General features: G+C 46.5%; 2 protein-coding genes and 3 pseudogenes across 4 annotated transcripts; 4 read left to right on the top strand and 1 right to left on the bottom strand.

Annotated features, from left to right (window-relative positions):
- ORNANAV1R-PS4017 (vomeronasal 1 receptor ornAnaV1R-ps4017 pseudogene) overlaps nt 1-916 on the top strand; it is a 926-nt pseudogene extending 10 nt beyond the window's left edge.
- On the top strand, nt 19646-34448 carry ORNANAV1R3144 (vomeronasal 1 receptor ornAnaV1R3144). 3 transcript variants are annotated; one of them, XR_005659719.1, is made up of 3 exons: nt 19646-20374; nt 32815-33122; nt 34363-34448. XR_005659719.1 is itself a non-coding variant. In NM_001253536.2 (1 exon), exon 1 carries the CDS (start codon nt 19646-19648, stop codon nt 20582-20584), a length of 939 nt encoding a protein of 312 aa, NP_001240465.2. The 3 variants fall into 3 exon arrangements, 1 of the variants encoding a protein (NP_001240465.2); XR_005659720.1 differs by lacking the exon at nt 34363-34448 and adding an exon at nt 33879-33990; NM_001253536.2 differs by lacking the exons at nt 32815-33122; nt 34363-34448 and having other exon boundaries at nt 19646-20584.
- LOC107546995 lies at nt 34197-39541 on the top strand (annotated as a pseudogene).
- Nucleotides 39542-44694: 5153 nt separating this feature from the next.
- Nucleotides 44695-45657, bottom strand: LOC100681848 (olfactory receptor 14A16-like). Its single transcript, XM_029057139.1, has one exon. The coding sequence runs from the start codon at nt 45655-45657 to the stop codon at nt 44695-44697; it is 963 nt and encodes a 320-aa protein (XP_028912972.1).
- ORNANAV1R-PS3046 (vomeronasal 1 receptor ornAnaV1R-ps3046 pseudogene) lies at nt 59343-60260 on the top strand (annotated as a pseudogene).

Genomic DNA, 72089 nt, shown 5'->3' with positions numbered 1-72089 from the left:
CAGTGCAGGTAGTCCTAGGGGCCTCTGGGAATTTCGTCCTGATATTTTCTGTCCGCTCCAGCCTGAGGCCCACTGACTATATCTTCTCTCACCTGGGCCTGGCCAACACCATGGTGCTTCTCAGCAAGGGAATCCCAGAGACCATGGAAGCACAGAAGATGGAAAATTTCCTGGACACCATTGGCTGCAAAATCCTCCTTTATTGCTACCACTTTTCATCTGCACTACATGCCTCCTGAGCGTGTTCCAGGCTGTCACCCTCAGCCTCGCTCCAAGACAGAGCCCTCAAATCAGTCGGTCTCTCATGCCTTCTCTTCTGGATCCTCATGTTGCTCCCTGATGTTACCGCCCCCTCAGAACGTGAACGGCTCTCAGAACCAGATCAGGGTTCGGAGTATAGTTCATTTAAAATATGGTTCATCAGTCAGTCAGTGTGGGCCTCACCCTAGAGAATTCCATCATTTTCACCCTCCACGATCTGCTCTTTATAGGGCTCATGAGCGGAGCTAGCAATGACATGATGACTCTACTGCGTAGGTACCACAAGTTAGTCCAGGACCTGCACAGACATCGACACCCACCCAGACCGATGCCTGAGTTTCGAGAAGCCAAATGTGTCCTTTTCCTGGTCACTCTCTATGATCTCCTGTACAGAAACAGTTTGGTCACCTTGAACGTGTTAGTGAACACCCAGGCCGAGACTCCCCTCATACTGAATATCCACACGGTTTTGTCGTTCATCTTCTCGGCTGTCAATCTGCTCCTGATTATCAAGGGCAACAGGAAGCCTTTCTGGGGCAGATATTTTGAGGAAAGACAGAACCCCGCTTTCTGCATCAACCAAGTTTATGGCAGCAGCAGAGCCCCAGGTAGATGGGAGAGAAGGGGAAAGGATGTGAGATGGGAGGGACTGTAAGCCAGTTATGGGCAGGGAATGTGTCCGCTAATTCCGTCGTTTGTCTTATACTCTGCCAACCGCTTAGTCCAGTGCTGTGAACATAGTAAGCACTCAATAAATACCATTGATTACTGATTGGTTGAGGGACCTAATGCAACAGTTACTTCTCCAGTGAAGTTCCCCACATCACTTATGTGCATACTTATGAACTATGTATTATAAATTCTTTATTTACATTCATGTCTGTCTCCCCCTCTACCCTGTAAGTTCGCTGTGGGCAGGGAATGTGTCTGCCAACTCTGTTGTATAGGACTCTCCCAAGTGCTGAGTACAGTGCTCTATGGATGATAAGCGATTAGTTGGTTAGACTGTAAGCCCGTGAAAGGGCAGGGATTGTCTCTATCTGCTGCCGAATTGTACATTCCAAGTGTTTAGTAGAGTGCTCTGCACATAGTAAGCACTCAATAAATACTACTGAATGAATGAATGAATAAGCGCTCAATAAATACTTTTAGTGATGATGAAGAGGATGATGAAGTTTAGCTTTTCCTGGGTGAAGTGACAGCTGCATTGGAGAAGCAGCATGGCTCAGTGGAAAGAGCATGGGCTTTGGAGTCAGGGCTCATGAGTTCGAATCCCACTCTGCCACTTGTCGGCTGTGTGACTGTGGGCAAGTCACTTAACTTCTCTGTGCCTCAGTTCCCTCATCTGTAAAATGGGGATTAAGACTGTGAGCCCCACGTGGGACAACCTGATTCCCCTATGTCTACCCCAGCTCTTAGAACAGTGCTCGGCACGTAGTAAGCGCTTAACAAATACCAACATTATTATTTCAGCCATGAGGCAGCCTGGACTAAACAGGAGCCTCTACTCCCTTCTCTGCAGATAGTAAATACTAGGTGAATACTATTGATTTGTATCTATCCCAGCGCTTAGAACAGTGTCTGACACATAGTAAGCTTTTAACAAATACCACTGAAAAGACCAAAAAAACAAAAGAAGGCTGAGCCAGCCTTGGACTTTTTGACAAGTTTGGCAAGGTAAATTTTTGGCAAGTTTGTTTCATATAATTCATTTCATGCTATATTTTGTATCTTGCTTTTTGTTCTCCTTTCTTTCCGCTTTGTTAGCATCACCAATCATATCTATCTACCAAGCGATATAATATACACCCATATAAAATATGCATATCACTGTCATTATATGCCACCATCGTATATCACTAATTGAAGGGCAATGACACGTGTGTGTGTATATATAAGTATATATATTTATGTATATATATGTAGTGATGTACATTATTAGTGATAATACACTTACATTATTGTCTTTCATATTCAAAGAGGACAGCACTGACAGTGCTGGGGTTTTAAAATTATGATATTTGTTAATGTGCCAGGTATTGTACTAAGAACTGGGGCAGATAGAAGCTAAATCAGTTAAGACACCCCTGCCCCCCCCCCACCACCACTGGGGCTCACAGTCTTAATCCGCATTTGACAGATGAGAGAACTGAGGTACAGAGAGTTGCCTGAGGTCACACAGTAGAACAAGGCGTAGAGCCAGGATAAGAACCTAGGACCTCTGATTCTCAGGCCTGTGCTCTATCCCCTAAGCCACACTGCTTCTCTATGGAGTCACAGGAGCAATCAGGCTTGTTGCCAAGAGAAAGAATTTCAGAGGATTCCTCTGGGCTTGAATTTGTCAGAGATGGATTGTCTCCCCACCCAACCCACCCCCAGAAGCCGATCCAATGCCCTGCTCCTAACTGCCGAGCCAGAATTCCCAGAGGGATGAGACAGAGAATGAAAAACATCTTAGCCAGTCAACATAGGTGCCAAGCCTGAGGGCAGCGATTCTTTAGGACTGGGAGGGAGGGAGCTCTGCTCAGGGGATGGAGTGGGGGCTGAAGGAGGGAAGGAGGAAGGGAGAGGAGTGGTCAGAACACAGGGGCGTCCACATGGCCAGTAACAAGGGGGATTCCCTTTGTAAGAGCCGGGGATTCTTGCAATCAGGACTTGGCCAACCTTTAATTATGGGCCCTAGTGGCTGACTCCGGACCTCCCTCCTCCACCAATCTGGAGGAGCCATGAAATCCCATGGCACAGAATTAGAGCTGTTGTCAAAGAAAACTAGCAACTGTAGCCCCAAGGCCAGGCGTCAGAAATGGAAAGCATCTCCCTGAGCTGAAAGCATCTCCCTGAGTAGGACATCATCACCGGTGCCAATTCTCAGCTGGACCCTTGCCAAGTTGTGGCAGTGAGTAGTAGCGTGGCCTGGTTAAAAGAACACAGGGCTGGGAGTCACAGGCCCTGGTTTTCAATCCCAGCTCCTCGACTTGTCTGGATGTGACCTTGAGGAAATCACTTCACTTCTTTGTGCCTCAGTCACCTCATCCATAAAATGGGAATTCAATACCTCCTTCCTTCTTAGACTGTGAGCCCCTTGTGGGATGTGGACACTGTCCAACTTGATAAGCTTGTATCTGCCCCAGCCCTTAGTAAAGTGCCTGGCACACAGAAAGTGCTTAACAAATACCATTTAAAAAAATAATCACTGGGAATGCAAAACCCTCGGGGAAACAGGGAGTGGGGAAAGTGGGATTGGAACTGAAAAGATGGATTCATAGATGAGGTGGGTTGAGGAAAGATGAAGAGAGCAATGAGTTCAGGAAGCAGGTACAGGGAGCTGGGACTGCAGACACAAATGGAAAGAGCAGTGCGGCCTAGTGGATAAAGCATTGACCTGGGAGTCAGAGGATCTGGTTCTAATCTTGGCTCCATCACATGTCTTTTTTGTGACCTTGGGTAAGTCACTTCACTTCTCCATGTCTCAGTTTCCTCATCTGTAAAATGGAGATTGAATGCCTGTTCTCCCTTCTACCTCCTTCCATATCTGCCCGACCACCACTCTCCCACCTTCAAAGCCTTAGCTTTTAGCATTTCCTCTAAGTGGCCTTCCCTAATTAAATCCTCTTTTCCCCAGTGTCCTCTTCCTTCTGCATCATCTGTGCACTTTGATCTGTGGCTTTTGAGCATTTGATACTCATCCCCCAGCACTTATGTACATATCCATGCATTCTATATTGAAAATTTTTTTTTATATTAATATCTATCTCTCCCTCTAGACGGCAAGCTCATCATGCGTAGGGAATGTGTCCACCAACTCTGTTGCACTGTACTCTCCCAAGCACTTTGTGGGCAGGAAATGTGTCTATTTATTGTCATATCGTCCTCTCCCAAGCCCTTACTACACTGCTTTGCACACAGTAAGTGCTCAATAAATACAATTGAATGAATGAATGAATGAAGCATTTAATACAGTGCTCTGCACATAGCAAGTGTTCAATAAATGCCATTGATAAGTCTGTCAGTGAGTCAATCGTATTTATTGAGCGCTTTTTGTTTGCGGAGCACTGTACTAAGTGCATGGGAAAATACAGTATAACAATAGAACAAGCACAATAAATTTACAGTCTAGTGAAGATCATAGACATTGACATCAATGAATAAATTGCAGATATGGACATAAGTGCTGAAGGGCCAGGACGGGGGATGAATAAAGGGAGCCCTACTTTCTTCCCTTTTCTTCTCCTCACACAGACCCCCCGCTCCGTGTGTAGCGTGAGCTGCCGATAAGGATTCAGGAAAGGAGCTCAGGAAGGGAAAGCCGCCTGCTGCTATGTGTGCATGTGCTGAGGGGGAGATCAGCAATCAGACCGGTTGGTGTCAACCACGAATCTTGCTTCCCAGTCAAACAGCAGTGGGTCGCGCAGGGAATTCCAAGCTGTGGCAGCGAGTAGTAGCATGGCCTGGTTAAAACAACACAGGTCTGGGAGTCACAGGCCCTGGTTTTTAATCCCAGGGAATAACAACAAAAATGATTGTGATGTTTGTTAAGTGTTTACTAGGTGTCTTGAAAAGCAGCATAGCCGTGCGGATAGAGCATGGCCAGGAAGTCAGCAGAACCTGGGTTCCAATCCTGGCTCCTACATTTGTCTTCTGTGTGACCATGAGCCAGTCCCTTCACTTCTCTGGGCCTCAGTTCCCTCATCTGTAAAATGGGGATTCAATACCTCTTCTCCCTCCTGTTTAGGCTGTGAGATCCATCTGGGACCTGATGATCTTTATCTACTCCAGTACTTAGTACAGTGCTTGGCACAGAGAAAACACTTAACAAATACCAGTTATTCTTATCTGAGCTCTAGGTGCTAGAGTAGATACAAGCAAGTCAGGTTGGACACAGTCCATGTCCCAGATGGGGCTCACAGTCTACATCCCCATTTTACAGATGAGTTAATAATAATAAAAATGTAGGTATTTGTTTAGTGCTTACTATGTGCCGAGCACTGTTCTAAGCGCTGGGGTAAATACAGGGTAATCAGTTTGTCCCACATGAGGCTCACAGTCTGAATCTCCATTTTACAGATGAGGCAATTTAGGCACCGAGAAGTTAAGTGACTTGCCCAAAGTCACACAGCTGACATTTGGCGGAGCCATGCTTAGAACCCATGACCTCTGACTCCTAAGCCCGGGCTCTTTCCACTGAGCCACAAATGGAGACAAAGAAAGGTGGAGTGACTTCCCCAAGGTCAACACAGCAGGCAAGTGGTGGAGCTGAGATTAGAACCCAGGTCGTTTTGACTCCTGAGTCACAGCTCTGTCTACTGGGCAGGCTGGAGGTGGGAGGCGTGAGATAGTTGGGACCCCCCAGCCTCCTCTGTATCCTATTATCTCCTCAAGGTTGGACTCTGCCTGTCCACAGTTTTTGCAATTTGGAAGACTTCCCTCATTCCCTTGTCAGGCAGTCAGTGCTATTAATTGAGAGTGTGGAGCACTACTCTAAACACTTGGGCAAGTACAATTCAGCAGAGTTGGTAGACACTTTCCCTGCCCACAATCAATCAATCAAGTGTATTAATGGAGCACTTACTGTGTGCAGACCACTGTACTCAGTGCTTGGAAGAGTACAATATAACAGTTGGTAGGCATGTACCCTGCCCACAAGGAGCTTACAGTCTAGTGGGGAAGACAGACATTAAAATAAACTATGGACACAGATGAAAGGACTGTGGGGTTGAGCAGGGAGGAGGTGAGTAAATGGGACACATCTAAGTGCAAACATGACTGGGCAAACTGAACCAAACATCATTCTGGGCAATTAATGGTATTTATCGGGCACCTGCTATGTGCAGAGCACTGTACTAAGCACTTGGGAGACTACAATGCGATGGAGTCACTAGACACATTCCAGTCTTTCAGAAGCAGAGCCTCCATCCATATAATTTTTTTGGTTGCTCTTCTCTGCATTCCTTGACACCTGTATCATGGACTTCCCTCACCCAGGGACTAGAATTTTACGCCTCCACGCAAATGAGGTGTGAAATTCCATTTATTCCTTTCAAATATGGAGCAATGCATGAAGTGTTCACAAGATGAATTTCCAAATCCTCAAAGAGATCAGTGTATCCCAAAAGTGGTGGTCTTCCTTTCCTATGAGAAGCCTTTGGGAATGGTTCTGGTGTCATTAGCCCTCTGTTTCTCTCTCTTCACTGCTCTGGTTTGGGGAGTCTTTATCTGCCACCGGAACACCCCCATAGTGAAGGTTAACAACCACAGTCTCAGTTGTACTCTTCTCATGGCTCTCCTCTGTTTCCTGTCCTCCTTGACTTTAGTTGGCCAACCCAGTCCTGCCTCCTGCATCCTGATACAGATGGCCTTTGGAGTTGTCTTCTCCTTGGCCTTTCCGCTGCATTGACTAAGACCGTCACCGTGGTCCTGGCCTTCAGAGCCACTGGGCCAGGGCACAGAATGAAGATGTGGGTGGGGCCCAGGACACCTTCCTCTGTCATCTGCATCTGCTCCCTTGTCCAAGTGGGTATCTGCATGGTCTGGCTGAGAACCTCCCCTCCGTTCCCTGATGTGGACATGGCATCCGAGCTGGGGTCATCGTAGTCTGGTGAAACGAGGGTGCTCTCCCACTGACCTCTACTGCATCCCAGGCTACATGGTGCTCCTGACCCTGGTCAGCCTCACGGTGGCCTTCCTGCCCAGGAAGTTCCTGGACAGCTTCAATGAGGCCAAGTTCATCACGTTCAGCATGCTGTTCTGCAGCGTCTGGGTCTCCTTCCTGCCAACCTACCTGAGCACCAAAGGCAAGGCCATGGTGGCCGTGGAGGTCTTCTCCATCCTGGCCTCTAGAGTCGGGTTTCTCGGCTGCATCTTCGGGCCCAAGATCTACCTGATCCTGATGAGGCCGGACAGGAAAACCAGAGGGTGGCTTCTGGGGCAACAGGACACTTAATCTGGGTACAATCAGGCGGGACCCCGGGGGACGGTGGGCCCTCGAAGGCAAGCATTTGAATGCAGCCCTTCCCTACAAACATGCGACTCCATGGGCATCCCCCAGAGGGCACAATTTCACCTGAGGTGATTTCCCTCATCAGCTCCCATATCGGGGAAGTTCCTTTCCTCCCTTCAGCCCCCGACCTCTTGTCGGTAGTAGGTCACGAGGGCTGAGCTCCTTTGAGCAGAGCACCATTCTCTGTTCCCAGGCAGCGCCTCCCGCTGGTAGAGGGGGAAAGGAGCAGATCTCTTCATGTCCATCCTGAGTCTCTGGGAGAGCTCTAGTCGAGTGTGATGGGGCACATCAAACCCGAATCAGTCCCCACTCTGGGCCTCTGTTCCTGTCCCTTCCAGCTCTGCCCTTATCCCACCTGCCTCTTCCAGTTAATCAATCAATCAATCATATTTATTGAGCACTTATGGTGTGCCAAGCCTTATATTAAGCACGAGGGAGAGTATATATAACAATATGACACATTCCCTGCCTGCAATGGGTGTACAGTCTAGGGGGGGGAGACAGACATTAATTCAAATAAATGATGTTTATGTTCATAAGTGCTGTATGTCCCTCTTCTTTGCACCGCCCCCTCCCCACACTACTGCAGCCTGCAGCGTACTCCTTTCCTCTTCTTGCCTGGCTTCCCCACTTCCCTCAGGCCCTGTCCTTATCAATCAATCAGTCATATGGTTGAGCACTTACTCTGTGTATAGCATATTACTAGGCACTTGGGAGAGTCCAGTACAACAGAGTGATAATAATAATAATAATAATGTTGGTATTTGTGAAGTGCTTACTATGTGCTGAGCACTGTTCTAAGCGCTGGGGTAGACACAGGGGAATCAGGTTGTCCCACGTGGGGCTCACAGTCTTAATCCCCATTTTACAGATGAGATAACTGAGGCACCGAGAAGTGAAGTGACTTGCCCACAGTCACACAGCTGACGAGTGGCAGAGCTGGGATTCGAACCCATGACCTCTGACTCCAAAGCCCGTGCTCTTTCCACTGAGCCAGGCTGCTTCTCAGAGTGGGTAATCAGTGGGTCAGTCCATCATACAATTACCCATTCTTACTGAGTACTTACTCTGTGCAGAGCACTGTAATAATAATAATTATGATTATAATAATGATAATTATGGTATTTGTTAAGCCCTTACTATGTGCCAAAAACTGTTCTAAGCACTGGGGTAGCTACAAAGTAATCATGTTGTCCCACGTGGGGCTCACTGACTTAATCCCCATTTTACAGATGCAGTAACAGAGAAGTTAAGTGGCTTGCCCAAGGTCACACAGCAGAAAAGTGGTGGAGCTGGGCTTAGAACCCACTTCCTCTGACTCCCAAGCCTGTATTCTATCCACTAAGCCACGCTGCTTCTCTAAGAATAATAGTGGCATTTGTTAAGTGTTTACTATGTGCCATGCACTGTAGTAAGCGCTGGAATGGTTATAAGCAAATCGGGTTGGACACAGTCCCTGTCCCACATCGGGTTTGCAGTCTCAGGCCTCATTTTACAGATGATGTCACTGAGGCCCAGGGAAGTTAAATGACGTGTCCAAGGTCACACAGCAGACCAGTGGCGGAGGCGGAAGTAGAACCCATGACCTTCTGACACCCAGGCCCATGCTCTAGCCACTGCACCATAAGTGCTTGGAGAGAACAATGTAACAATGTAACAGACACATTCACTGCCCATAACGAGCTTATAGTCTAGGGGGGAAGTCAGGCATTAATATAAATGAATAAACTACAGATATGTACATAAGTGCTGTGGGGCTGGGAGAAGGGATGAACAAGGGAGCAAGTCAGGGTGACAAAGAAGGAAGTGGGAGAAGAGGAAAGGAGGGCTTAGTCAGGAAAGGCATCTTAGAGATGGGCCTTCAATAAGGCTTTGAAGCAGGGAGAGTCATTGTCAGTCAGATATGAAGAGGAAGGGCATTCCAGGCCAGAAGCAGGATGTGGGCTAGGGGTCGGCGGCAAGAGAGATGAGATCGAGGTACATCGAGAAGGTTGGCATTAGAGAAGTGAAGTGTGTGGGCTAGGTAGTAGTAGGAGAGTAACAAGATAAGGAAAGAGGGGACAAGGTGATTGAGTGCTTTAAAACCAATGGTAAGGAGTTTCTTTTTGATTCAGATGTGGATGGGCTAACACTGGAGATTCCTGAAGAGAGGGGAAATGGGACCTGAATGTTTTTGTAGAAAATGATCCGCACAGCAGAGTGAAGGGTGGACTGGAGTGGAGAGAGATAGGAGGCAGGGAGGTCAGCAAGGAGGTTGATGCAGTAATCCAAGTGGGATAGGATAGATGATTGGATTCATGTGGTAGCTGTTTAGATGGAGAGGAAGGGGTAGATTTTAGCAGTGCTGTGAAGGTTGATCTGACAGGATTTAGTGATGGATTGAATCTTTGGATTGAATGAGAGAGAGGAATCAAGGATAATGCCAAGGTGAGACCTTGTGAGACCAGATGGATGGTGGTGCCATGTAATGTGATGGGAAAGTCAGGGGGAGGACAGGGTTTGGGTGGGAAGATAAGAAGTTCTGTTTTAGATGTGTTAAGTTTGAGGTGACGGGTGGACATCCAAATAGATGTCTTGAAGACGGGAGAAAATGTGAGACTGCAGAGAGGGAGAGAGATCAGGGCTGAAGATGTAGATTTGGGTATCATCTGCATACAGGGCTTAGTTGAAGCCATAGGAGCAAATGAATTCTGCAAGACAGTGGGTGTAGACAGTGAATAGAAGAGGACTCAGAATTGAACTTTGACAGACCACCCACAGGAAGGGGGCAGGAGGCAGAGAAATAACCCGTGAAAGAGACTGAGAATAAGCCGCCAGAGAGATAGGAGGAGAACCAGAACAGTGTCTGTGAAGCCAAAGTTGGATAATGTTTCCAGAAGAAAGGGGTGGTTGACAGTGTTGAAGGCAGATGAATGGTCGAGGAGGATTAGGATGGAGGAGAGAATGTTGGATTTGGCAAGAAGCGCTTGGGAGAGTGCAGTATAACAATATAATGGACACATACTCTACACACAATGAGCTTATGGTCTAGATGGGGAGAATGTGATTTTAGTAGGGTTTTGAAAGCCCGGAATGTGGTGGTCTGTTGTATATCAGTCAGTCAATCAATCAATGGCATTCTTTGAGTGCTTACTGAGTGCAGAGCACTGTACTAGTATTAGAGAATCAGCGTGGCTCAGTGGAAAGAGCCCGGGCTTGGGGGTCAGAGGTCATGGGTTCGAATCCCGGTTCTTCCACTTGCCATTTGTGTGTGACTGTGGGCAAGTCACTTCACGTCTCTGTGCCTCAGTTACCTCATCTGTAAAATGGGGATTAACTGGGAGCCTCACGTGGGACAACCTGATTACCCTTTATCTACCCCAGCACTTAGAACAGTGCTTGGCACATAGTAAGCACTTAGCAAATGCTAACATTGTTATCATTATTATTACTAAGTGCTTGGGAAAATAGAATACAACAGAGTTGGTAGATTTGTATAAGAAAGGGGAAGGGGTTTCAGTCTAGAAGGAGGATGTGGGCAAATGACATGTGGAGGTGGATAATAGTTTCTGTTGAACGCTAACTACGTGCCAAGCACTGTACTAAGTGCTGGGGTAGATACAAGTTAATCAGGTCCCACAGGAGGCGAACAGTCTAAGTAGGAGGGAGGACAGGTATTGAATCACCATTTTGCAGATGAGGGAACTGAGGCACAGAAAAAGTTCAGTGACTTGCCCAAGATCACACAGCAGACAAGTGGCAGAGCCAGGATTAGAAACCAAGTCAATTGACTCTGAGTCCCATGCTCTTTCCACTATCATCGAAATCAATCAATTGTATTTACTGAGCACTCCTGTGTGCAGAGCACTGTACTAAGCACTTGGGAGAATAAAGTATAACCGAGTTGGTAGACACATTCCCAGCCCACAGTGAGCTTAGTCAAGAAGGGGAGACAGACATAACAAAGGTCATTATGGGCAGGAAATACCTTTGCTAATTCTATGGAAGTCTACTCTCCCAAGCACTTAGTATAGCACTCTGTATATAGTAAGTGGTCATAAATACCATTGATTGATTTACAACTACATAAGTTCTGTGGGGTTGAGGGAGGTGTGAATAAGTGAAAATCGAAAGAGAGTGGGAGAAGAGGAAATGAGGGCTTAGTCAGGGAAGGCTTTGTAGAGGAGATGTGCCTTCAATGTGGCTTTGAAGGTAGGAAAAGTAATAGTCTGTCAGATATGAAGAGGGGTGGGGGCGGGGCACATTCCAGGACAGAGGCAGGACATGGATGAGGGGTCAGCAGTGAGATAGACTAGAATGAGGTACAGCGAGTAGGCTGACATTAGAGGACCATAGTGAGTGGGCTGGAAGAAGAGCAGCCAAGTGAACTAGAAGGGGGACAAGGGATTGAGTGATTTAAAGCCAATGGTAAGGAGTTTGTTTGATGTGGAGGTAGATGGGCAACCCATGGACTAATTGGTTTTTAGTAAAATGATCCAGGCAGCAGAGTAGAGTACAGCCTGGAGTGGGGAGAGACAGAAGGTAGGGAGGTCAGCGAGGAGGCTGAGACAGTAATCAAGGCGGGATAGGAGAAGGGCTTGGATTAAATTGGGTAGCAATTTGGATGGAAAAAGTCACGCTGCTTCCCTACTCCTACCGGTAACAACACGTAGTTGCAGTAATGAGGCCCATACTTACCAAGGGTGTGAGAAAACACTGTGGGGAGCAGAGACAAGTGCTCAGGGAATATGTGTCTCTCAGCTCTGACGTATGAACTTCTGAGAACTCTGAAAGATTGCTGCATCTTTCCCCTAGCTTTAGGTGAGACTGTTTTCTCTACACTTAACTAATTCCCAGGAAAGAAGCCTCCCTGTCACTCCCTCCCCTGACATCCCAAGTCCTCAAAGCTTACTGTCAGAGCTGGGTCTAAGGGGTCCCAAAGGTTAGAGTTGGGGTCCACCTGCTCCTGGCTTCTTTTTGTAACACAAGGACACTGGTGCATTCTCTTTGCCTCCCACCTCTCTGCAGTGGTGCCATGTTCCTGACAGTGACAGGCTAATCGCAGTTCTGCAGGGAGATGAGCTCATGGAATCCTGTCCTATAACTGCGGCCCTCCCAGCCCCCTGCCCAGTTCCTGTTCGCCTGACCCAGGTCAGCCGTAGAAGCCATCCTGGTGAGTGTTCTCCTTTCATTAGTGGTATTTGTTCATCCATCGTTCGTATCTATTGAATGCTTACAGTGTAATAATAAGAACTGTGGTATTTGTTAAGCACTCGCTATATGCTAGGCAATGTAGTAAGCCCTGGGGTAGATATAAGCAAATTGGATTGTATTCCACATAGGGCTCTCAGTTTTAATCCCCATCTTATAGATGAGGGAACCGAGGCCCAGAGAAGTGAAGTGACTTACCCAAGGTCACCCAGAAGATAAATGGGTACAGATACATTAACTGAGGCACAGAGAAGTGACTTGCCCAAGGTCACACAGCAGACTAGTGGCAGATCCTGGATTAGAACCGAGGTGCTCTGACTCTCAGGCCTGTCCTTTATTCACTAGCCATGTTGTTTCTCCTTCTGGTTCAAACTCTGAAGCTGGAAGGGGAGAGAGGAAACAGAGATCTGGATTTAGTCGTTTGGGTGTTGGAACATATCTGAGACCCTGAAAATATTCCCCATTTGAGGGGATGCTTTTCTTTGACATGTGAGAACTCTGAAACAGCCTTGAATGCAGAATACTGATCTCTGAGGCAATCCATCAGTGGTACTTATTAAGCATTACTGTGTGCAGAGCACTCTACTATGTGCTTGGGAGAGTAAAATATAAAAGTTTCCCCTTTCCTGACAGTGATCCAGAGGCTACTGCAGGGGAAAATGCCTCAGGAGGGGAATTTCCATTTTCTTAATGACATTTGGTAAGCGTTTACTATGTGCCAGCCACTGTACTAAGACCCGGGATAGATACAAGCTAGTCAGGTTGGACACAGTCCCTGTCCCACATGAGGCTTAAAATCTTAATCCCTTAAATCTTAAACCCTAATTTTACAGATGGGTTTTCTGAGGCCCAAAGAAGTGAAGTGACTTCCCAAGGTCACACAGCAGATGAGAGGCAGAGCCAGGATTAGAATCCAGGTCTTTCTGACTCCCAGGCCTGTGCTTTATCCAATAGGCCACGCTGCTTCCCAAGTACTTGATTGCAATTGATTGATGCCAAGTGAGAAGCAGCTTGGCTTGGTGGAAAGAGCATGGGCTTGGGAGTCAGAGGACGTGGGTTCTAATCCCAGCTCTGCCACTTGTCACAGCAGTATGACCTTGGGCAAGCCACTTAACTTCCCTGTGCCTCAGTTACCTCATCTGTAAAATGGGGATTATTCATTCATTCATTCATTCAATAGTATTTATTGAGAGCTTACTACGTGCAGAGCACTGTACTAAGCTCTTGGAATGAACAAGTCAGCAACAGATAGAGACAGTCCCTGCCGTTTGAGGGGCTTACAGTCTAATCAGGGGAGACAGACAGACAAGAACAATGGCAATAAATAGATTAAGACTGTGAGCCCCATGTGGGACAATCTGATTACCTTGCATCTACCCCAGCACCGAGAAAAATACTTGGTGCATAGTAAACACTTAACAAATACCATTATTATTATTACTATTATCATTATTAGCACAATGCTCTGCACACAGAGAGTGCTCAGTAGATACCATTGATTCCAAGCATGTAGTACAGTGCTCTGCACAGTGATTGCTCCATAAATGCCACAATTGATTTCAAGAAGTTAGTACAGTGCTCTGCACACAGTAAGCATTCAGTAACTACCATTGATTGATTCCAAATGCTTAGTACAGTGCTCTGCACATAGTAAGGATTCAGTAACTGCCACTGATAGATTCCAACATTTAGTACTGTGCTCTGCACACAGTAAGTGCTCAATAAATAGCACTGCATGATTGGAGTTCTGTTCGGTGATAGACAAAGGAAATGTCAGGGGTACGGGCTGATGATTGGGGCTCTACCCACTCCCCGCTGCCCACCTTCCACACTCTGCCCAGACAAATCGGGCCGAGCAGACTGCAGTGGGACATTCTGTGTCAGTAACGATTCCAAAAACCTCCAGCCAGTTGACTCTCAGTTGACTCTGAGATTGTAGTAGAGAAGGGGCTGGGATCATTTTTCTGTAAAAAAAAAAAAAGCCATTCATTCTATGTTCTCCCCTCCCTCAAAAACCTCCAGTGGTTACCCAACCACCTCTACATCAAACAGAAACTCCTTGTCATAGCTTTAAAGGACTTGATCACCTTGGCCCCTCCTCCCTTACCTCGCTGTTCTACTGTAACCCTATCTGCACACTGTGCTCCTCTAATGCCAACTTACTCACTGTACCTCGTTCTCATATATCTAGTTACTGACCACTTGCCCATGACCTCCCTCTGGCCTGGATCTCCCTCCTCCTTCATCAGTCAATCAATGGTATTTATTGAGTGCTTACTGTGCGCAGAGCACTGTATTAAGTGCTTGGGAGAATCCAGAATAACAGAGTTGATAGACATGTTTCCCCTCCACAGGAGCTTATGGTTTCGAGGTTTCAAATCACATCTCCTCCAAGCAGCTTCCTCTGACTAAGCCCTCATTGCGCCTTTTTCCTCACCTTTCTGAATCATCTATCTATGCACTTGGATCTGTACCCTTTTATCATTAGCAAGTGCCATCGAGTCGTTTCCGATTCATAGCGACTCTATGGATATATTTTCTTCAGAACATCCTGCCTTCTGTCATAATCCATACCCTTGCTGACGATTCTTCCGGTATTGTTGTTGTGGTTTCTATCCATTTAGCTGCTGCTCTGCCTCTTTCACATTTTCCCTTGACTATTCCTAGCATTAGTGTCTTCTCCAGAGGATTAGTCCTCCTGATTATGTGTCCAAAATATGCTAATCTAAGTCATGTCATTTGGTCTTCCAAAGACTGCATCGGCTTAATTTACTTCAAAGTCCATTTGTTTGTTTTTCGGGCAGTCCATGGTATTTGTAAAAGCCTTCTCCAATGCCACGTTTCAAAAGAATCGATTCTCTATCTTGTTCTTTCAATGGCAAGCTTTCAGATCCACATAACGTCACTGGAAACACCTTAGAATTGACAATTTGTATTTTTGTGTCAATTGTTACATTGGCACGTTTCATGACTTTTTCGAGGCTCCTCATAGGAAATCTTCCTAACATTAATCTTTGGCATATTTCTTGACTACTAGTTCCTTTATTAGAGATTTTGGATCCCAGGAGAGAAAAATTGTCAACTATTTCTTCTTTCTATATGCTATAAATATGTTCAAACTTCCAGTTGTCAAGATCTTTGTTTTCTTGACATTCAAATGGAGGCCCATGTTTTTGCTCTGCTCCTTAACTTTTAATAGTAACCCACAAATCCTCTTTATTTTCTGCTAGTAGGGTTGTATCATCAGCATAATGAAGGTTGTTTATATTCCTTCCTCCAATATTGACTCCCCGTTCATCTTCATCCAATCCAGTTTCTCTCTATATATTCGGCATAAAGAATGAACAGGTAGGCGTTAAGATATATCACTGCCTTACCCCCTTACTAATGGGAAACCAATCAGTTTCTCCATATTCTGTTCTTATTGTAGCCTCCTGTCCAGTATACAGGTTCTGTATTAATGCAATTCAATGATCCGGCATGCCCAATTTCCTTCATGTGCTCCAGAGCTTCTCATGATCTATGCAGTCAAAGGCCTTACTGTAATCAATAAAGCACAGGCTGAGTTCCTTTTGATATTCTCTTGTCCTTTCAATTATCCAACAAACATCAGCAATAATATCTCGCCTCCCTCATCCTCCTGGAATCTTGCTTGAACATCAGGCAATTGATGTTCCAGGTAGGTGTCCATTCGATGCCTTTTAACTTTGAGCAATAACTTGCTAACATGTAAGATAAAGGAAATTGTACAATAATTGTTGCATTTAGTCATATCTCCTTTCTTCAGTGTGGGAACATAAATCAATCTCTTCCAATCAGTTGACCATTGAGTGGTTAGCCAGACCTGTTAACATAATTTGGTAAGGGCTTTAACCAATTCTTCTCCAGTTGCCTGAAACACCTCAATAGGAAGCCTTATTTTTGGCAAGACAGTGCAAAGCTGATCCAACTTCACTTTTCCATGAGTGACTCTAATTCATAAGGAACTTTTTCAAATACTTGTTGTATATTGCTAACATTCTGGTATAGTTCCTGTGTGTATTACTTCTATATCGGTTTGATTCCACTGGCATCATTTACCATTAGTTTATCTTTAATTTTGGTAAAACCAATACAAGGATGAAATGTTTCCTTAATTTCCTTAAATCCTCTGAAATACTGATCTTGCCCACCCACATTTGTTATTGACTTAGAGAAGCAGCATGGCTCAGTGGAAAGAGCACAGGTTTGGGAGTCAGAGGTTATGAGTTTGAATCCCTGCTCTGCCACTTGTCAGCTGTGTGACTGTGGGCAAATCACTTAATTTCTCTGTGCCTCAGTTACCTCATCTGTAAAATGGGGATTAACTGTGAGCCTCTCGTGGAACAACCTGATTACCCTGTATCTACCCCAGTGCTTAGAACAGTGCTCGGCACATAGTAATCGCTTAACTAATACCAACATTATTATTATTATTCCAATTATTTACATATGCTCTAATAATGTTCCTGTTTCTCCTTCCTGGAAGAGTGCTGGAATTCTCAGCTCAGGTCTTTAACCAGGTTCTTTTATTATCTGATTTTTGCTTTCTTCCTTTTCTTGGCTACTTCCAGAATTATGTTTGACATCCATTTTGACTTCTTCGGCTCCCTGAACTTTTGCAATATTTTGTCATTTTCCTCCTTGATGACACTTTTAATCCCAATCCACATTTTCTGTGGTTGCTTGCCTTTGAGAGTACGCATCTTAAATCGATTTTTTACGTGATCCTTAAATGCAGGGGGAATATTCATCAGGTCATATTGGGGCTGCTGTAAGGCATGGTTGATCTTTGTAAATTTTAACCTGAGTTTACACATTAACAGCTCATAATCTGTTCCACAATCAGTTCCAGCCCATGTTTTTGCTGACAAAATAGAATTCCTCCATCTCTTTCTACAAATAAAGTAGCTTATTTGATTTCTATATAGTCCATCTGGTTATGTCCATGTGTAGATTTGTCGTTTAAGTTGGTTAAAGAAGGTATTTGCAATTGAAAAGTCATTTGAGTCAAAAATATCAATGTCGGTGTCTGGCTTGATTCTGATTTCCAAGGCCATATTTGCCAACAATCTTCATTTCCATTCCATTACCACCTTTTGCATTCCATTCCCCAGTGATAATCAACACATCTTGTTTGAAGCTTTTATCAATCTCTCTCTGCACTTCATTGAGAACCTATTTCTTCTTGCTCTGCATCTATTGTTGGGGTGTAAACCTGAAATGTCATATTGAATGCTTTTCCTCAGAATCTAACAAGTATCAATTGGTCATCGACAGCATTCTATCCGGTAACTGTCTTAGAAATTTTCTTTGTCATCATTACGACACCATTTCTTCTATTTCTGGCATGAGCAGAGTGGTAGATGATAGGCTCACTAGATTGGAAATGCCCAATACCAGTCCATTGCTTTTCATTTTATCCTAGGAGGTCAATCTTCAATCTGTCCATTTCATTCTTGAGTATTTGCAGCTTTCGCTTGTTCATACTACGCATATTCCATGTTCCAATAATAAAGGTATCTTTACAGCTTCGGATACTCATTTCTCGTATGGCGACATCAGCAACCAGAGGTCCCAAAATCTTTATTCCAGCCACATCATAAACACCCATGATACTCTGACATGTCATCTGCTCATCCCCAGTCACTCCACTGAGTGCCTTCAGCCCTGAGAGGCTCATCTTCCAGCACTATATCTGTAGTCATTCTGGTATGTGCATCCATAGAGTTTTCTTGGTAAGGATAGGGTAGTGGTTTATCATTGCATTCTTCTGGGCAGTGAAAACTCGAGTCTCTGCCATTGTCTTTGATCAACATTTCGATCACTTGATCATCGGCCTTTGACTCTTTCCCATGCTGCTGCTGCCCAGCACAGGTGAACCAACTTTGTCTGATGTTTCTGCTTAGACCTTTCCATTAAGTGTATCCCTAGTGAGAGAGTATCTCTCAGTGGCATAACTCTAAGCTTCATTGACGTACCCAAACTCTCCTGCCATGGTAAGGCATTGATTACTAGGAGAGATCCGTACCCTAAGTACTTGATATTCACCCCACAGCATTAATGTCTATGTCCATAATTTATTTACATCGATGTTTGCCCACACCCTAGACCACAAACCCGTTGTGGACAGGTAAGAGGTCTATCAACCCTACTGTACTGAACCCTCCTAAGTTCTTAGTACAGTGCTCTGCACACAATAAGCACTCAATATATACCATCAAAGGATAAATAACCATTGTTTTCTCCCAAGTACTTAGTACAGTACTCTGCACACAATAAGCACTCATCAAACACATCGTTGGACCCCCTCACTGTACAGTATTTTCCCAAGAAAAGGAGGTGAGTGTGTGTTGGGGGGGGGGGAATTGAAATGGGGTTACTGGTCACAGTGGAATTTTCTCAGTCCCACAGCACATATATACCTATCTGCAATTTATTCTTTTATATTAATGTCTCTCTCCCCCTCTAGACTGTAAGCACGTTGTGCACAGGGAAAGTATCTGTTATATTGTTATATCGTACTGTCTCAAGCACTCAATCCAATACTCTGTGCACAATAAGCAGACAATAAATGCAATTGAATGAATGGAGTTAGAAAGTCCTGAGTTCTAATCCCAGCTCCTCCATTTACCAGCTGTGTGACCTTGGGCAAGTCACTTCACTTTTCTGGGCCTCAGTAAAATGGGAATTAAAGCTGTGAGCTGCATGTGGGACAGGGACTGTGTCCAAACTGATTAGCTTGTATCCACCCCAATACTTAGTACAGTGCCTGGTACATAGTAAGCACTTAACAAATGCCATAAAAAGAACACTTAATACAGTGTCTGACACATAGTTAGCACTAAGTAATTCCATGGAAAACCCTTTAGTACAGTGCCTGGCACATAGCACTAACAGATTCAATAAAATGCACCTGACTCATAGTAAGTGCTTAACAGACCCCATAGAAAAAGTCATCATCAATGGTATTTATCTGATGCCTGCAGTGTGCCAAGCACTGTACAAGATGCTTGAGAGAGTCCAATCCAACCGAGTTGGTAGACCCGTTCCCTGCCCACAATGAACTGACAGGCCAGAGGAACCAATCTTCAGTCCCTCACGCTCTCTCTTAAATTCCATTTTCCCCTCAGACCCTGTTGTGTCCTTCCCACCACTCCTTGCCCTGGCTCGTCCGAGATGGTCTCCAGAGACCTCATCCAGGGCATCTGCTTCCTCTCCCAGACAGCAGTGGGACTCGTTGGGAACTCCTTCCTCCTCACGGTCCATGTCTTCCTGCTCCCCCAGCTCCATCAGCCCAAGCCCACAGACCTAATCGTCTCCCACTTGGCCTTGGTCCACACTGTGATGCTCCTCACCAGGGTCGTCACGGTGACGGTATCAGCCCTCAGTCTGCGGCAGCTCCAGACCGACGTCGGGTGTAAGATGTTCGCCTTTGTCTACCGCGCTACGCGTGGTGTCTCCATGGGCACCACCAGTCTTCTGAGTGCGACCCAAGCCATTACCATTGGTCCCAGCCACCCATCCTGGACCCGGCTCAAAGCCCAGATGTCCAAGCGCATCTTCCCTGCCTGTGTCTCCATCTGGTTCATCAACATGCTGGTGGAAGCCAACCTCCTCGTGAAGATGGTTTTGTCCCCCAACCTGACCAGCAGAGGGAACAGTTTCCATGACAACTATTGTGTGGTGTCCAGGATCAGCACATACCTCAGCGCTCTGCTCCAGGGGCCCCTCCTGACCCTTATGACGGTCCGCGACATCCTCTCCCTGGGGCTCATGGGAGGTTCCAGTGGCTACATGGTCCTCCTCCTCCTCCGACATAGCCAGAGGGTCCACCGTCTCCATGGCCACCACCCGACATCCAGGACCTCGCCGGAGACCCAGGCCACCCAAACCATCCTGCTCCTGGTGAGCTGTTTCATGGTCTTTTGTTCTGGAGACTTTGTCCTTTCCCTCTTCCTTGGGACGATGCTGAGAAATGATCCCTTCCTCTTGGTCATTTCACAGTTCGTGGTCAGTGGTTACCCCACCATCAGCCCCTTCGTGCTGCTCAACAGTCACCGCCAGGTCACCAAACTCCTGGGTTCCTTTTTAGGGAAAAAAGACCCCATCCCTTAAAAGACTCCATTGCTGTGATGGAGAATTATCTCCTCCCTTGGAAATAATTCAACATGAAAGAGGAATTGAATGAAATATCCTGTCCAATTATCATCATAATAAGAATAATACTTATGGTATTTGTTAGGCACTTACTATATGCCAAGCACTGTTCTAAACTCTGGGATGGATACAACAATTCAGATTGGAGACAGTCCCTGTCTCATGTGGGGCTCATAGTCTCTATCCACATTTTACAGATGATGTAACTGAGGCACAGAGAAGTGAACTGACTTGCCCAAGGTCACAGAATAGACATGTGGTGGGGCTGGGATTAGAGCCCATGACCTTCTGACTCCCGGGTCCATGATTATTAGAGGAACAATGTGGTCTAACGACCGGTGGTAAGGGCCTTAAACTTTCTGTGCCTCAGTTTCCTCATCTGTAAAACAGGCCTCAATCCCTGTTCTCCCTCCTACTTAGATTGTGAGCTCCATGAGAGCTCTATTGGTGAAAGTCCAGGGCCAGGCATCAGGAGACAAGGGTTTTAATTTCAGCCCTGCTATTGGCAAGCTGTGTGACCTCTGTCAAGTCACATAACTTCCCTGGGCCTCAGTTTCCTCAACTGTAAAATGGTGAGAATATGTTCCATATCTACCTACCTCAAAGGGACACTGGGAGGAGAATATGAGATCATGGATGAGTTTGGAAAAATTGAAAAGAAAAAGCAGCACTCTAATACCTAAAATGTACTTCTTGAACTGGCATATCAGTGGCAAGCATCTCAAATGTGAAAAATTAATTAAATAGACAATGTCCTTTTGTTATCCCCATACAATGATCGCAGCTCTGTATAAGCACTGGAGAGAGTAATCAATTGTATTTATTGAGTGATTACTGTGTGCAGAGCATTGTACTGAGCACTTGGGAGAGGGTAATGCAACAAACACATTCCCTGCCCACAGTGAGTTTACAATCTAGAGGAGAAGACACAGGCCCTGAGTTTGGGATCTAGCTCTGGGCCCTCCAGTCCTGTAATCTAGAGTGGGCAGAAAGACGAGAATACAAGCAGCCAGGGAAAGAGAGATTTCAGTGATGGATGGCTCTTCTTTCTGTAAACCCCAGCGTGGGAGTGGGGTGGCCTCCCTCTCCCTCTCCCTTCGCATCTCACTCCCCCTCCCAATCAGTCAAACATATTTATTTAGTGCTTACTGTATGTGAAGCCCTGTATTAAGCACTTGGGAGAGTACAACATAACTGAGTTTGTAGACATGTCCCCAGCCCACAACAAGCTAATAGTCTAGAGGGGGAGAAATTAATTGAACCAAATTAGACACACACATAAGGCTTCAAAGTGGGGGAAAGGAATTATCTGTCTATGAGGAGCGAGAGTGTTACAGGCCAGAGTTAGGATGTGGGATAGAGGTCGGTGGTGAAATAGAAAAGATCGACGTACAGTGAGATCGTGAGCATTAGAGGAATGAAGTGTTCAGGCTGTGTTGTAGTAGGGGAGTAGCAAGGTGAGGTAGAAACGGATAAGGTGTTTGAGTGCTTTAAAGCCAATGGTGAGGGGTTTTTGTTTGATGTGGAGGTGGCCGGACAACCATTGGAGTTTCTTGAGGAGTGGGGAAACATGGTCTGAAGGTTTTTGAAGGAAAATGATCCAGGTAGCAGAGTGGAGTATGGAATGCAGGCAGGTAGGTCAGCAAGGAGGCTGATAGAATAATCAAGGTGGGATGGGATAAGTGCTTGCATTAATCTGGAAGCACTTTGGATGGAGAGAAAGGGGTGGATGTTAAGATGTTGTGAACATGGGTCTGACAAGATTTAATGATGTCATGAGTATGTGGATGGAACAAGAGAGAGCAGTCAAGGATAATGTCAAAGTTATGGGATTGTGAGACAGGAAGGATGGTGGGTGGAACAAGAGAGAGCAGTCAAGGATAATGACAAAGTTATGGGACAGTGAGCAAGAGGACAGGGTTTGGGTGGGAAGATAAGAAGTTGAGTTTTAGCCAAATTAAATTTGAGGTGATGGGAGGACATCCAAGAAGAGATGTCTTGAAAGTAGGAGGAAACCTGAGATTTCAAAGGGTGAGCTAAGGGCTGGAGATGTAGATTTGGGTGTCATCAGCATAGAGGTGGTTGTTGAAGCCATATGAGCCAATGAGTTCTCCAAGGGAGTGGGTGTAGATGGAGAATAGAAGGGGACTCAGAACTGAATCTTGAGGGACACCCACAGTAGGGGATGGGAGGCAGAGGAGGAGCCCGCCAAAGAGTCTGAGAATGAGCAGTCATAGAGATAGGAGGAGAAGCAAGAGAGGACAGTGTCAGTGAAGCCAAGGTTGGATAATGTTTCCAGGAGAAGAGGGTGGTCAACAGTGTCAAAGGCAGCTGAGAGGTGGAGGAGGTTTAGGATGGAGTAGAGGCCATTGGATTTGGCCAGAAGGAGATCATCGGTGACCTTTGAGGAGGTGGTTTCTGTACAGTGAAGGGGACAGAAGCCAGATTGGAGAGGGTCAAGGAGAGAATTGGAGGGGAGGAACCTGAGACCATGGGTGGAGATGGCTCGCTCAAGGAGTTTGGAGAGGAATGGTGGGAAGGAGGTGGGTGATAGCTGGGGGCAGCCATGGGGTCAAGGGAGGGGTTTTTTTTAGAAGGGGGAGACATGGGCATGTTTGAGAGCAATGGGGAAGAAGCCATTGGAGAATGAACAATTGAAAATGGGAGGTAGAGAGGGCAGAAGGGAAGCCACACACTACTACTATTGTTATTTTGCCACTGGACTAAGGACAGGTCACTTAGCACAGTGTTCTATACACAGTAGGTAATCAATAAAATTCTCTGCATGCCATTACACCCTGAATGCTTTGCTCTGAACCTAGTAGGTAACTCGTTTCTACCCCAGTGTATACAGTTTGTTTGCATAAAGGGAGCACTTACAAATACCATTATCCTTACTATTCTTATCATTATTATTATTGATGATAATAATAAAAAAAAGATTTTATGGAGTACAACCCATAACTCTGTCCTGGGCAGTTTATTCCTAAAGTGGGTCCCGTTCAGAAGGGTCATTCCCACTACTCATCAGGAATAGCTACAGCTAACGTCCCCACGACATCTGTGAAAGTCAAGATGTTGGAAAAGTCCTGAAATAGACACAGGATAATCAGGTCGGGCACAGTCCCTCTCTCACATGGAGCTCCCAGTCTAAGGGAGAGGGAGAACAGATATTTAATCCCCATTTGAGAGATGAGGAAACTGAGGGCCAGAGAAGTGTAGCATTTTGCCCAAGATCTCCAGTCCTGATCTCTCTCCCTCTCTTCAGTCTCGCATTTCCTCCTGCTTTCAAGATATCTCTACTTAAATGTCCATGTTGGATGTCTACTTGACTTTCCCATTTCTGTAGATAACATCATCCTTCTTTTGTCTCACAAGCCTTAAAACCTCGGTCTTGTCCTTGAATCCTCTCTCACATACAATCCACATATTCAATCTATCACTAAATGGTCTATTACACCACCATTAAAAGCCACCCTTTCTTCTCCATCCAAACTGGTACTATGTTTATCCAAGCACTTATCCTATCCCACCTTGTTTACTGGATCAGCCTCCTCGCTTACCTCCCTGTCTCTGTCTCTCTCCACTCCAGTCGATACTTCACTCAGCTGCCCGGAACATTTTCCTACAAAAATGTTCAGGTCATGTTTCCCCACTCCTCAGGAATCTGCATTGGTCACCCATCCACCTCCACATCCAGTAAAAAGTCCTCGCCATTGGCCTCACAGGGCTCAACCAACATGACCCCTCCTGTCTCACCTAATTACTCTCCTACTACAAACAGGACTGCACATTTAGCTCTTCAAATCTTAAGCTTCTCACTATACGTAGATCTCATCTATCTCACCACTGACCTCTTTCCCATGTCCTGCCTCTGGCCTGAAACGCTCTCATTCATTCATTCATTTATTCGATCATATTTATTTAGCACTTACTATGTGTAGAGCACTGTACTAAGCACGTCAGATGTACACCTCAGCAACAGATAGTGACAATCCCTGCCCAACAATGGGCTCACGGTCTAAATGGGGGAGTTAGACAACAAAACAAAACAAGTGGTCAGGTGTCAATACCATCAAGATAAATAGAATAATAGATATATACACATCATTAACAAAATAGAGTAATAAATGATATATACTAATATGCACAAATGCTGAGGGGAGGGGAAGGGAGAAGAGCAGAGAGAGGGAGTGGGGAGAATGGGGAGGGGAGGAGGGGCAGAGGGAAAAGGAGGGATCAGTCTAGGAAGGCCTCCTGGAGGAGGTGAGATCTCGGTAGGGCTTTGAAGAGGGAAAGAGAGTTAGTTTGGCAGATGTGAGGAAGGAGGCATTCCAGGTCAGTGGTAGGATGTGGGCCAGGGGTCAACAGCGGGACAGGTGAGAACGAGGGACAGTGAGGAGTGGAGTGTCCAGGGTGGGCTGTAGAGGAGAGAAGGGAGATGAGGTAGGAGGAGTCCTGGTGATGGAGAGCTTTGAAGCCAAGCAAGGTAGCAGTTTGGATGGAGGGCAAAGGGTGGATCTTGGTGATGTTGTGAAGGTGAGACGGTCAGGTGTTGGTGATGGATTGGATGTGTGGGGTGAATGAGAGAGTAGAGGCAAGGATGACGCCAAGGTTGCGGGCCTCTGAGACGGGAAGGATGGTAGTGCCATCCACAGTGACAGGGAAGTCAGGGAAAGGACAGGGTTTGGGAGGGAAGAATAGGAGCTAAGTCTTGGACATGTTGAGTTTTAGGTGGTGAGCAGACATCCAGCTCTTCCACTTCATAGCCAGAAGACAATGACTGTCCCCTCCTTCAAAGCCTTACAAAAGGCTCATCTCTTCCTAGAGCCTTCCCTGACTAAGCCCTCCTTTCCACTTCTCCTACTCCATTCTGCATTGCCCTGACTTGCTCCCTTCATTCATCCCCCTCCCAGGGGGGATGTACATTGTTTTGCACAAAGTAAGTTTTCAAAAATATGATTGAATGAATGAATGAAAGAATAAGAACACCTAGTTGCAGTAATGGAGACCACACCTCTCAAGACTGTGAGGAAACACTGGGGGGTCAGAGAGAAGTTCTCAAGGAATACACATCTCTTGGGAGTTAATCTCTGAACTTCCAAGGACTCTCAAAGATTTCTATAACTTTCTCCTCACTTTACGTGAGATTCTTTTCTCCCCACTTATCTGATTCCCAGGAAAGAAACATCCCATCCCTTCTCTCCCCCGATGTCCCAGGTCTTTGACGCTTACTATCAGAGCTGGGTTTAAGGAGCCCACCTGCTCCTGGCTTCTTGTTGATATACAAAGGCAGCGGTGCTTTCTCTTTGCCTCCCACCTCTCTCCAGCAGTGCCACTTTCCTGACAGTGACAGGATAATCGCAGTTCTGCAGGAAAATGAGCTCATGGAATCCTGTGCTATTACTGAAGACCTGTCAGCCTCCTGCCCTGTTCTTGATCTACTTACCCATCTACTTAAGAAACAGTATGACATAGTGGATAGAGCATAGGGCTGGGAGTCAGAAAGTCATGGGTTCTAATCCCAGCTCTGTCACTTGTCTGCTGTGTGACCTTGGGCAAATCACTTCACTTTCCATGCCTCAGCTACCTCATCTTTAAAATGGGGATAGAGACTGTGAGCCCCACGAGGACTGTGTTCCACCCAATTTACTTGTATTCACCCCAGTGCCTGGCACAAAGTAAACGCTTAACAAATACCATAATAATAATACCCATCTCTGACGTTCCAGACGATGAAAAGGTAGCTTGCCCATGGCCACTCTCTGGGAAAACAAGGCTGAGGCAACCTGCCTCCCTCCTTTCTCCCCAGCCTCCGGGGGTGATTAGGATGTGTGTAACTGAGTGGATCACTTAACATTTCTTCACTCTGACACTATACTTGGGAAATTTCTGACTCCCTTCCTTGATTTCCAAATCTTGGGACTAGAATGAGCCTAAAAGTCTCCACTGCATTATCTCTTTCTAACTGACCCTTCTGAGACAGCCTTGGAGACATCTACCCTTGAGCACTTAACAAATACCATTATTGGAGAAGCAGCGTGGCTCAGTGGAAAGAGCACGGGCTTTGGAGTCAGGGCTCATGAGTTCGAATCCCAGCTCTGCCACTTGTCGGCTGTGTGACTGTGGGCAAGTCACTTAACTTCTCTGTGCCTCAGTTCCCTCATCTGTAAAATGGGGATTAAGACTGTGAGCCCCACGTGGGACAACCTGATTCCCCTATGTCTACCCCAGCGCTTAGAACAATGCTCGGCACATAGTAAGCGCTTAACAAATACCAACATTATTATTATTATTATTACCCATATCAAGTCCGAGTCCTGCAGGTTTTAGTGGGATTCCAATGCCATTCCAATGCCTGGCTCCATCAGGAGGCAAGCTTATGTCTTTAATGCATTTTGAACACTCTCTCTCTGTTTTATGCCATTTGTTAAGTGCTTACTAGACACCAGGCACTATACCAAATGCTGGGTTACATACAAGTTAATCCAATTGGTCACAATCTCTGTCTCACATGGGGCTCACAGTCTTAATCCCCATTTTACAGATGAGGGAACTGGCACACATATAAGTAAGTGACTAGCCCATGATCACAAAGCAGAAAGAGGTGGAGCTGGGATTAGAACCCAGGTCCTCCTGACTCTTAGGTCTCTGCTCTATCCAATAGACCATGTAGCGCTTTAGACAGTGGCCATCCCTCTTGTAGTTTGTATGTTAAGCTACATACACGCTGAGAAGCACTGTGGCTTAGAGGGAAGAGTATGGGCTTGGGAGTCGGAGGTTGTGGGTTCTAATCTCTGCTCTGCCACTTATCAGCTGTGTGATCTTGGACAAGTCACTTAACTTCTCTGTGTCTCAGTTACCCCATCTTTAAAATGGGGATTAAGACTGTGAGCCCTATGTGGGACAACCTGATTACCTTGTATCTACCCCAGTGCTTAGAACAGTGCTTGGCGCATAGTAAGCACTTAACAAATACCATTATTATTATTATTCCATGTCCAGTCAAAGTCACCACTTGAGGGTGGAGCTATGGACAAGTCTTCCCTTTTGTGGTTTGTATGTTGGGCCATGTTACATGTCCAGTTGTGGTCACCTCTTGAGCATGGAGCTATAGGCTACAGTCCTTGTTTTATGCATCTAGTCGGAAGTTACTTCTTGATGGCACTATGAGAGACCTTTGTCCTATTTTCTCTACTGAATTTGGTCTCACTCTCATAACCCCTTAATACACTTTTGTTAGCTATTTATTTTGACCTTAGCCTATCTCCACCCCTCTACACATACTTTTACAGTTTCCCATCCTAGCCTAGCTTCCTTATCTTGTTTCACTGTCCATCACTCACTCAGTGAATTAATCAATCAACTGTATATATTGAGTGCTTACTGTGTGCTGAAAACTGTGGGAATAAGACAGAAAGGGACAAAGAGGGCAGGGGTGCACTTAGCAGGGGCTGACGTCCTAGTCAATTTGGGCATGGTGGTCCTTGAACCTGAAGACTCAAAAACCATGCCGTCCATCTTTCTCTGTGGGAGAATCCATCATCACCAGTGACTCCCATGTAACGGATCTCAAGGGGCAGGACCCAGCATTCCCTGAAAAGAAGGGCCCATGACCTCATGGAAAAGAAGGTTCGACTGCCATTTTAGAGGCATGTCCCCACTATCATTCTCCTCAGGGTCGACTTAATGTCTCAGTTCCTCAAGGTGTAGGAGATGGACACCAGCAGGTCCAGGGCCGAGTGGAAGTCAGAAACTAGGACCATTTGCTATGAATAAAGTCATGACCATGAAGTGGGACAAGCAAGTGGAGAAGGCTTTGGCCCAGCCCTCAGTGAATTGCATCCTTAGCCCGACCCAGAAGATGTGGCCATAAGATACAAGGAGGAATACGAAGCATGCTGGAACTAAAGTGACACTTACTGCCAGAACATAAACCTCTGCCCGGGCCTCTCCCAGAAACGTGAGTTTCAGCAACTGGGGGATGTCACATGTCACTAAAGAACTGGTGGATGACACGAGGACCGCAGAAGTGGGAGGAGAAGGTGGTGGCCATGTGCATCAAGGTGTAAAGTCCACCAGTGAGCCAGGATGCAGCTGCCATCGTCTCAGAGGCCATCGGTCCATTATGATGTCATAGAGCAAGGGGTGGCAGATGGTCATGCAGTGGTCATAGGACATTGCTGTGAAGAAGGCCAGGCCCACAACACCAAATATCACAAAGGAAAACACTTGGGAAGTGCAGCCCAGGAAGGAGATGGATTGATGATTGCTCAGGACACTGAGGATGGATTTGGAGACAGTGACAGAGATAAAGCAGAGGTTGCAGACAGACAGGGACCTGAGGAAGAAACACATGGGAGTGTGGGGGTACCAGGTAGAGGGTGGTGACGGCAATGATGAGCTCACTCGAGACCTCTTCTGAAGGATTAAAAGATAATAATGCCAAGGTATTCGTCCAAGCTTTCAAAACATTACACAGTCAAATCATATAGGCTTATTGGCACCATAGAAACTACAGTCTCCAATGTGTTGGTGGGACAAAGACTCTAACAATTGTCCCTCAGTTAATAAATCCTATTCACGGTGTAAAATGGGGTAGGAGTAAGGGCAGATAGGGAGTTCCCTGTCTGAGTGACTAAATTAGAAAGTAGAATGGTCAGACTAGTGGTAGTAATAGGAAAAGTAGTAATAGTAATAGACAAGCTCATCTTCTACATCGTAAGCTCGTTTTCAGGACTGTCAACTTGTTGTGGGCAGGGAATGTGTCCGTTTATTGTTGTCTTTTACTCTCCCAAGTGCTTAGTACAGTGCCCTGCACAGAGTAAGCGCTCAATAAATATGATTGAATAGAAGTAGCAATAATAATATTTAAGTGCTTACTATGTGCCAAGCACTGTTCTAAGCACTGGGGTAGATACAAGATATTTAGGTTAGACACAGTCCCTGTCCCACAAAGGGCTCATAGTCTTAACCCCCATTTTACAGATAACTGAGGCACAGATAAATGAAGTGAATTACCCGTGGTCACACAGCAGACAAGTGATGGAGGCAGGATTAGAACCCACATCCTCTGACTCCCAAGTCCATGCTCTCATCACTAGGCCACGCTGTTTCCAGTAATAGTAGTGTTTATTAAGTGTACCCCGTGCAGAAAACTATGCTAACACTGGATGCACAGGTGAGATACCTAATCTAAAAATAAAAAACAATTCGAAGTCTACAGCTTGTACTCTTCATTCCTCAGACGCTCACCCTCTAATTGCACCTCCTTCTCAAAGCTCCTGTGTCACCTGCCTTGAACTGCCCCCCCACAAAAATCTGCTCAGAGCCTTCCTTAAATCCCCCTTTTTATTGCTAACAATTAAGTTCTTACAATGTGTTGAACGTCATTCTAAGCGCTGGGATAGTTACAAGTTAGTTATTGCTATTAGCTTCTCTAATGAACAGGCACATGTTCTTTCCACTAGGCCACGCTTCTCTGTTCCTGACACTGGAGATTCTCCATAGAGCACAAGAGCTTGTTGGCAAAGGGACAGGATTTGGAGTCAGAGGTCACGGATTCGAATCCCGGCTCTGCCACTTGTCAGCTGTGTGACTGTGGGCAAGTCACTTCACTTCTCTGTGCCTCAATTACCTCATCTGTAAAATGGGGATTACAGATCCCCACGTGGGACAACCTGATTCCCCTGTGTCTACCCCAGCGCTTAGAACAGTGCTCTGCACATAGTAAGCGCTTAACAAATACCTACATTATTAAAGGGACACACAGCCTGAGTACACTTTGTTGTTTTGTGTTTGAAGAAGTGTCTGGCTCCTTTTAGGGACCTGGTTCCACTGAGGTCCCAGTGTCCTAGGCTCCTTCTGTTTTCTTTACACGTCATTCAATGGTATTTACTGAGAGCTATATCTGTGGATAGCACTGTACTAAGCACGTGGGAAAGTCGAATACAATAGACCAAGTAGACACATTCCCTGCCTAAGATCAATCCATGGTATTTATTGAGCCCTCACTGTGTGCAGAACACTGCATTAAGCACCGCTACAACTGGAAGAATCCAGTACAACAGAGTTGATAGACATTCTCCCTGCCCACTATCCATCAGCGATATTTATTGAGTGCGTATGCGCTGAGCACAGTACTAAGCACCTGAGTGAGAACTATACAACAGAGTTGGTAGAAATGTTCCCTGCTCACAAGAAGCTTACAATCTATAGGAATTAGTCAATCAATGGTATTTATCAAACGTTTACTCTATACTAAGTGCTTGGGAAAGTACAATACAACAGATTTGGGCGACATGTTTCCAGCAGTTGTTTGTCCAGTTATCATGAGTACGTAGGTGCAGCAAACAAAATGCTGTTATTTCTCAGTGATTGTGATCACAGGCTCTCTGGGAGCGAGGTGGGGGCCACGAGAGAGAGGATGAAGAGAAGCCTCAGGTCACTTAAGCCACCGAAAACAAAGATCATCAGGTGGAACCAGTAACTCTTGCATCAGATAAAAGCACCTGTATAAATATCCCCCCTCATCTGCTCCCTCCGCCGTCCTGGAATGAGGACCGTCTCCATCCAGGCGCTGCACCACTGTGAGGAATGAATCCTCAGGGGAGTCTGAAATGCTGAAGAGTTCTCTCATCTCAACCTGTCAGCGTCTGGATCATCAGTCTGTTCCTCCAGGGAGTAGTTTTCTGTTTGTGTTTTAGGGCTGTGGCCATGTCGTTTAGTCTTCTGTGGACCACCCTCTTCTCCCAGCTCCGTGGTGTCCAGTGCAGGATAGTCAACCATCCCTGCACCTTAGAGAGAAATTATTCCAGTGGCTACTATAAGTATGGAGATGTGGTGATCGGAGGACTCTTCTCTCTGGATGTGATTATGAGTCACTTTGGTTCCTTTGAGGACTTCACGAAACAGCCACTTTTCTTTCCCGATTCCACAGAGTAAGTGTTTGTGTTTCCTGGGATGTAGGATGGGTGGGAGCGGAAGGGGAGGTGGCACCATTGGATGGGGGAGAAAAGAAGGGCAGCAGGCAGGAGGGCTGGGACACGGGTGGCATTGACATCTACGGGCAAGGGCCAAGGGGCAGACCCCAGATATAGCTGTTCAGGGAACTCCAATCAATCAGTGGTGTTTGTTGAGGCCTTACTGTCTGGCAGAGCACTGAAATGAGCACTTGGAAGAGTACAATATAATCAAAGTGGTGGACACTTTTCCTGCCCTAAGCACTTAGTACTAAGTGCTTAGTTTAGTACTCTACACACAGTAAGCCCTCAATAAATACCACTAATTGATTGATTGATTGATTGATTACCACGTGTACGTGATGGGAGAATACAACATATCAGAGTTTGGAAAAATATTCTATGCCTACAAGGAGCTCATAGTCCAGAGGATTCAATGAGTCCAGAGAATTTGATGGAGTCAGGAGATTTCAGAACTAAGAATTCCCTCCTTTGTTTTCTCCTCTCCTCTAGACTGTAACCTAGTTGTGTGCAGGGAACGTGTCTACCAACTCTGTTGTATTGCACTCTTCTGGGCACTTAGTACAATGCTCTGCACAGTGAGTCCTCAATGATTACCACTGATTGATTGATCCGTGAGTCAGTATCTATGGCTGTTGAGTTCTGTCGATCTTCCTCCTGCTGCTTTCTCTGATTGTATTTCCTCCCAAGGTCACTTTTTGCATCAAGCAGACACAAGACCACACCTACAACCTCTTCCATCCAGATTGGTATATATTGCCCTCTCCCAAGTGCTTAGTACAGTGCTCTGCACAGAGAGAGTGCTCAATCAAAATCTCTGATTGATTGACTCACCCAACTAGCAGTCTCCTTGTGGCTTTCCCTGAGAGAGAAAAGGGGAAGGTTTGAACTCACTTCCCACTTCCCCTGGAGCTCCAGGGGGCTTTCCCCTTCCCATCCCTGTCCCACTGCCATTCGACAGTTCAACACCTTTTTTTTTCCATAGGTACTTGTTAAGCGCTTCCTAGGTGCCAGCCACTGTAAAAAGCCCAGGGGTAGATATGAGCTTAGCTGGTTGGACATAGTCCCTGTCTCATATGGAGCTCAAAGTCTCCATCCCCATTTCACAGATGAGATAACTGAGGCCCAGAGGTCCTCCAACCACGAGGCTTGAGCTCTTTCCGCTATACCCCGACACTTCACTTCTCTTGTCCTTCCCATTTACAGATACTTCACCGAACACTACCAGCATCTCCTGGCCCTGGGGTTTGCTGTGGAGAAGATCAACAAGGACCCCAGTCTGTTACCCAATATTACCCAATATTTCTCTGGGCTTCCACCTCTTCAATATCCACTTCCTGGGGCCAATGGAGGCCGAGAGCTCTATGGCTCTGCTCTCGGGGAGATCCGGGATGGTTCTCAACTACAGCTGTGAGCCGGAGCAGTGGGACAAACTGTTGGCTGTAATAGGAGGGATGTCATCAACAGTGTCCACAACAGTCTCTTGGCTTCTGGGACTCTATAAGTTCCCCCAGGTGAGGAAACCTGACGACTAGGGGCAGAAAAGCCTTAGTCTGTTGTTATTCTCACTGTTGTCACTTGGTTTCATTTGTTAAGAACTTACAATGTTCCAGCCACTGCACTGAGCAATATCCCATGTACATTCCAAGTCCAGAAAATTCCCTCAAGGAGTGAAAGTCAATGAAATGGACTGGTGTCTTTGCCCAGATGGTGCAGGCCGACTCCCTGGAGATTGTAAGCCCCTTGTGAGCAGGAGCCTGTCTCCCAGCTCTGTTGTACTCCCCCAAGAGTGTTTTACAGGGCTCTAGACCTAGAAAGGGCTCAGTAAATACCATGGATTGATAGATCAATTTGGGAACACAGACTGATGATATCTGTTTGTCTGTATGTCCATTCCAGTTTGGCTCTGTCTCTCCCATAGATCCCCTATGGCCCAGAGGACCCCACTCTCAGAGATAAGGCCCAGTTCTCATCTCTCTATCAGATCTCTGCAAGTTCCTCAGATCTACCCTTGGGGATGATCCGTCTCATGAAACATTTTCACTGGGTCTGGATTGGCCTCCTGATCGTGAATGACATTCGAGGGGAGACGTTCGCTATGGTCCTAACAGGGGAGTTGGCCAAGAATGGCATCTGTGTGGCTTACGTTAATAGAGTCGACGCATTATTTACTGAAAGTACACTCCAGATTGAGTGTGTGTGACGACAGAGAAATTAATACATCGTCGGCAAATGTGGTCGCTGACTATGGATATACATTCTCTTTACAGATAATTGTATATTGCATGGACCAAAGCCCCGTTCTCGGCAAAATCTGGGTCACCATATCCGACTGGGATTTGATAACCAATGCCCTCATCAGAAATAACATCTTTTTCCAAGGCTCCTTGTCATTTTCAGTGCATAGGCAGATTCCAGGTTTCAGGGATTTCGAAGGGACCCTGAACCCTAGGAAATATCCACAAGATGTGTTTCTATGGTCTATCTGGCTGTGGGCCTTTGATTGTCCACATACACTTAGACGTGATGCCCTGGGACTGTGTGAAGAAAACAGTACATTGGAGAGTAGGTCCTTGGAGTTGTGGGACATGAACCTATCTTCCCAGAGTTACGATGTATACAGCGTTGTGTACGCCATAGCTCACGTCCTCCACCAAGAGATCTGGGTTGCGAAGGACATGGAGACATCGGGAGATGGACCAAGTGGGGTCCCTCATCCATGGCAGGTAATTCTCCGCTCTCTCCATCTGCTAGGCCACACTGCTTCTTTGGTGACTTCAGTCGCAGATGTCTCCCTCTGCTTCCAGCTCCTCTCATCCCTGAGGAACACTGGGATCCACACCGGTGCTGGTGAGCCTGTCCATTGGGATGACCACAGCTGGGCGACCAGTAGGTTTGACATCCTGAACTATCAGATTTTACAGAACAGCAGCAAAGTCTATGTCAAAGGGGGAGTGTTCATGCCCCTGGCCCCAGCTGGCCAAGATTTCATCATCAGTGAGGAGAGGATAACGTGGAATGGGCGATTTTCTCAGGTAAAGAAGGTGAGGTAACAGGAGAAAGAGGAGGAGGAGGAGAACAAGGAGGAGGAGGGGGAGATGATCTGCATCTTCTGGCAAACGGCCTTTGGATTGATCTTCTCTGTGGCCATTTCTGCCATGTTAGCTGAGATGGTGTGTGGTCTTGGTCTTCAGGGCCACCGGGCCGGGGGGCAGAATGAGGCCGTAGCTGGGGGCCAGGACACCTTTCTCCATTGTCTATGTCTGCTCCCTCATCTGAGCGGGCATCTATAAAGTTGGACTGGGGACCTCCCGCTCATTCCCTGATGTGAACATAGCATCCGAGACTGGGGTCATCATCATCCAGTGCAACGAGGGCTTTGCCATCACCTTCTACTCTGTCCTGGAGTCATGGGGCTCCCGGCCCCAGTGAGTCTCTCGGTGACCTTCCTGGCCAGGAAACTGATGGACAGCTTCAACGAGGCCAATTTATGCTTATGTCCACCCTACTCTCAGTCCCTTAGCCAGTCCACTGTATTTACTGAGTACTTACCGTGTACAGAGCACTATACTAAATCTTTGGGATGGTACAATATAACAATATAACAGGCACATTCCTGGCCCACAGCGTCCATGTCTGTAATTTATTTTAATGTCTGTCTCCCCCTCTGGCCTGGAAGCTCCTTGTGGACAGTGAACGGGTCTTCCAACTCTGCCAAGTGTTTAGTACAGCATTCTGGACACAGTAAGCACTCAGTAAACACCACTGATTGATTGGTTGATTGATAAGGTGTCACTGGATGAGATCCCAGATTGTCATCTTGGACCAGAAGCCGGTAGGGCTGTAGAAATGGATGAAATGAAATGATGAAATTCCTTCCCCTTTGGCTTTAAAGCCCTCAGTCAGCTCGCTCTCCCCTACCTCACCTGACTGATCTCCTCCTCCAGTCCAACCTGGACATTCTGCTGCTCTAACATCAGCTTATGCACTGTACCACGGCCCCGTCAATCTCGCAGACTACCCCTACCCCCACGCCCTCCCTCTAGCCTGGAACTCACTCTCATTCCATACATGCCAGACCACCACTCTCTATACATTTAAAGCCTTAATGAAGTCACATCTCATCCTAGAAGCCTTCCCTGATTAAGCTCTCTTTTCCCCAGCACCGTCTTCCTTCTGTGTCATCTATGCAATTGGATCTGTGCCCTTTGCACATTGGATATTTGTCTTACAGCACTTTTGACATATCCATGCTTTATATCTCAAAATTCATTTTTTACACTATTACCTATCGCTCCCTCTAGACTGTAAGCTCGTTGTGGGCAGGGAACATGTCCACCAACTCGGTTGCACTTTACACTCCCAAACACCCAAATACAGTGTTCTGCACACAGTAAGTGCTCAATATATCCCACTGATTAAATTGTTCTCTCAAGTGCTCAATGCAGCATTCTGCACACGGTAACTGCTCAATAGATCCCACTGATGATGAAGACTGTTCTTATCGAACAGTCTGACTGAACTCACGGTCTCCTGCTCTCTGCAGAAAAAACATTGCCCTGGGATTTCCATATTGTTTCCTGTCCTCCCACTATGCCCCTGAGTCCCAGGGAGGAAAGCTTCAATTCCCTGCTCTTTTCCCTCTTCCCCTCCTGGCACAGATCCCTCACTCCATGTTAGTGAGAGCTGCCAGCTGGGATTCAGGAAAATAGCTCGGGTAAGGAAAGCCACCTGTTGCTATGACTGCGTACCCTGTGCTGAGGGAGAGATCAGCAATCAGACTGGTATGTATCCACCAAGAATCATGCTTCCCAGTCAAATAACTGTGGGCCAGGCACGGCATTCTGGGAGAGCTTTCTGAGAATGAGAAATAATAATAATAATAACAACAATGACTGTGATGTTTGTTAAGCATTTCCTAGGTGTCTAGAGAAGCAATATGGTGTAGTGGATAGATCCCTGGCCTGGGCATCAGAAGGCCCTGGGTTCTAATCCCAGTTCCACTAATTGTCTATGTGACCTTGGACAGGGCACTTCATTTCCCTCATCTGCAGAAGGGGGATTCAATACCTATTCTCCTTCCTACTTAGGCTGTGAGTCCCATTTGGGACTTGATGATCTCATAGCTACTCCAGCACTTAGTGGAGAGCTTGGCAAATAGTAAGGGCTTAACTATAATTATTATTATCTGAGCCTCAGTCTCTGACAGAGGTCAAAAATGTTTGGAGGGTTTTTTTTAGAATTTGTGTAGAGTGTTTAGTATGTGTGAGGCACTGTGCTAAGCAGCAGGGTCGATATAAGCTAATAGGTCTAGCCGCAGTCCATATAATAATAATAATAATGATTATGGTATTTGTTAATTGTTAATTGATAATACCATTATTGGCAAATGGTATTTGTTAACAATGAGTTAATTGTTTACTCTGTGCCAGGTAGTGTTCGAAGCTCTGGGATGGATACAAGCAAATTGGATGGACACAGTCCCTGTCCCACTTGGGGCTCACAGTCTCAATCCCATTTACAGATGAAGTAACTGAGGCAAAGATATTTGAAGTCAGTTGTCCAAGGTTATAAAGCAGACATGTGGCAGATCCAGGATTAGAACTCTTGACCTTCTGACTCCCAGGCCCATGCTCTATCCAATAGGTCATGCGGCACCAAATGGGGCTCACAGTCTTCATCCCCATTTTACAGATGAGGTAGCTGAGGTAAAGAGAAGTGAAGTGACTTGCCCAAATTCACCCAGAAGGCAAGTGATGGAGCTGAGAATAGAACCCAGGTCCTTCTGACTTGCAGGCCCTGGCTACATCCACTAGACCAGGCTGGAGGTCGGGAGCATGGGGAAGTTGGAACCCCCAGCCTATTCTGTGCCCTATTGTCTCCTCAGGGTTGGATTCTGTGCCTGGTCCACCGCCTTTGCAATTTGGGAGGCTTCCTTCATTCCTCTGTCATCACTCAATCAATCAGTAGTATTACGTAAGCACCTACCATGTGCAGAGCACTATTCTAAGTGCTTGGGAGAGTACTTCACAGCAGAATTGGTAGATATGTTTCCGACCCACAATCAGTCAGTCAATCAATGATTTTCAGTGAGCGCTTACTGTGCGCAGAACACTGAATTGAGTGATTGGAAGAGTATGATATAATAGTTGATAGGTACATTTCCTGCCCTCAAGGAGCTTAAAAAGTCTGGAGCGGAAGACAGGCATTCAAATAAATTATGGTGATGGACAGAAGGACTTTGGAGCTGAGCGGGGGTGGAGGTAAATAAATTGTACAAATCCAAGTGCAAAAGTGACTGGACAGACTGACCCAAGCTTATCGTTCCAGTCAGTCAATTGTATTTATTGGGTGTTGACTGTGTGCAGAGCACTGGACTAAGACCTTGGGAGAGTACCATACAACAGAGTTGGTAGACACATTCCAGTCCTTTGAAAGCAGTTTCTCCATCCATCTGAGTCTCCCGGTTGCTCTTCTGTGCATTCCTCTGCACCTGTATTTTGAACTTCTCTCTCCCAGGGATCGGAAGTTCATGCCTCATTCCAGGTGAGGTGGGAAATCCCATTTATTCCTTTCAGATATGGATCAGTAAATAAGGTGCCCCAAAGATGAATTTCCAAATCATGAAAGAGATCAGTGTAACCTGAAAGCGGTGGTCTTCCTTTCCTACGAGGAAACTTTGGGAATGGTTCTGGTGTCCTTAGCCCTCTGTTCCTCTCTCCTCACCGCCCTGATTTTGGGAGTCTTTATCCATCATCGAGACACACATAGTGAAAGCTAAAAACCGCAGCCTAAGTCACGGTCTCCTAATAGCCCTCCTACTCTGCTTCGGCCCAGCCACCTGCCTCCTGCAACAGATGGCCTTTGGAATCACCTTCTCTGTCGCCATTTCTACCGTGTTCGCCAAGACGGTCACCGTGATCCTGGCCTTCAGGGCTACTAGGCCAGGGAGCAGAATGAGGATGTGACTGAGGCCCAGGACACCTTTCTCCCTCATCTGTGTCTGCTCCCTCATCCAAGTGGGCATCTGCACAGTCTGGCTGGGAACCTCCCTTCCATTCCCCGATGAGGACGTGACGTCCGAGGCCAGGGTCATCATCGTCCAGTGCAATGAGGGCTCTGCCAATGCCTTCTACTGCATCTTGGGCACCATGGGACTCTTGGACTCTTGGTCAGCCTCACAGTGGCCTTCCTGGCCAGGAAGTTGCCAGACAGCTTCAACGAGGCCATGTTCATCATGTTCAGCATGCTGGTGTTCTGCAGTGTCTGGGTCTCCTTCCTGCCCACTTACCTGAGCACCAAAGGCAAGGCCATGGTGGCCGTGGAGGTCTTCTCCATCCTGGCCTCTGGCTCTGGGCTCCTTGGCTGCATCTTCAGGCCTAAGGTCTATGTAATCCTGATAAGGCCAGACAGGAACAACAGAGGTTGGCTCCTGGGGTGGCAGGGGAATCCTTAAACCAGGAATTATCAGGTGAGATCCCCGAGGCCAGGCTTGGGGAGGTGGGCCTGAAAACGTGAGGGTTCAAATGCAGCGCCTCTCCACTGATATATGACTCCAAGGACATCCCCCTAAATGTACCGTTATACCTGAGGTGATTTCCCACATCAGCTCCCAAATCCTCAATGTTCCTACGTTCCCCTTGGCCTCCAACTTCCTGTTCATGGTCGGTCACCAGGGTCTGAGTTCATTTGAGTGGAGCACCACTCCCTTTCCCCACGAGGAGGCCGAGGGCAGCGTCTCCCGCAGGCGGAAGGGGAAAGAGGCAAATCCCTACAGGTCCAGAGTGGGTCTCTGGGAGAGTCCTAGTGGAGTGAGATGGGGTCCATCAATCTTAAATCAGTTCCCACTGTGGGCCTATGATCTTGTCGCTTCCAGCTCTGTCCTCTTCCCACCTCCCTCATCTAATCAATCAGTCAGTCAATAGTATTTATTGAGCACTTATGGTACACAGAGCACTGTACTAAGCACCTGGGAGAGTATCATATAACAATATAAAAGACACATTCCCTGCACGCAGTGAGTTTACAGTCTAGTGGGGGACCAATAAATTACCAATAAATTACAGCTTTGAAATTCCACTCCCACTCTCTTTCACTAGCTCATTTGGCCTTCCATTAGCCATAGCTTGTAAACATCACTTCTCCCATTTTGTGTCTCATCTTCCTCTCTTTCACCAAAGGAATGTGCCAAATTAAATTATTAGAACAATCTGTCACTGGTATTTATTGAATGCTTACTCTGTACAGAACACTGTACTAAGTAGTTGGGAAAGTTCAATATAACAGAGTTGGTAGATGCAATACCGGCTCACAGGGAGTTTTCAGCACTCAGAGGGACGTAGAAACTAAAATCAATTACAGATAGAAAATGTAGTCGAGTATAAGGATATGTACGTAATTGTTTTGGGACTGGAATGACTATCAAAGTGAGTAGATTTTTTTCATAGATTTAGATGTTATAAATTAGGATTTATTCCAGAACCCATGGAAAAAGAATTTGAAATTCCATTTGGGGCCATGTTCTCTAATAATGAATGACATTGTATTATCACTTAATCTTTGTTAAAGTAGCTCACAATATGAGAAGTTCCATTACTGAGACGCAGCATGGCCTCGTGGAAAGAGCATGGGCCTGGGAGTCAGGTCCTGGGTTCTAATCCTGACTCTGCCACTTGTCTGCTGTGTGACCTTGGGCAATAATAATTATTATTATTATCATTTGTAAAGTGCTTACTTTGTGCCAGGCACTGTTCTAAACCCTAGGTTGAATACAAACAAATAATAATGTTGGTATTTGTTAAGCGCTTACTATGTGCAGAGCACTGTTCTAAGGGTAATCAGGTTGTCCCACGTGAGGCTCACAGTTAATCCCCATTTTACATATGAGAGAACTGAGGCCCAGAGAAGTTAAGTGACTTGCCCACAGTCACACAGCTGACAAGTGGCAGAGCCAGGATTCGAACCCATGACTTCTGACTCCAAAGCCCAGGCTCTTTCCACTGAACCACGCTGCTTCTCAAATCAGATTGGACACAGTCCCTGTCCCACATGGGGCTCTCAACAGCTTCAATCACCATTTTACAGATGAGATAACTGAGGGCCAGAAAAATCAAGTGACTTGCCTAAGGTCACACAGCAGACGAGTGGGGGAGCCGCGGGTAGAACCCATGACCTTCTGACTCCCAGATCTGTGCTCTAGTCGCTATGCCATGCTGCTTCTCACTTCACTTCTCTGGGCCTCAGTTTCCTCATTTGTGAAATGGAGATTTTGACTGTAAGCCCATGTGGGAGATGGATTGTGTACAACCTCATTAGTTTGTGTGTACCCTAGTGCTTAATACAGTGTCGGGCACATAGTAAGTGTTCAGGAAATATCATTAAAAAAAGAACGAGAGGGAATGGAGGGTTGGGAAGGTTGAGGGAGGAAGGCTCAAAGGAAAACTCTCACCTGCCAGTGAGACTAGATTCCTCCATTAATATAACAATAATGAAATGATATTAGCTAAGACCTTACTATGTGCCAAGATCTTTACTAAGCACTGGGAGAGATATGAGATCATCAGATTGGACATAGTCTAAGTAGGAGGGAGGGCAGGTATTGTGTCCTTATTTTGCAGATGAGGGAACTGAGGCATAGAGAAGTGAAGTGAGTTGCCCAAGGACACACAGCAGACAGGTAGCAGAGGCAGAATTAGACCTCCCAGGCTCAGACTATTCACCGGGCCACACTGCTTCACCCAAGGGGATCCCTCCATACTCCTATTACCCCAGAAAGAGAGAGGATCATTTTGTCCATGGAAATGAAGATGCCAGAGAAAATCTTCCCCAGCAAGGTCTTCATGTTGGGGAGAGACAGGAAGAGGCACAGACAGAGGGAGAGGGAGAGGGATGGGGGAGACAGAGGGAAATAGACTGAGAGACAGGGGAAGGCAAGGGGGGTGAAGGATACAAGCCAGAGGCAGAGGGACAGGAAGACCAAGATATGAGGAAACAGAGATGGGAGATAGACTGTAAGCTCTCTGTGGGCAGAAAACGTGTCTACCAATTCTGATGCATTGCATTCTCCCAAGTGTTTAGTACAGTACTCTGCCCACAGTAAGCACTCGGTAAATACTACTGAATGAATAAATACCATTGATGATCCTTTCCTTCAATCTAAGCAAAATCACAAGGACAGGATAGATGGTCAAAAGATCCTAGCCAAATGCACTTGGATCTGAAACCTTTAACAACTTGATAGTCACCGCATCTCCAGGCCCACAGCACTTATATATACTAATCAATCAATCAATCACTCAATCATTCAATTGTATTTATTGAATGCTTACTGTATACAGAGCACTGTACTAAGTGCTGGGATAGATACAAGATAATCAGGTTGGGTACACTCCATGTCCCACTTAGGGCTCATATCTTAATTTCCATTTGACAGATGAAGTAACTGAGGATCACAGAAGTTAGTGACATGCTTAAGGTTGAACAGCAGACAAGTGGCAGAGGCAAGATTAGAACCCAGGGCTTTTTTCTCACACCCTGTGGTCTATCCATCAGGCCATGCCATTGCCATTTCTGGCTGTTTCTATTTATATATGTACATATCTATATATATAGATATATGTATATATGTAAGCCCATGGAAAATTATTTCAATTATTTTGCAACATTCTCCCCTCACCCGCATTTGCAGATCAAAAAGGTGCCCCCTGATAAATGAGAAAACAGCTATTGAAAGCAAAACCACATTGCATTCTAGGTGAGCATTTCCCTTCCCAGGATCTTCTACAGGGCCACCTTCATATCACTGTTCCTCAGGCTGTAGAATGGCGCACAACATGGACACCAGCAGATCTTGAGATGAGGGCGAGTCGAACAGTGGTTTTGGGATAATCGAAGGAACCTTTGGGGAGGAAGAAGGTCATGACGATGAGGTGAGGTAGACAGGTGGAGAAGGCTTTGCACCAGCTCTCGGAGGACCGCATCCTTAAAACTTAAGAGATGATCATGCAAATGAAATGGATGAGGGCAAGACTCGTAATGAGGGCCCAAATGCCCACCTCCGCCATTATCCAATCAGACCCAGTCAGAAGAAGGAAACAGTCACAGGTTTGGGGCAAGAATATTGGAGGTGTATAGAGCAGCAATGGAATATGACTGATTCCACAATGATGGATCAGTCTACTGACCAAGGGGTCAGTCAGGTGGACTAATTGTTATTCATTCCAGTGAATCTTGAAAGTGATATGGCTTCATTCATTCATTCATTCATTCAATGGTATTTATTAAGTGCTGACTCTGTGCAGAGCACTTTACTAAACACTTGGGAAGTACAGTTGGTCAACAGATAAGAGCCCCACAGTGGGCTCACAGTCTAAAAGGGGAGTAGACAGTCAAGAAAACAAAGCAAGTAGACAGGCATCGATAACATAAAAATAAATAAATAAAATTATAGATATATACACATCATTAATAAAATAAATAGCATAATATACACAAGCATATTGTGGGGTGGGGAGTGAGTAGAGCAGAGGGAGGGAATAGGGGCAATGGGGAGGGGAGGAGGAGCAGAAAAAAAAGGGGGGGCTCAGTCTGGGAAGGCCTCCTGGAGGAGCTGAGCTTTCAATAGGGCTTTGGAGAAGCAGCGTGGCTCAGTGGAAAGAGCACGGGCTTTGGAGTCAGGGCTCATGAGTTCGAATCTCAGCTCTGCCACTTGTCAGCTGTGTGACTGTGGGCAAGTCACTTCACTTCTCTGGGCCTCAGTTCCCTCGTCTGTAAAATGGGGATGAAGACTGTGAGCCCCACGTGGGACAACCTGATTCCCCTGTGTCTCCCCCAGCGCTTAGAACAGTGCTTGGCACATAGTAAGCGCTTAACAAATACCAACATTATTATTGAACGGGGGAAGTGAGCTAGCTTGGCGGATATGAGGAAGGAGGGCATTCCCGGTCAGAGGTAGGACATGGGCCAGGGGTTGATGGCGGGACAGACGAGAAACAGGCACAGTGAGCAGGTTAGCAACAGAGGAGTGGAGTGTGCAGGCTGGGCTGTAGAAGGAGAGAAGGTAGGTGAGGTAGTAGGGGGCCAGGGGATGGAGAGCTTTGAAGCCAATAGTGAGGAGTTTTTGTTTGATATGGAGGTTGATAGGCAACCACTGGAGGTTTTTGAGGAGGGAGGTGATATGCCCAGAGCGTTTCTGTAGAAATATAATCCAGGCAGCAAAGTGAAGACTGAAGTGGGGAGAGACAGGAGGGTGGGAGAGCAGAAAGATTTTAGTGAGGGCCATGCTTCATGGAGATCAATGATTTGTCTTGGCTCCAGAATGTGAAGCTGGGGTGGAAGAGCAAGCTGAAAGGGGGAAAAATCTCACTCGGGCTGCTGTTGAGAGACCCAGAGAGCTTTCTTGTGCCTGATCATTTTGAAGTTTTCAGTCACTTCTTCTTAGAGAAGCAGCATGATCTAGTGTAAAGAGCCTGGGCCTGGGAGTCAGAGGATCTGGATTCTAATCCTTACTCCCCCACTTTCATTCATTCATTCAATAGTATTTATTGAGCGCTTACTATGTGCAGAGCACTGTACTAAGCACTTGGGATGAACAAGTCGGCAACAGATAGCAACAAGTCGGCCACTTGTCTGCTGTGTGATCTTGGACAAGTCACTTTATTTCTCTGTGCCTCAGTTCTCTAATCTGCAAAATGGAGGTTCAATCCCTGTTCTCCCTCCTACTAAGACTGTGAGCCCCATGCAAGACTTGATTATCTTGTATCTGCCCCAGCACTTAATATAGTACTTTACTCATAAGAAGAATTTAACAAATCCACAATTTATTGTAATAGCAAAGACAATCCACAGGCAATCCACAGGAGGGAGGACAGGTATTGAATCTCCATTTTACAGATCAGGTAACTCAGACATAGAGAAGTTAAGTGACTTTCTCATGGTTACACAACAGAAAAAGGTGGAGTCAGGATTAGAACCTACATCCTCTGATTTCCAGGCCCATGCTCTTTCCACTAAGCCATGCTACTTCTTGGAAGAGTCCAATACAAGAGAGTTGTTAGACACGTTCCCTGCCCACAGTGAGTTTACAGTCTAAAGGACTAATGGACGAGCAAACATTTCTCTCTTGTTGGACCCTGTCCCACATAACATCCTTCCCAGACTGGCCTTCAGGTCTCCATTCCTGAGGCTGTAGATGATGGGGTTCGTGGCTGGAGGCACTATGGAATAGAACATGGACAGAAACAGATCCATCCCTGAAGGACCATTTGACTTCGGATTTAGAAAGGCAAAGGCCCCCACGGAGAGGAAAAGAGTGATGACGATTAGGTGGGGCAGACAGGTGGAGAAGGCTTTAGACCGGCCCTCCACCGATGGCATTTTCAGCACAACGGAGAAGATACGGACATAAGAGACGATGATGGAAATGAAGCAGAGCAGGGGGAGGCCTGTAGTAAAGGTTGTGACTTCGACTTCTCTGAGGATCACAGTGGAGTCAGCGTGGCCCAGGAGGTGGGGAGCATCACAGAAGAAATGCTGGATCACGTTGGATCCACAGAAGGGCTTGGAGAAGGTGGCGGCCGTGTGTATGAGGCTGGAGAGGCCACCGCTGAGCAAGGAGGCGACCGCCATCTTCCCACAAGCCCATCTGTTCATGACGACTTCGTAGCGCAAGGGGTGGCAGATGGCGGCATAGCAGTCATGGGACATCACGGTGAGCAAGATCATTTCAGTGGATGCCAAAGATATGAAGAATAAAACTTGTAAAACACATCCCAGGAAAGAGATGGATCTGTTGTTGGTCAGGGAGTTGACAACAGACTTGGGGACTGTGACGGAGATGAGACAGAGGTCGATGAGGGCCAGGTTGCTGAGAAAGAAATACATAGGGGTGTGGAGGCGCCAGTCGAGGGCAGTGACGGTGACGATGAGGAGATTCCCCATCAGGGTCGCCAGGTAGACGAGGAGGAATAGTGCAGCGTGGACCAGCTGCAGTTCCCGGACCTCCGAGAACCCCAGCAGGAGGAATTCCGTCACTGTGGAGATGTTGGACATTCCTTTTACAGAGAAGCTGTGGGCACCCTGGGGAATAAGAGCTTTGAAAATGAGAGTGAAAGGGCAAAACCTTTCCAAAACAATTCTGGAGCTACTGGAAGGCTGAAGGAAATAAGAAGAATGCTTATTCCCTCACAGAGAACACTTCACTTGTCCTAATAATAACGATAATAATAATTGCAGTATTTGTAAGTGCTTACTGTGTGCCAAGCACTTGACTAAGTGCTGGGGTAGATACAAGATAATCAAGTCCCACAGAGGGCTCACAGATCAAGTAGGAAGGAGAACAGGTTTTTAATCCCCATTTTGTAGATGAGGGAGCTGAGGCTCAGAGAAATTAAGTGACTTGGCACAGGTCACTCAGCAGACAAGTGGTGGACCCAGGAATAGAAACCAATCCCCTGAATCCCAGGCCCAGGCTCTTTCCACTAGACCACACTACCTCCCTCTTGTCCTGTTTCCTCTAGACTGAAAGCTTCTTGTGGGTAGGGAGCGTGTCTACCAACTCCGCTGCTTTGTCCCTTCTCAAGCACTTAGCACAGGGCTCTGCATACAGTAAGTGCTCAATAAATACTGTTGATTGACTGTACATCTAATCATTGATTTTTATTGCCCTAGTTCTAAATATGTTTATGCCTCTCTTGCCAATTGTCTTGTCTTACGTTGTCGAGTCTTCTCCGACCCATAGCGAAACCATGGACACATCTTCCCCAGAATACTCCCCCTCCATCTCCAGTGATTCTGGTAGTATATCCATAGAGTTTTCTCGGGAAGTGGTTTATCATTGTCTATTTCCATGTAGTAAACTTGAGTCCCTGCCCTCTATTCTCTCCCATGCTGCTGCTGCGCAGCACGAGTGAGTTTTGACTTGTAGCAGCTTTCCTTCCACTCACTAGCCACTCCCCAAGATAGGAATGGAGTGGGTAGGCTTCTGTTGAACTCTTCCTCCAGTAGTCGAGACCGGTAGATTACTGGAAACTCTCCAGGTGTAACCCTGAGAGGGGATTAAGAGTTTAAGATTTTTATGGGCAGATAACATGTTCATTCATTCATTCAATGGTATCTATTGAGCACATACTATGCGCAGACCACTATACTAAGTGCTTGAGGGAATACAATATAACAGAGTTGGGAGATACCTTCCCTGCCCACAATAGGTTCCTTCCCTGCCCACAGAGAAGCAGCATGGCTCAGTGGAAAGAGCACAGGCTTTGGAGTCAGGGCTCATGAGTTCAAATCCCAGCTCTGCCACTTGTCGGCTGTGTGACTGTGGGCAAGTCACTTAACTTCTCTGTGCCTCAGTTCCCTCATCTGTAAAATGGGGATTAAGACTGTGAGCCCCACGTGGGACAACCTGATTCCCCTATGTCTACCCCAGCGCTTAGAACAGTGCTCGGCACATAGTAAGCGCTTAACAAATACCAACATTATTATTATTATTAGGTTTACAGTTCATATGCATGCAATGTAAAGAACGATCTTTTCGCTTTTCTTTTGCTGTGAAACAGCAAACAAATGTGAACAGGAACCTCAAAGACTACCCAGGATAGGTCTGATGAGTAGAGATAAATAATTGTAGTTAAGAACTTACTATTCGTCAAGCACTGTTTTAAGCTCTGGGGAAGATACAAGATACTCAAATCAGACCCAGTCCCTGTTCCACTTGGCGTCTCACATACTAAGTAGGATGGAGAACAGGAATTGAATCCCCACTTTTGCAGATGAGGGAACTGAGGCACAGAGACTTGAAGTGAAGTGACTTGCCCGAGGTCACATAGCAGCCATATGGATTAGAACCCAGGCCCTCTGACCCCCTGGCCTGTGCTCTTTCCATTAAGCCACGCTGCTCGTCGAAACTCCTGAAGTTCCTAGGAAACTCATGGAGAGTAGGCTCCCTGGTCCTCCCCCTCCCCCATCCCTCACCCCCAGTGATCTGGCCACCTACTTCATCACAAAAATCAACGCAATCAGATCTGAGCTCCCCAAAATCACCCTTCCCCCTCTCCCCTCCCCCCCGCCAACCCTCTCCCCTACTTTCCCATCCTTCCCTCCAGTATCCTCAGAGATCTCCTTCCTCCTCACAAGTGCCACCCCCTCCACCTGCTCCTCGGACCCCATTCCCGCTCACCTTATAAAAACCACCGCCCCTGCCCTCCTCCCTTCCTTAACTTCTATCTTTAACCACTCAATCTCCAATGGCTCCTTCCCCTCTCCCTTCAAACATGCCCACGTCTCCCCCATCCTAAAAAAACCCGCTCTCGACCCCACTTCCCCTTCCAGTTATCGCCCTATCTCCCTACTACCCTTCCTTTCCAAAATCCTAGAACGAGTCGTCTACAATCGCAGTTTAGAATTCCTTAACTCCCATTCTCTCCTGGACCCCCTCCAATCTGGCTTCCGTCCCCTCCACTCTACCGAGACTGCTCTCTCTAAGGTCACCCGTGACCTCCTTCTTGCCAAATCCAATGGCTCCTACTCCATTCTAATCCTCCTTGACCTCTCAGCTGCCTTTGACACTGTCGACCATCCCCTCCTTCTTCACACCTTATCTCACCTTGGCTTCACAGACTCCATCCTCTCCCGGTTCTCCTCTTATCTCTCTGGCCGGTCATTCTCGGTTTCCTTCACAGGCGCCTCCTCCCCCTCCCATCCTCTAACTGTTGGAGTTCCTCAAGGGTCAGTTCTTGGCCCTCTTCTGTTCTCCATTTACACTCATTCCCTTGGTGAACTCATTCGCTCTCACGGCTTTGACTACCATCTCTACGCAGATGACACACAGATCTACATCTCTGCCCCGGTCCTCTCCCCATCCCTTCGGGCTCACATCTCCTCCTGCCTCCAGGCTGTCTCCACCTGGATGTCGGCCCACCACCTAAAACTCAACATGAGCAAGACTGAGCTCCTCATCTTCCCGCCCAAGCCCGTCCTCTCCCAGATTTCCCTATTACCGTGGATGGCACAACCATCCTTCCCGTCTCTCAGGCCCGCAATCTCAGTGTCATCTTTGACTCGTCTCTCTCGTTCACCCTACACATCCTATCCGTTACCAAGACCTGCCGGTTTCACCTTTACAATATCGCTAAGATCCGCCTTTTCCTCTCCACCCGAACGGCTACCTTACTGCTACAGGATCTTGTTATATCCCGGCTAGACTACTGTGTCAGCCTTCTCTCTGATCTCCCTTCCTCCTCTCTCGCCCCGCTCCAGTCTATTCTTCACTCCGCTGCCCAGCTCATTTTCCTGCAGAAACGTTCTGGGCATGTCACTCCCCTTCTTAAACACCTCCAGTGGTTGCCTATCAACCTCGGCCCCCCCAAAAAACTCCTCACTCTAGGCTTCAAGGCTCTCCATCACCTCGCCCCTTCCTACCTCTCCTCCCTTCTCTCTTTCTACTGCCCACCCCACACGCTCCGCTCCTCTGCCACCCACCTCCTCACCGTCCCTCGGTCTCGCCTATCCTACCATTGACCCGTGGGCCACGTCCCCCCGCGGTCCTGGAATGCCCTCTCTCCTCACCTCAATCTAATTCTCTTCCCCTCTTCAAATCCCTACTTAAAACATCTCCTCCAAGAGGCCTTCCCAGACTGAGCTCCCCCCCTTTGTCCCTCTGCTCCCTCTACCCCACCTTCACCTCTCCAAAGCTAAACCCTCTTCTTCCCTCTTTCCCTCTCCTCCTCTCCCTCTCCCATCCCACCCCCTCAGCACTATTCTCATCCGCTCGACTGTATATATCTTTATCACCCTATTTATTTTGTTTATTTTGTTTTAATGAGATGTACATCACCCTGATTCTATTTGTTTGCCATTGTTTTTATGAGATGTTCTTCCCCTTGATTCTATTTATTGCCATTGTTCATGTCTGCCTGTCTCCCCCGATTAGACTGTAAGCCCATCAAATGGCAGGGACTGTCTCTATCTGTTACCGACTTGTACATTCCAAGCGCTTAGAACAGTGCTCTGCACATAGTAAGCGCTCAATAAATACTATTGAAGGAACACAAAGGGTCCTCCCTGGAACAGGCAGTTCTGAGAATGTTAGGGTCCCACACAAGGAAAGCTATAAGCATTGAACATCAGCTTTTGGCTCTCCCAGAGGGACTCAGTAATTGCACATTCACTTTTATTCTCTTCTTGCAACTAAAGAGGATGAAGCAACTTTACCCACCCTGCTTCCTACCATATTTCTCATTTGAGCTAGGCAAACACCTAGTTCAGTGATGAGAAGCAGTATGGCCTAAAGGGTCCTGGGAACCAGACAACCTGTATTCTAATCCCAGCACCACCACTGGTCTACTGTGTGACCTTGGACAAGTCATTTAACTTCTCTGTGCCTCAGTTCCCTCACCTACAAAATGGATATTTAATACTTGTTCTCCCACCTACTTAGGCTGTGAGCACTATGTAGAAAGGGAATGTGTCCCACTTGATTAACTTGTATTTACCTCAGGACGTAGCACAGTGCTTAACACACAGTGAGTTCCTAATACCATATTTTAAAATGCTAAGTCAGAACATCAGCCTTGAAGACCCTTCAGCATAGCAAGTCTCCCTTCCTATGAGAACAAAGAAGAGTAGCAGCAACTAACCTTCTGCTCTACAGAATTTCTCTGTAATAATTATAATAATGATGATGGCATTTGTTAAGCGCTTACTATGTTCTAAGCGCTGGGTACATAATAATGATAAAAATTAAGGTATCTGTTAAGAGCTTACTATGTGTCTAAGCATTTAGATACAAGTTAATCAGGTCAAACACAGTCCCTGTCCCACATGGGCTCACAGTCTAAGTAGGAGGGAGAACAGGCATGGAATCTCCATTTTACAGATGAGGAAACTGAGGCACAGAGACGTTTAATGATTTGTCCAAGGTCACAGAGCAGATGAGTAGTGGAGCCTGGATGAGGACCCAGGTCCTCTGACTCCCAAGCCTGGACCTTCCACTAGGCCATGCTTCTTCCACTATCCTTACGTATAAGATAGAAGCAAGGAGGTCCATTCATTCATTCATTCATTCAATTGCATTTATTGAGCACTTACTGAGCACTTAGAGAAGCAGCGTGGCTTAGTGGAAAGAGCCCGGGCTTGGGAGTCAGAGGACTTGGGTTCTAATCCTGGATCTGCCACTTGTCTGCTGGGTGACCTTGGGCCTCACTTACCTCATCTGTAAAATGGGGATTAAGACTGTGAGCCCCACATCGGACAACCTGATTACCTTGTATCTATCCCAGCGCTTAGAACAGTGTTTGGCACATAGTAAGTGCTTAACAAATACCATAATTATTATTATCATTATTATTATTATTACTGTGAGCAGAGCACTGTACTAAGTGCTTGGGAAAGTACAATACAACAATAAACAGTGACATTCCCTGCCCACAGTGAACTCACAGTCTAGAGTGGGGGAGACAGACATCAATGCAAATAAATAAAATTACAGATATGTACATAAGTGCTTTGGGGCTGGGAGAGTGGAAGAACAAATGACTAAATATAATCACAGATATGTACATAAGTGCTTTGGGACTGGGAGGGTGGAAGAGCAAAGGGACCAAATCAGGGCAATGCTGAAGGGAGTGGAAGATGAGGAAAAATGGGGCTTAGTTTGGAAAGCCTCTTGGAGGAGATGTGCCTTCAGTAAAGCTTTGAAGTGGGGGCTGGGGGTGGGGTGGTGATCAGATTTGAGAAGGGTGGGCGTTCCAGGCCAGAGGTAGGACGTGGGCTAGGAGGCAGCAACCAAACAGATGAGATGGAGGCCCAGTGAGAAGGTTAGCATTAGAGGAGCAAAGTGTGTGGGCTGGGTTGTAGAAGGAGAGAAGTGAGATGAGGTAGGAGGGGGCGAGGTGATGGAGTGCTTTAAAGCCAACGGAGAGGAATTTTCGTTTGATGCGGAGGTGGATGGGCTACCCCTGGAGCTTTTTGAGGAGCAGGATGATGTGTCCTGAACGTTTTTATAGAAAAATGATCCAGGCAGCTGAGTGAAGTATGGACTGGAGTGGGGAAAGACAGGAGGCTGGGAGGTCAGCAAGGAGGCTGATACAGTAAGACAAGCAGGATAGGATTATACATTCCTATTGCTCCCCAAAGCCTCTAGTTGCTACATTGGGTGGAGGCGAGGTGGCTTAGTGGAAAGATCACTGGCTTGAGAGTCAGAGGACCTATGTTCTAAACCCAGATCCCCTACTGCAGAGAAGCAGCGTGGCTCGGAGGAAAGAGCACGGGCTTGGGAGTCAGAGGTCATGGGTTCAAATAGAGAGCAGCGTGGCTCAGTGGAAAGTGCACGGGCTTTGGAGTCAGGGCTCATGAGTTCAAATCCCAGCTCTGCCACTTGTCAGCTGTGTGACTGTGGGCAAGTCACTTCACTTCTCTGTGCCTCAGTTCCCTCATCTGTAAAATGGGGATTAAGACTGTGAGCCCCACGTGGGACAACCTGATTCCCCTATGTCTACCCCAGCGCTTAGAACAGTGCTCGGCACATAGTAAGCGCTTAACAAATACCAACATTATTATTATTATTAAATCCCAGCTCTACTACCTGTCAGCTGTGTGACCATGGCCAAGTCACTTAACTTCTCTGTGCCTCAGTTACCTCATCTGTAAAATGGGGATTAAGACTGTGAGCCTCACGTGGGACAACCTGATTACCCTGTATCTACCCCAGCGTTTAGAACAGTGCTCCGCACATAGTAAGCACTTAACAAATACCAACATTATTATTATTATTACTTATCTGCTCTATGACCTAGGGCAAGTCACTTCACTTCTCTTTGTCTCAGCCACCTCTTCTGTGAAATGGGGATTAAGCCTGTGAGACCACGAGGGACATGGACTGTGTCCAATGCAATTAGCTTGTATTCACCACAGCCTGCCACAGTACAGTACAGTGCCTGCTACAAAGGGCTTATTTCACATAGTAAGCTATCAATGAAGACCACTGACGGATTAACAAAATGCTAAAAAAAAAATAAAATCCAGAGACATCAATCTGGGCTGTATGAGCAATTGTCTGACCCAGTGATGGCACTTCTTATTGAGTCATGTCTCCCTACACCTCAATCTTCAATCTAAAAGACTCTCTGGACCACTTCATAACCAAACAAATAATCAGGAAATTTCTCATTTTGCTCCCCACCTGTCTGCACATCATCAAGCCCCAACTGGAAACAGGAAGTGGTGACCTTACCTGACAGGACATGCTGACACCTACAGTTCTAAGAAACGAATAGCAGTGGTGAATCGGAATCTTTTTCTAACCCTCTTATACTTTCATGGATACCAAGTTCTTCAACTCACACGTCCCTTCCTCTTGTTTTGCCCAGTGATCCCATCAGCATCATCAGGATAATAGGAGAAGAGGCTGGAAAACACAGTTGATTTGAAGCCATCAGTGTAGGGAGGATGAAAATCAATGGGAATGGAGGCCGACCTTCTCCATCCTCTTGCTAAAATGGAAACACTTCAAAGACCTGGATGACTGGACCAGGCTACAGACGAACCTGGTTGTTTTGTCTTTGAAGATCACCGTGGGTGAAGACTTTAATGGCTGAGGATCAGACCTCTTAGCTGGTGTTTCTGGAGACTTTAATCCCAGGGTTCCAAGGAAGTAGCCCTAGGGATGTGCTTGGGTTTTCAGAGTCTAATGAATCCCACTGGAAAAGACAGTGGGATTGGCCTTTCTGGGAACCTGGGTTCAGGGAAAGATAGAGATAAGAGATAGAAAAGGGAAAGATGGAGATAAGGAGAGATAAAAGGTGTCATGAGCTCAGAACCCAGAATCGATCAATTGGTCAACCACTGATATTTATTGGGCGCTTACTATGTGTGGAGAACTGTACTAAGTGCTTGGGAGAGTATGGGAAGCAGCATGGGGTGGTGGATAGAGCCTGGGCCTGGGAGTCAGGAGGTCATGGGTTCTAATCCCAACTTTGCCACCTGTCTGCTGTGTGGCCTTGGGAGAGTCACTTCAATTCTCTGTGCCTCAGTGACCTTATCTGGGAAATGGGGATTAAGACCGTGAGCCCTAAGCAGGACAAGGGCTGTGTCCAACCTCATTTGCTTGTATCCTCACCAGCACTTAGTACCATGCCTGGCATACAGTAAGCGCTTAACAAATTTCATAATTATTAATTGTTATCATTATTATCATTACAGTGTCACAGAATCTGCAGGTATGTTCTCTGCCCTTAAAAGGCTTACAATCCAGAGGTGGGAGACAGACATTAATATAAATAAATAACTTCGGATATAGCATTTAAAGATATGTAAATAAGTGCTGTGGGGTTGAGGGGCGGTCAAATATCAAATGCCCGGAGGTAACATTTCCAAGTTCATAGGGGATGCAGAAAGGAGAAGGAGCTGGGGAAAAGAGGCCTTAATTGCGGAAGGCCTCTGTAAAGCCAAGAGGTTCAATTAAGCAGCAAAGCATAGACAGGGGATGTGAAGGTAAAATAGTAAGTAGCTTATCTAGCATTTCCTCAGCCCTTTGATTCCCTCCCATCCTCCCTGACAAGATGGAAAGATTGGGGTCTCTCAGTCTACTATTGAGTGAATAGCTCATCTCCTCCAGGAGGCCTTCCCAGACTAAGCCCCCCTTCTCCTCTGTTCCTCCTCCCCTCCCCATAGTCCCGACTCTCTCCCTCTGCTCCACCCCTTCCATGCCACACAGCACTTGTATGTATATATGTACATATTTATTATTCTATTTATTTTATTAATGATGTGCATATTTCTATAATTCTATTTATTTATATTGATGCTATTGATGCCTGTTTACTAGTTTTAAAGTCTGTCTTCCTCCTTCTAGACTGTAAGTCTGTTGTTGGGCAGGGATTGTCTCTGTTGCTGAATTGTACTTTCCAAGTGCTTAGTACAGTGCTCTGCATACAGTAAGCACTCAATAAACACGATTGATTGAATGAATGAGTGAACGAAGTGGGTGCCCATCTGCCACTAGCAAACTGGCATCAATCTGAGAGTAATAATAACAATAATAAGGGTTTTGGTTAAGCATTTACAGTCTGTCAAACACTGTACTAAGTGCTGGGGTAGATACAAACTAGTCAGGTCCCACATGAGGCTCATGGTTTTAGTAATAATGATAATGATGATAACAATTTTAACAATAACAATAGTGTTTTAAACACTTACTAGGTGTCAAACACTATACTACACACTGGAGTAGATACAAGATAATTAGGTCCCACATGGGGGGCACAGCTGAAGTACAAGGAGAGCAGCTGAACTCGGGCAAGGGTAGTGGAGATGGATCGTTATTTCTGTCCCGTAGATTGGTCCTGGAGGTTGATTAACTAATTAATTAATTAATTAATTAATCGTGGTATTTGTTGAGCGGTTACAGTGTGACAAGTACTGGAGTACATACAAGGTAACCAAAGCTTAGTGGTTAGAGACCGGGAGTCAGACGGACCTGATTTCTAATCACGGCTCCACCCTTTGTCTGCTGTGTGAACTTCGGCAAGTAACTTCTCTGGGATTCAGTTCCCTCATTTGTAAAATGGGGATTAAGACTGTGAGCCCCATGGGGGACAGGAACTGTGTCCAACCTGATTAGTTTGTATCTACCCCAGCGTTTAGTACAGCTCCTGGCACATCTTCACATCCCAGGCGCAAAGGCAACAGATCACGTGAGTGCTGGCAAAATGTGGGCTGGCTTCATACCACAAACTCCAGATTTAAGTCTTCCCATTTGGATCTCCATGGCCCCGGCACCGGGAAGAGCAATAGTAACATGAGTGCTAGCAAAATAGGGAACTGACTTTATGCCACAGATCCTGTATTTGAGTGTTTCTATTTTGGGTCTTCATGGCCCAGGCATTGAGAGGAATAAAAATGACATGTGTGCCAGCGAAAGTGGGGACTGATGTCAGGCCATGAACCCCAGACTTCAGTTTTCCCATTTGGGTCTTTGTGGCCCAGGCACCGGCAAAAACAATGAAATAGGAGTGCCAGTGAAAGGGGGCCTGGCTTCATTCCCCAAACTCCAGATTTGAGTCTTCCCATTTGGGTCTTCACAGCCCGGGTGCCGGGAAGAATAATAAAAGTATGGGTGCAAGCAAAAGGGAGACTGGCTTCGTGCCACGAACCCCAGATGTAACTCTTCCAGTTGGGTCTTCATGGCCTGAGCATCGGCAGAGCAAGAAAAATTTTGGTGCCAGGAAAATGGGGGACTGGCTTCAGAACCTTGGCAATCGAGTCTCTCATCACCTTGATTCTATTTATTAGCTATTGTTTTAATGAGATGTTCTTCCCCTTGATTCTATTTATTGCTATTGTTCTTGTCTGTCTCCCCCGATTAGACTGTAAGCCCATCAAAGGGCAAGGACTGTCTCTATCTGTTACCGATTTGTACATTCCAAGCGCTTAGTACAGTGCTCTGCACATAGTAAGCTCTCAATAAATACTATTGAATGAATGAATAGTAAGTGCTTAACAAATACCACTAAAAACAAACAGTCCAACCCCTTCGCTTCCCCTCCAAAGGGACCCCAACCAGGAGCGAACCACAACATTTGCGTTCCATAAGCAGGGGTCAGAGGGGTGTTTCTATCAGTCAGCTTCTGAGCCCTGTACTAAGAATGATAATAATAATTATGGTATTTTTTAAGTGCTTACTATGTTACAAGAGCCACCTTCACCTAGCCCTCCTTTTGGACAGATGCTAAGGGACTGATATTTGTCTGTGAAATGGTAGTATCGACAGCCGGTCAATCCAAGTTCAGTCAGTCAAAAATCAACTCTCCAGGTAAAGCTAGATATTGTATTGTTTCTAGCTGCTAATAGCCTGTTAAACAGCTTTGATTTTTTAAATTCAACTCATTCCCAAGGTATGCAGGGTTAGTCTGTGACCTGTCTCTTCTGGGAAGTGTCTGATAAGTCAGTTAACCTTGCTGCATTGTGCAGAAAGCTCCAGGATCATAAAGTCTCAGATCGAGGGTCAACAGGGAGGGGAAATCATCATCAGAGATGTCCCAGGCAGGGTGACAGAGCAGATAATGCTCAGTGACAAACTCATTGAACCCCACAAACTAATCAGCTCCGGAGGGAGAGTGGTGATGAGGAAAACTGTTTGATAAATGCTTGCCTCCTCCTTGTTCCACCAGAGTCGGAGTGTCAGAGAGCTGGCCCTTCATCCATGGAGGAAATTGAGGCAGGTGAGTAGAACGGAGTCATCTTTCTGTCTAGTGACAATGTGGTTACAGGGTCAGAAGGCTGGAAGTGGAAGTTTCCCCCTGAAACTAAAACTGTTTGCTGGGCCTGGAGTGTGTTTGGGAACAGATGGACATAGGAAGGATGGAAGTTAGCCGGGGACTTGTGTCTCCGTACCATGGTTGGCTTGGAGGGGTCAAGAGGGATGAGGATGGGGGATGAAATAGGAGGGTTTAGGTCAGGCACATGAATGCCCCAGCTCCCTGTTCTAATGAATTTCTGGGTAACTCTCTATTGGTAAGAGCGTAAGACTGGGAGTCAGGAGACCTGAGTTTTCCACTCAGTTCCAATACTTGCATGCTGGGTGACCTTGCTCATCTGTAAAATGAGGATTAAATACGTGTTCTCCTTCCTGCTTAGACTGTGAGCCTCATATGGGACTTGGTCCGACCAGATGATCTTGAATCTACCCCAGAAGAGTGTTTGGCATCTAAGTTGTTAGCCAACACCACGATTATGATTATTATTATCAATGAGACAGAGTTGACTGAGGGAGTGATTTATATATTCTCCTCCCAAATCACCTCCTTTTCCACGCTAACTCCCCTCTCCACTTATTTCATCCATTCATTCATTCAGTCATATTTATTGAGCACTTACTGTGTGCAGAACACTGTACTGAGCACTTGGGAGAGTAAACTATAACAATCAATAGACACATTCCCTGCCCACAGTGAACTTACAGTCTGGGGGCGGGAGGAGAAGACATAAATATAAATACATTACAGATATGTACACAACTACTGTCTTTTATTAGCTCTTCCTCTTCCACCTCAATCCTCCAGATAGGATATATTCATCCAGGCTCCCCCGATGATTGACGTAAGAATATTCCTTGGCTACATCTTTTTTTATGGTATTTATTAGGCACTTACTATGTGGCAGATGTTGTACTGAGTACTGGGCCAACATAATATTATCAGGTTGGACCCATTTAATGTTCCACATGGGGCTCAAAGTGCAAGAGGGAAGGAGAACAGGTATTGGATTCCCATTTTCAGATGAGGTAACTGAGGCACAGAGAAGTGAAATGAGTTGCCCAAAGTCCCACTGCAGACAGGTGGTGGAGCCGGGCTAAGAACCTAGAGCCTCTTAGGCTGGTGATCTATCCATTAGGCCACACTGCTTCTTTTTACACTAGTCACGGTCCACTCTCACAAAGGCACCCATTCAAGAGTGACAATCTCCCACCATCTCCAGGAAATCACCCCTCAGACTATGGATCCTTGGGCCTGAAGAATCAGTGTCATTGTCATTAATGATCCCTGTGATTAGCCTTAAAAGACTAAAAGAATCATCATTGCCTAATGGATAAAGCACGGACCTGGGAGTCCGAAGGACCTGGGTTCTAATCCTGGCTCTGCCACTTGTCTGCTGTGTGACCTTGGACAGGTCACTTCACTTCTCTAGGCCACAGTTCCCTCATCTATAAAATGGGGATTAAGACTTTGAGCCCCATGTGGGACAGGGACAGTGTCCAACCTGATTATCTTGTATCTCCCCCAGCACTCATTACAGTGCCTGGCACAATCATTCATTCATTCATATTTATTGAGTGCTTACTGTGTGCAGAGCACTGTACTAAGCGCTTGGAAAGTACAATTCGACAATAGAGACAATCCCTACCCACTTAACATACCATTAAAAAGAAGGCACAAGGCACAGACTATGTTGTTCAGGTGATCTCATCAGAGATGCTGAGCATCAAACACATTGCTAGAGGAACAGGTTGGAAAAGGTCCAAAACCAAATCGAAGTCTGAGTGAAGCGAGTTGGCATTTCAATGGATTTTAATTTTGGTAGAAGATGACCTACTCATTACAAATCTTCTGAGGAAAAGCTTAGTTCAGCTGATGGCCCGGTCTAGTAGCACACCAAAATTAAATTTGGAAATATGGACATTATTAGCCTTTAACCCACCCAAGTTGTCCTGAGCCCTGAAGCCTTTGTCAATCAATCAATTGATCAAATAATTGGAATTCTTGAGGGCTTTCTCTGTGCAGAGCAGTGTATGAAGCCCTAGGAAAAGTAAAGTATAGTTAGTAGACAGGATTCTTGCCCTCATGTATCTTGCAATCTAGCTGGGGAAACAGACACTAGAGGCTAATAATAATTTATATTTCAATCAGTTAGCAGGTCCCAGAAGAAAACCATCCAAACACAGAGCTACCTTCATCGCTGAGCCCCAACTAGTGTTTTCCATCTTTTCTTGGCAGAATTGGGGAAAAATGATGGGATTATGTCAGGAGCATTAAGAAACAAAGAGTTTGTGAATTTCTCTTCTTTTTTTGACCGCCGGTCAAATTTAAGGGGTGCATGTATGTATTTACATCTCTGTGACACTACAGGGCACCCTCTCTCATTGTCTCTCTCTGTCTCTCTCACTATCACTCTAAGTCACTCTCTCTCCCATAGTTGCCTTGCAGGAGGTCCTCTCTATTTCTGCCTGAGAACTGTGGTGAATGGACATCACCTCTGGGATTGCGATTCTGATACATGTCCTCTCTGGGCTATCAGAGAATGGATTCCTCTTCCTGTTTTATACCCACAAGATCTATGCCTGCCACCAGCTGAGCTCCTCTGACTTCATCCTTGCTCACCTGGCCTTAGCCAACATCATAGTTTTTCTCACTGGGGGAGACCTAAACGCTCTGGAAATTTGGAGCCTGGGAAATTTCCTAGATGACGTCGGATGCAAGATGGTCATATACTTCTATCGAGTGGCCCGTGGTCTGTCCATCTGCAACACGTGCCTCCTGAGCATCTACCAGGCCGTCACCATCAGCCCCGGTACCCCCCGGTGGGCCAGGCTTAAGGCAAAATTACCCAAATTCGTCCTCTCCTCCTGCCTCCTCTTCTGGATCTTCAATCTCCTCTTAGGTTTTGGTGCACCAATGTTTGTGGCAGGTCCCCGGAATGGCTCCAGGGTTCGAATCACACTGGATTTTAAATATTGCACAGTGGTCCCTGTCAGTGAGGCAACCAACCTGATAAATGCAGTTGTGCTCTGTGCCTGGGATCTGTTCTTCGTGGGGCTCATGAGTGTGGCCAGTGGCTACATGGTGTTTGTCCTGCACAGACACCACCGGCAGATCCGGCATCTCCATGAGCCCGGACATCTCCCCAGGGCGATACCTGAGGTCAGGGCAGCCAAGAGGGTCATTGTCCTGGTAGTGTTCTTTGTCCTGCTGTATGGATGACAGACCATCATGTTAAGTGTTCTGCTAAACAGAAAAGAAAATTCTGCATGGCTGGTGAATAGCCATGTGGCTTTTTCAATTACCTTCTCAGCCGTGAGTCCATTCCTGATGATTTCCAACGACCAGAGAATAAGGACACTGTGGAAAAGGGAATCTCCTCTTTCCAACAAGGATCCCTAAGGAAGCTAATAATAATAATAATAATGTTGGTATTTGTTAAGCGCTTACTATGTGCCGAGCACTGTTCTAAGCACTGGGGTTGACACAGGGGAATCTGGTTGTCCCACGTGGGGCTCACAGTCTTAATCCCCATTTTACAGATGAGGTAACTGAGGCACTGAGAAGTTAAGTGACTTGCCCAAAGTCACACAGCTGACAAGTGGCTGAAGCGGGATTTGAACCCATGACCTCTGACTCCAAAGCCCGTGCTCTTTCCACTGAGCCACGCTGCTTTTCTGAAGCTAAATGCTTTCCCTTTGGATCTTGGGGACGATTAGAGGGAGGCAGTTGGTCAGAATCACCTCTCTCTCAGGCCAGTGCCCCCCAGTGAAACAGCCAACAGATGGCACATTCAGCTCCCTGAGCCTTTCCATCACCTCCACTTATGGGCCAGACTCAATGGGAAATGGCAAGACCAGATCACGGACAATGAATTTCTGGAACGCAGTCACTCTCCTAGCCTCATACTATGGTCATCTTTACCACAGCTCCAATAAAGGGGAGACCTGAAGAGATCATTTAAGAGTCAGCAGGAGATATAAAAAGCTGCTGTCTGGAGAACTGAAATTGGAAAATCAGAAGCAAGAAGGGCAGAGGAAGCAATAGAGAGGCAGCGTGGCTCAGTGGAAAGAGCCCGGGCTTGGGAGACAGAGGTCATGGGTTCGAATCCCGGCTCTGACATTTGTCAGCTGTGTGACTGTGGGCAAGTCACTTCACTTCTCTGTACCTCAGTTACCTCATCTGTAAAATGGGGATTAGGACTGTGAGCCTCATGTGGGACAACCTGATTACCCTGTATCTACCCCAGCACTTAGAACAGTGCTCTGCACATAGTAAGCGCTTAACAAATACCAACATTATTATTTCAAGGCCACAGTAAGGTAAAGGATGAGAGGCAGCATGACCTACTGGATAAAGCCTGGTCCTGGGAATCAGAAGGGCCTGGGTTCTAATCCTGGCTCTGTTGTTTCTCTGCTCGGTGAACTTGAACAAGCCACCTAACTTCTTTGGACCTCAGCTGCCTCATCTATAAGACTGTGAGCCATGAGACATGGACTGAATCTTAATACAGTGCCTGGCACACAGTAAGCACTTTTCAAATACCATAAAAAAATGGTTAAACCTCAGACAAGTCTACATCCCAGCTCAAAACTGGAAGTCACTTATTGTGGAGAGACCAACATAGCACACTGAAGTCAAGAAAGGAATGGACCTTTTCAAGCTGAAGCTCCATAAAGAGTGAGAGACAATGCAAATATTAAGTGGAACAAAACAAGGGAAGCAGCATGATCTAGCTTGGCTTGGGCATTAGAAGGACCTGGGTTCTAGTCCCGGCTCTGCCACTTTTCAGCTGTTTGACCTTGGACATGTCATGTACTTTCTCTGGGCCTTAGTTTCCTCATCTTGAAAAGGAGAATTAAATCCTCCTTCCTCCTCCTCAGAATGTGAGGCCCATATGGGACAGGAACTATGTTCCACCTGATTAGATTGCTTCTACCTTAGTACAGTGCTTGACATAGAGTAAGCCTTTAATAAGTATCATTAAAAAAAATAGGGGACAGCCTCTTTGTGTGCACAGTGCCACCAAAACTGTCAGTTCTGTATGCATTCATAGGTGAATTTAACTCTCAGTGGTTTTTTCTTCTTCATTTTCTTCTCCTTCTCCTTCTTCTCCTCCTTCTTCAACTTCTTCTTCTATTCTTCCTCCTCTTTCTTCTTCTATTCTTCCTCCTCTTTCTTCTTCTATTCTTCTTGCTTCTGTCCCAGCACCCTGGCAACAGGACTGTCTTGCTGAACCCTGGGGGCTTCACTAATCAGTCAATTAATCGTAATTATTGAGTGCTTACTGTGTGCAGAGGACTGTACTAAGCACTTGGGAGAGTACAATGTAACAATGAACAGACACATTCCTTACCCCCAATGAGCTTACAGTCTAGAGGGGGAGACAGACATAAATATAAATAAATAAATTACAGATCTGGACATAAGTGCTATAGTGCTGGGAAGGGTGATGAATAAAGGGAGCAAATCGGGATGACACAGAAGGGAATGGGAGAAGAGGAAAGGAGGGTTTAGTCAGGGAAGGCCTCTTGGAGGAGATGTGCCTTCAGTAAGTCTTTGAATGGTGGGGAGACTAATTGTCTGTTGGATATGAGGAAGGAGGGTGTTCTGCTCTCCTGGAGTACAACCATCATGTAATAGAAGTAGTGAATTACGGGTTCAATTTTGACATACGCTAGCGGGGACCCTCGAGATGAACCCAACTTTGACCATAAAAAGCGGAGGCTCTGACTGGTTGCTCAATATCAGAAATGATAAAAACAGATAAGAAAAGCTTCGTCGGGGGGAGTTAAGGAAGACCCCGATACTTCACCACCATCGTCTGGGTGCAAAAGTGATTGGCTTTTGTTTCATTTGAACCTATCTACTACCTAAAGGCCTCAGTGAGTCTCCACCCCCACCCCACCTTGGTATTTGGTGAAAAAGTTTCAGGGAGGCAATGTGGCCTAGTGGACAGAGCATTGGAATAAGAGGCAAGACCCAGGGTTGAGTACCACTGGCCTACTGTGTGATTTGACCAAGTCATTTAACTTCCCTGGGCCTTGGGCTCCTCATCTGTGAAATGGAGATAAGATAAATTATCATCTTCGTCATCATCAGTAGAATTTATTGAATGCATACTAAGCATTTGGGAGAGTACAATACAACAAAGTTGGCAAACATGTTCCCTGCCCACAGCGAGCTTACAGTCTAGAAGGAGACACAGAAATTAATGTAAATAAACAATTTATAGATATATACCCAAGTGGTGTGGGGCCAAGCATGGGGTGAACACCAAATGCCTAAAAGTTACTGATCCAAATGCATAGATAATGCGAAAGGGAGAGGGTGTTGGAGAAAAGAGGGCTCACTCAGGGAAGGCCTCTTGGAGGATGATGTGACTTTAGTAAGACTTTGAAGGTGGAGCGAATGGTGGTCTGGCACATATGGGGGGTGGGGAGATGTCCAGGCCAGAGGGGGGATATTGGAAAGAGGTCAGCAGAGAGATCAGATGAGATCAGGGCACGATGAGTAAGCTGCTGCTAGAGAAGTGGAGTGTGTGGGCTTGGTTATAGTAGTAGATCAGGGAGATGAGGTAGGAAGGTGTCAGCTGATGGAGCACTTTTAAGCTGATGGTAAGGATTTTCTATTCGATGCGGAAGTACGTCGACAACCACTGGAAGTTCTTGAAGAGTGGGGAGACATTAACTGAAAGGTTTTTTTAGAAACATGATCCATGCAGCAGAGTGAAGTATGGACTGGAGATGGCAGAGACAAGAGGCCCGGAGCTCGGGGGGGGGGGCGGGGGGGGGAAGGTGGAAGGGGCTGCTGCAGTAGTCGAGGCTGGGTAGGATAAGTGCTTGGATCAGTGTAGTAACAATTTGAATGGAGAAGAAAGGGAGGATTTTAGCAATACTCTGAAGGTAGAACTGACAGGATTTGGTGACAGATTGAATATGTGGGTTGTATGAGAGGGATGAATGGAGGCCAATGCCCAAGTTGCAGGATTGTGAGATCGGGAGGATTTTCTTCACTGACGGAAAAGACGGGGAGGAAGAGAGGATTTGTGTGGAAAGATGAGGAGTTCTCCTCCAAGAGGTCTTCCATGATTAAGGCCTCATTTCCTCTCACCCCACTCCCTTCTGCATCACCCTTGTACTTGGATTTGCACCATTTATTCATTCCACCTTCAGCCCCACAGCACGCATCTCTATATCTATAATTTATTTATTTATATTAAAGTCTGCCTCCCCCTCATTGTGGGCAGGAGACATGTCTGCCAACTCTAATATATTGTACTCTCCCAAGCACTTACACACAGTGCTCTGAACACAACAAGCACTCAATAAATGCAACTGATTGATGGATTTTCAGCCATAAAGAAAAGTCGGATACTACTGTTGACCTATACATTTTGGGCTTTATCTGAATCTTGATATAAGGTTAGCCTGACACTCTGAGACTCAAAAAGATACACTAGACATCATGATTTGATTCTTGTTTTTTTAATTTTTAAAAGATATTTGTTAAGCGCAGATTATGTTCCAGGCACAGTACTAAGGTAAATACTTGGTTGTGAGCTTGGACACAGTCCCTCTCTCGCATGGGGCTCGCAGTCTCAATTCCCACTTTACAGATGAGGGAACTGAGGCATAGAAAAGTGAAGTGATCTTGGGATCACTCAGCAGACACTGGGAGGAGCCAGCCGCAGCCCCATGCTCTATCACTAGGCCAAGCTGCTTCTCAACCAGATTCCTTGCTGGCTTATCTTCTACAGTAAGCGCTCAATAAACATGATAGGTAGATTGACTGATTGATTGCAGTTGCCTCCTAGTACTCACCAGGGATGGAGCACTGTCTGAGACTCTGTTTCACCATGTCCATAAAACTTTCCTCTGCCCTCTTTGTTTTTAGTGTCCCAATTTCAGCACCTGCTTGGGAAATCACCCATTGTTTATGTCCAGTCTACCTTTTGACTTTGTCTCTCCCATCTTTTCCCATCTTGAAAACCTACCAGTGAAACTAATTTATTCAAGTGGACCAGAAGTTTGACACCCCCCCCCCCGCCACATCCCTGCCCTCTTCATTCAGTCCAGTGATTAACTCTGCACGTTCTTCCCCATTACTGAAAAGAAGCATAGTGTAGCATGGCGTACTGGAGAGAGCGTGGACCTGGAAGTCAGAGGGATATGAGTTCTAATTATGGCTCTGCTGTGTGACTTTGGGAAAGCCACTTCGTTTCTCTGTGCCTCAGTTCCCTCATCTATAAAATGGGGATTAAAACTGTGAGCCCCACAGGGGACATGAACTATGTCCAACCCAATTAGCTTGTATTGACCCCAGTACTTAGTACCGTGCCTAGCACATAGTCAGAACTTAACAAAAACATTAAAAAAATTGGTTGAAATTTAACCTGTCTCTTTGCTGACTGGATTCTATTCTTAGAGGCTCCATAGGCCTCTCTCCCCGATTTAAGTTGAGAGACTCAGGCCCTTTCTGGACTTGATAGATGCTAGATCAGAATGTAAGACCTGAAACATCCTGACCTCTTTTTCCCAGTTCCTCATCCCACAGTTCCATCAGCTTCCTTGGCTAAAGAAGATCAGTCCCACAAGGGATTGAGAGTCAGATGTCAAGGAAGGAACAGAGCTGGCAAAAGAGCTGACTGGAGCCAGCGAAATCCACTGGGTCCCCTGAGTCATGACCAGTTCCTCATTAGAGTGAACCCTGAGAACATAAGCAACACTGCAGCTGTCTTGTGAGCACTCATTTGTTTTTTTAAAATGGTATTTCTTAGGCGCTTACTTTGCGCCAAGCACTGTATTAACCATGGGGGTAAAGTAATCAGGTTGATCACAGTCTGTGTCTTACATGGGGCTCACAGTCTTCATCCCCATTTTACATATGTGGGAACTGAGGCCCAGAGAAGTGAAGTGACTGGCCCAAGGTCACACAACAGACAAGGGTGGAGCCCGGATTAGAATCCAGGTACTTCTGACTCCCAGGCCAGTGCTTTAGCCACCAGGCCACGCTGCTCATTCTGTCTGGGATGGGACAATTTACCACCATAATGCCCATCTGCCCTTCATCAAGCTTAACAACTCCCACTGTGAGAGTGAGAAAAGGGAAAAAAAATATATAGAATTCCTTGCTGGAAAGTAAAAGTTCCCTTCTGAGCACAGTAAACACTCAATAAATACTATTAATTGATTGCTTAATACATTGCTCAGCACACAGTAAGCATTTAGAATCAGTGTGGGCAAGTAGATGAGAAACAGCATGGCCAGTGGATAGACCACGTGTCTTGGAGTCAGAAGGACCTGGGTTCTAATCCTGACTCCGCCACTTGTCTGGTGTGTGACCTTAGGCAAGTCACTTCCCTTCTCTGTGCCTCAGTTACCTCATCTGTAAAATGAGGATTAAGACTGTAAGTCCCATATAGGTCATGGATTGTGTCCAACCTAAATAACTTTCACCTACCCCAGAGCTTAGTACAGTGCCCTACACAAAGTAAATTCTTAATAAATACCATAATAAAGTTGTCGACTGATTGATGTCTGTCTGCCCCGCTAGACTGTGACCTCCTTGTGGGCAAGAAAGCTGTCTACCAACTCTGTTATATGCCACTTTCCCAATCACTTGGTAAAGTGCTCTGCACACAGTAAATACCATGACTCAAGTGATTGATACACTCTCCCCTTCCGGCAGCCTGTCCCTTTCTGAGAGCCCCTTCCTTGGACCCCAGCTCCCCATCACACCCCTGTCACAATCCCAACCCTCTGCTACGGGATGAATGAAACATCCTGGGTTTGAACATCCTGGGTTCCGGAGGTTCAGCGAAGAGTTCACCCGAGACATCCCAGAATTGTAGGACGTGTACTTCGACAAGGTCATCTTCTCCCTGAATGTGGCCTGTCAGCCCTGGCTGGCTTTTGACCATATGGCATTCGGAGACAGCATCCTGGCCCTCGACGAGGGGAGCACAGCAGCGTCGGCTTGGGTGACCAGATCTCCTCCCTCCAGCTGATGAGGAAAGACTTGGAGAACCCCAAGATCACACTCTATGAAGACACCAAGCTCCTCGCTCCTCTGCTGCCCATCAAGAAGGAAGCCAACATCTCCCACAGAGACTTTGGGAAGGTGTCCCATCACTCTGTCCAGAGAGGCATCTGGCTCCTGTGCTTCAAAGAAGCGAGGGGAGGGAGCTACTCTGTTTCCCGGGTGGGGGACAAGTGTCTGCATCACCATGTCTTCAACTTCGAGGACTCGGGAATACTTACGGTGGGCACCTGGTTCACGGTCAAGGTGGAGACCTTGCTGACCATGACTGTCGAGGTCAGGAAGACCCAGAGCATCAAGACCAAGAACCAGGTACAGATGGCCCTTCCAGTCACCACCCCTCCCCGTGAGGAGCTGACCATCCAGGTGCTCAAACAGGAGGTCACCTTCCAGGCCCCGGTGAAGCTGACTCAACGGGAATGGGAAGTTGAGCACCATGTATGGGGTGTACAGGTGGATGTCTGGGCACTATATGCACAGTGCGTTCAAGGGGAAAGAGCTGGTCCCCGCTGGACCTGAGGCCCCCACACCCATCCCCCCATCCTGGAAGCTGCTGTCCTGCCTCTGGAAGTGGAGGAGGAGAGAACCGAGGAGGGCCCTGCTGGTCACTGAGGGGACACCAGCCCCAACCCCAGCCTAGATACAGATCGGTCATCCCCTCCTGCCCTCTGGTGAGAGGAGGGCTTTCCAGGCTCCTCATTCCCAGGTTCCAGCACCTGTCTCTTTTGCCTAGGAGAAGACCACTGTCCCTGCAGGATCTCTTAGGGATGCGTGGGCCCCACTCACTGATAAAGCTGCCGGGGTGTCTCCTTCACTCTCTGGGAATTGTTTTCCTAGGGAACTCACCCTCATCTCCAGCTTGGCTCGTCCATGTGGAGGGGTGGGGGACACTCGGGAATAGCATCTGGCTGTTCTAAATGATAATAATAATGATTGTGGCATTTGTTAAGCACTTACTATGTTCCAGCCAAGTGAAGTATGGACTAGAGTGGGGAGAGACAGGAGGCTGGGAGGCCAGCAAAGAGGCTGATGCAGTAATCCAGGCGGGGTAGGATGGCCTCCCAGCATCCTGTCTCTCCCCACTCTAGTCCATACTTCACTTGGCTGTCCAGATCATTTTTCTACAAAAATGTTCTGGTCACGTCACCCTGTTCCTCAAAAAACTCCAGTGGTTGCCCATCCACCTCCGTATCAATCAAAAACTCCTCTCCATCGGCTCTAAAGCACTCCATCATCTTGCCCCTTCCTACCTCATCTCGCTACTCTCCTTTGACAGTCCAGCCCGCACACTTCACTCCTCTAGTGCTGACCTCATATGAATGACTCTATTAACACAGTAGCAGTATTGATGGAGAGAAAAGAGTGGATTTTAGTGATGTTGTGAAGGTGGGACCAAGAGGATTTAGTGACAGATTGTATATATGGGTTACAGGTTACAGGCTTGTGAGACTGGAAGGATTTAAGCAGGTACTTATTCTACTCCTTTCCATTACAAGCCATTCTGCTCACTTCAGTCCTCTAGCACCAACTTAATCACTCTGCCTTGGTATCAACTTTCTCACTGCTGACCACATGCTCAAGCCCTCCCTCTTATCTGGAACTCCCTCTCTCTTCATCAGTCCATCAATGGTATTCACTGAGCACTTACTGGATGCAGAGCACTCCTCTAAGTGTTTGGGAGAGTACAATACAGCAGAGTTGGTAGACAAGTCTCCTGCCCTCAATTAGTCAATCAGTGTTATTTATTGAGCACTTACTATGTGCAGAACACTTTTCTAATTGCTTGAAAGAGTGCAGTGCAAGAGAATTATTGGAAACGTTCCCTGCCCATAATGAGTTTACAGTCTAGAGAGGGAGACACAATAAGGTTGTGGTTTAGAGGGAGAGATAGACATTAACATAAATAACATATGATTTATAGATATATACATAAGTATTGCAGGATTGAGAGTAGGGCAAATACCAAATGTTCAAAGGGCTCAGTGAGTTACATTCACCTCTACCAGTATCTAGAATTGAATCTTGGTAGTGATAACCAATTTTTAAGAAATGCTTTGGGAGATTAATGACACCCCTTGATGGTCTATAGGATTATTGCATTTATTATAGATCTGGATTTTCTTTTTTAATGGTATTCATTAAGCACTTATTATGTGCCAAACACTGTACTAAGCACTTGGCTAGATGCAAGTTAATCAGGTTGGACAGTCCATGTCCCACATGGGGCTCACAGTGACTTGCCCAAGGTCATAGAGCAGACAATTAGAAGATCCGGGTTTAGAACCCAGGTTTTCTGACTTCCAAGCCCATGCTCTAACCACTAGACCATGCTGCTTCTCACTAGGCCATACTACTTCCCATAGACCTTAGATCACCCAGTTTTTTATGATATCCCTTTAGTGTTTACTATGTGTCAAGCACTGTTCTAAGTGCGGGGGTAGATTCAAGTTAGTCAGGTTGGACTTAGTTCCTGTCCCACCTATGGGGTTCACAGTCTAGGAGGGAGAGCAGGTATTGAATCCCCATTTTATAGCTGAGGAAATTGAGGCTCAGAGAAACTAAGTGACTTGCCCCAGGTCACATAACAGACAAGTGGTGGACCGGGGATTAGAACACAGGTCCCCTGATTCCCAGTCCCATGGTCTTTCCATTAGGCCACGCTGCTTCTCTGTTAACCTGGAATATGAAGTCTAATTCCCAGAGCCAGTTGCAAGAAGTGTCACAAAAAGGCTTATGGATTCCTTCCAAATTCCTTTTCATTTCCACTCCAGAGGTAATGTCCGGTAACTCCAGAAAGCAAACGGCCAATCTCGCTGAAACCAGATTTCTCCTGCTGGGGATCTCGGAGCTGGTCCCCGCCACACTTTTCCTCCTGATCTATCTGGTGGCCCTGACGGGAAATCTCCTCATCATCACCTTCACTGCCGTCTACCATCACCTCCACACTCCCACATACTTCTTCCTCAGGCACCTGTCCATCCTCAATTTCTGCTACATCTCCATCCCTGTCCCGAAGTGCATTCACAGTATTCTGACCCAAAGTAATTTCATCTCTTTTTGGGATGTGCAACCCAACTTTTCCTAGTTATTCTTTTGGCAGCACAGAGTTGTTTTTGCTCACTATGACGTCATAAGACCACTACGCCGCCATCTGCAGTCCCCTGTGCTATGATGTCATAGTGAACTGAAGGGCCTGTGGGAAGATGGCGGCCACCTTCTGGCTCAACAAGGGGCTCTCCGGACTCTCATGTACATCTGCAACCTTCTCCATGCCTTTCTGTGAACCCCAAGGGATCCACCAATTCTTCTGCAAAATCCCCCACCTGCTCAAACTCTCCTATTCCAGGGCCAACCTGGTCGAAATGGGCATTGCGGCCCTCACCACATTATTGGACTTTGTTGTTTTCTTCTATATTGTCTCCTCCTACGTTCACTTCTTTGCTGCTGTGCTGAGGATGCCAGCCACAGAGGGCAGATCCAGAGCTTTCTCCACCAGCCTGTCCCACCTCACCGTTGTCTCGGTTTTTCTCAGTACTGAGGCTTTTGCCTATTTAAAACCAACATCCTGCTCACCCATTGTGATGCATCTGTTGGTTTCCTTGTTCTACATTGTAGTGACCCCACCTTGAACCCCCTCATCTACAGCCTGAGGAACCGCGACTTGAAGATGGTGATGGGCTCCCATCAATCATTTTTATTAAAATTCCTTTTTTGTGTGTGTGTGAAGCTCTTACTATGTGCCAGGCACTAAGCCCTGAGATAGATACAAGCTAATCATGTTGGACACAGTCCATGTCCCACATGGCGCTCCCAGTCTTAACCCCCATTTTAGAGAGTAGATAATTGCGGCACAGTGAAGTCAAGTGACTTCTCCAGAGAAGCAGCATGGTCCAGTGGAAAGAGCAGGGGCCTGGAACTTAGAGGACATGGGCTCCAATCCCGGCTCCGCCACATGTCTTTTGTGTGACCTTGGGAAAATCACTTCTCTTCTCTGTGCCTCAGTTCCATCATCTGCTAAATGAGGACTCAATTCCTGTTCTCCCTCCTACTTAGACCTGAGCCTTATGTGTCTAACCTGATTGTCTTGTATCTTCCATAGTGCTTATAACAATGCTGTAGGCACCGATGTTTTCTTCTGCAAGATGAAGCAGCATGGCTCAGTGGAAAGAGCCCGGGCTTGGGAGGCAGAGGTCATGGGTTCGTATCCTGGCTCTGCCACCTGTCAGCTGTGTGACTGTGGGCAAATCACGTAACTTCTCTGGGCCTCAGTTCCCTCATCTGTAAAATGGGGATGAAGACTGTGAGCCTCACGTGGGACAACCTGATTACCCTGTATCTACCCCAGCGCTTAGAACAGTGCTCTGCACATAGTAAGCGCTTAACAAATACCAACATTATTAAGATCCTTCAGTTGCTCAAACTCTTCTGCTCCGGAGTCAACTTGGCTGTCTTCACCATGTCTATGGGTTTGGCCCGTTCCATCTCCACTGTCATTTCACATGTTCACATCAGAGAAACAGCAAGGCCTAGAGAAAGAGCCCGGGCCACAGAGTTAGAAGACCTGGATTCTAATCCTAGCTCTGCCAATTGCTTGCAGGTGTGACCTGAGGTAAGTCACTTAACTTCTCTGTGTCTCAGTTACCTCATCTACAAAATGTGGATTCAATCCCATTTCTCCCTCCTATTTGGATTGTGAGGCCCATGTGGGACCTGATTATCTTCTTTCTATTCCAGTGCTTAGCACAGTCCTTAGCACATTGTAAATGCTTAACAAGTACCATAATTATTATCATTATTATTAATCTTGTCGTTGTCCAAACCTAGGAAAAGTCTACTGCCCACACTGTAAACTCTGCTCCTCTGCTGCTCACCTCCTCACGGTCCCCCGTTGGAGCCTGTCCTGCCGTCAACCCCTGGCCCACGTCCTACCACTGTCCTGGAGTGCCCTCCCTCACATCCATCAAACTAAGTCTCTTCCCCTCCTCAAAGCCCTACTGAGAGCTCACCTCCTCCAGGAGGCCTTCCCAGACTGGGCCCCCCTTCCCTCTTCTCCTCCTCCCTTCCCCATTCCCCCCTCCCCCACCCTCTGCTCTTCCCCCTTCCCCTCCCTTCAGCACTGTGCGTATTTGTATATATTATTTATTACCCTATTTACTTTGTTAATGATGTGAATATCTCTAAGATTCTATT

This window comes from Ornithorhynchus anatinus, unplaced genomic scaffold (genome assembly GCF_004115215.2).
Source record: "Ornithorhynchus anatinus isolate Pmale09 unplaced genomic scaffold, mOrnAna1.pri.v4 scaffold_344_arrow_ctg1, whole genome shotgun sequence".
In the NCBI taxonomy this organism is placed as follows: Eukaryota; Metazoa; Chordata; class Mammalia; order Monotremata; family Ornithorhynchidae; genus Ornithorhynchus; species Ornithorhynchus anatinus.
This window is presented reverse-complemented; position numbering and strand designations above follow the sequence as displayed.

Excerpts from the sequence above, each read along its gene's own strand:
- ORNANAV1R3144 (NM_001253536.2), top strand. The coding sequence starts at position 19,646 with ATGGTCTCCAGAGACCTCATCCAGGGCATCTGCTTCCTCTCCCAGACA.
- LOC100681848 (XM_029057139.1), bottom strand. The coding sequence starts at position 45,657 with ATGTCCAACATCTCCACAGTGACGGAATTCCTCCTGCTGGGGTTCTCG.